The sequence below is a fragment of the Nyctereutes procyonoides genome, unplaced genomic scaffold, assembly GCF_905146905.1.
Source record: "Nyctereutes procyonoides isolate TBG_1078 unplaced genomic scaffold, NYPRO_anot_genome, whole genome shotgun sequence".
NCBI classification, from domain to species: domain Eukaryota; kingdom Metazoa; phylum Chordata; class Mammalia; order Carnivora; family Canidae; genus Nyctereutes; species Nyctereutes procyonoides.
In genome coordinates this window covers 33,149,623-33,216,232 of record NW_026575047.1, presented here as the reverse complement: position 1 = coordinate 33,216,232, position 66,610 = coordinate 33,149,623, and the positions used below count along the sequence as shown (strand labels likewise).

At 50.9% G+C, this 66,610-nt stretch overlaps 4 protein-coding genes and 1 long non-coding RNA gene across 5 annotated transcripts; 3 read left to right on the top strand and 2 right to left on the bottom strand.

Moving 5' to 3' along the window:
* The first annotated feature begins 16,889 nt into the window (after positions 1–16,889).
* MRFAP1L2 (Morf4 family associated protein 1 like 2) lies at positions 16,890–18,751 on the top strand. Its single transcript, XM_055325943.1, has 2 exons — positions 16,890–17,278; positions 18,028–18,751. The coding sequence occupies exon 1, from the start codon at positions 16,898–16,900 to the stop codon at positions 17,261–17,263; it is 366 nt and encodes a 121-aa protein (XP_055181918.1). The 5' UTR covers positions 16,890–16,897; the 3' UTR covers positions 17,264–17,278; positions 18,028–18,751.
* Positions 18,752–30,581: 11,830 nt separating this feature from the next.
* S100P (S100 calcium binding protein P) lies at positions 30,582–33,106 on the top strand. The gene is made up of 2 exons (XM_055326610.1): positions 30,582–30,829; positions 32,893–33,106. Exons 1-2 carry the CDS (start codon positions 30,692–30,694, stop codon positions 33,040–33,042), a joined length of 288 nt encoding a protein of 95 aa, XP_055182585.1. The 5' UTR covers positions 30,582–30,691; the 3' UTR covers positions 33,043–33,106.
* A 6,804-nt stretch (positions 33,107–39,910) lies between these two features.
* LOC129510089 (uncharacterized) lies at positions 39,911–45,012 on the bottom strand. The gene is made up of 3 exons (XR_008664520.1): positions 44,544–45,012; positions 44,152–44,291; positions 39,911–40,908 (listed from the first exon to the last, which is right to left on the bottom strand). It is a non-coding gene; the product is annotated as an uncharacterized LOC129510089 (long non-coding RNA).
* A 3,679-nt stretch (positions 45,013–48,691) lies between these two features.
* BLOC1S4 (biogenesis of lysosomal organelles complex 1 subunit 4) lies at positions 48,692–50,041 on the top strand. The gene has a single exon (XM_055326546.1). It carries the CDS (start codon positions 48,727–48,729, stop codon positions 49,381–49,383), a length of 657 nt encoding a protein of 218 aa, XP_055182521.1. The 5' UTR covers positions 48,692–48,726; the 3' UTR covers positions 49,384–50,041.
* A 10,390-nt stretch (positions 50,042–60,431) lies between these two features.
* LOC129510483 (proline-rich protein 3-like) lies at positions 60,432–61,370 on the bottom strand. Its single transcript, XM_055326674.1, has 2 exons — positions 61,205–61,370; positions 60,432–61,048 (listed from the first exon to the last, which is right to left on the bottom strand). The coding sequence occupies exons 1-2, from the start codon at positions 61,368–61,370 to the stop codon at positions 60,648–60,650; spliced, it is 567 nt and encodes a 188-aa protein (XP_055182649.1). The 3' UTR covers positions 60,432–60,647.
* Between the last annotated feature and the right edge of the window lie 5,240 nt (positions 61,371–66,610).

Here is a 66,610-nt window from a genome sequence, read left to right as displayed (position 1 = left end):
GTGCTGCACGTGACTTCCGCTCTTTGAAGGCGACAAGTGTGGGGACGTTCGGTTAAAAAGTCCACGAAACTCCCGCGCCCGTTGTTGCTCAGCACGGCTGCGTTCCGGCGGAGCTCGGCCCTGCGCCCGGGGCTCGCTGTCGGCCCAACGTGCACGCGCGGCTGGGGCCAGACCCTCCCCGCCAGCCCCGCGCGCGCCCCCACCCCGCGGGGCGTCCCCGCCCTCGAGCGCGAGCACCTGCGCGCGCACCTGCGGGCCCGCGGGACGGCTCCGGCGCGGGGTGGGCGCCCCGCCCGGCTGTGACGAAAGGCGGGCCGAGATACAGGGTCGCGCGCTCTTAGGGAAAATGATTTGATTTTCTTTTTTTTTTCTTTTTTTTTTTTTTTTACTTTCATTGATCTTTTATTTTATTTGGGGAAGAAGGAAAATAAATATGTGAACCAATAAATGAGCACAATAATTCAGACATCGAGGATATGTCTAAGACTTTCAACTATGTTACTGTGTCAGAGATTATTGGAGAGAGAGACAATTAGAGGAGGCTTTTGAAGGAGGTGACATTTGAGCAGAGAATTAAATGTTACACAGGAGCCAGCCATGCAAAAAATCTTGGAAGTATTCCAGCTAGAGAGAACAGCAAATATAAAGGCCTTGCTGCTGTAATGAACTTGCGATGCACCAGGGAGAGGGAAAAGGCCAATGTGACTGGATATAGTGAGCGTGTTAGGGAAGGAGAAAGATGGTTGAAGACGAGGTAGGATAAGTATGCAGGGGCAATTGAGCAGGGCCTCACAGACCTTGGTTAGGAGTTTGGGATTTCTCCTAAGCGTAACAGATAACCAAAAGGGGATATTAGGCCAAGGTGATATAACCAGATTTATGCTTTGGACTCCTTACTTTTGCTTGTGGGTCTGTCAATGTGAATTTTTAGTGACTAAAGGGGCACTTTTGTATGCAGAAAAGCATGTTTATACTAGTTTGATTTTTAAATTAATGTTTGTTAATGTTATATTTTTATTTTTTTAATAAATTAATTTTTTATTGGTGTTCGATTTACCAACATACAGAATAACACCCAGTGCTCATCCCAGTCAAGTGTCCCCCTCAGTGCCCGTCACCCATTCACCCCCGCCCCTGCCCTCCTCCCCTTCCATCACCCCTAGTTCATTTCCCAGAGTTAGGAGTCTTTATGTTCTGTCTCCCTTTCTGATATTTTCCACACATTTCTTCTCCCTTCCCTTATATTCCCTTTCACTATTATTCATAGTCCCCAAATGAATGAGAACATACACTGTTTGTCCTTCTCCGATTGACTTACTTCACTCAGCATAATACCCTCCAGTTCCATCCACATTGAAGCAAATGGTGGGTATTTGTCGTTTCTAATGGCTGAGTAATATTCCATTGTATACATAAACCACATCTTCTTTATCCATTCATCTTTCGATGGACACCGAGGCTCCTTCCACAGTTTGGCTATTGTGGACATTGCTGCTAGAAACATCGGGGTGCAGGTGTCCCGGCGTTTCATTGCATCTGAATCTTTGGGGTAAATCCCCAACAGTGCAATTGCTGGGTCGTAGGGCAGGTCTATTTTTAACTCTTGAGGAACCTCCACACAGTTTTCCAGAGTGGCTGCACCAGTTCACATTCCCACCAACAGTGTAAGAGGGTTCCCTTTTCTCCGCATCCTCTCCAACATTTGTGGTTTCCTGCCTTGTTAATTTTCCCCATTCTCACTGGTGTGAGGTGGTATCTCATTGTGGTTTTGATTTGTATTTCCCTGATGGCAAGTGATGCAGAGCATTTTCTCATGTGCTTGTTGGCCATGTCTATGTCTTCCTCTGTGAGATTTCTCTTCATGTCTTTTGCCCATTTCATGATTGGATTGTTTGTTTCTTTGCTGTTGAGTTTAATAAGTTCTTTATAGATCTTGGATACTAGCCCTTTATCTGATACGTCATTTGCAGGGATCCCTGGGTGGCACAGCGGTTTGGCGCCTGTCTTTGGCCCGGGGCGCGATCCTGGAGACCCGGGATCGAATCCCACATAGGGCTCCCAGTGCATGGAGCCTGCTTCTCCCTCTGCCTGTGTCTCTGCCTCTCTGTCTCTGTGACTATCATAAGTAAATTTAAAAAAATTTGATACGTCATTTGCAAATATCTTCTCCCATTCTGTAGGTTGTCTTTGAGTTTTGTTGACTGTATCCTTTGCTGTGCAAAAGCTTCTTATCTTGATGAAGTCCCAATAGTTCATTTTTGCTTTTGTTTCTCTTGCCTTCGTGGATGTATCTTGCAAGAAGTCACTGTGGCCAAGTTCAAAAAGGGTTTTGCCTGTGTTCTCCTCTAGGATTTTGATGGGATCTTGTCTCACATTTAGATCTTTCATCCATTTTGAGTTTATCTTTGTGTATGGTGCAAGAGAGTGGTCTAGTTTCATTCTTCTGCATGTGGATGTCCAATTTTCCCAGCACCATTTATTGAAGAGACTGTCTTTCTTCCAATGGATAGTCTTTCCTCCTTTACCGAATATTAGTTGACCATAAAGTTCAGGGTCCACTTCTGGGTTCTCTATTCTGTTCCATTGATCTATGTGTCTGTTTTTGTGCCAGTACCACACTGTCTTGATGACCACAGCTTTGTAGTACAACCTGAAATCTGGCATTGTGATGGCCCCAGCTATGGTTTTCTTTTTTAAAATTCCCCTGGCTATTCGGGGTCTTTTCTGATTCCACACAAATCTTAAAATAATTTGTTCTAACTCTCTGAAGTAAGTCCATGGTATTTTGATAGGGATTGCATTAAACGTGTAAAATGCCCTGGGTAACATTGACATTTTCACAATATTAATTCTGCCAATCCATGAGCATGGAATACCTATTCTACTAAAGCTGTTTGGAAAGATAGAAAGAGATGGAGTACTTCCAGATTCGTTCTATGAGGCGAGCATCACCTTAATTCCAAAACCAGACAAAGACCCCACCAAAAAGGAGAATTACAGACCAATATCCCTGATGAACATGGGTGCAAAAATTCTCAACAAGATACTAGCCAATAGGATCCAACAGCACATTAAGAAAATTATTTACCATGACCAAGTAGGATTTATCCCCGGGACACAAGGCTGGTTCAACACTCGTAAAACAATCAATGTGATTCATCATATCAGCAAGAGAAAAACCAAGAACCATATGATCCTCTCATTAGATGCAGAGAAAGCATTTGACAAAATACAGCATCCATTCCTGATCAAAACTCTTCAGAGTGTAGGGATAGAGGGAACTTTCCTCGACATCTTAAAAGCCATCTACGAAAAGCCTACAGCAAATATCATTCTCAATGGGGAAGCACTGAGAGCCTTTCCCCTAAGATCAGGAACAAGACAGGGATGTCCACTCTCACCACTGCTATTCAACATAGTATTGGAAGTCCTAGCCTCAGCAATCAGACAACAAAAAGACATTAAAGGCATTCAAATTGGCAAAGAAGAAGTCAAACTCTCCCTCTTCGCCGATGACATGATACTCTACATAGAAAACACAAAAGCCTCCACCCCAAGATTGCTAGAACTCATACAGCAATTTGGTAGCGTGGCAGGATACAAAATCAATGCCCAGAAATCAATGGCATTCCTATACACTAACAATGAGACTGAAGAAAGAGAAATTAAGGAGTCAATCCCATTACAATTGCACCCAAAAGCATAAGATACCTAGGAATAAACCTAACCAAAGAGGTAAAGGATCTATACCCTAAAAACTATAGAACACTTCTGAAAGAAATTGAGGAAGACACAAAGAGATGGAAAAATATTCCATGATTTGATTTTCTTAAAAGATGAGATTTAGGACAGCCCCAGTGGCGCAGCGGTTTAGCGCCGCCTGCAGCCCAGGCCGTGATCCTGGAGACCAGGGATCGAGTCCCGCGTCGGGCTCCCTGCATGGAGCCTGCTTCTCCCTCTGCCTGTGTCTCTGCCTCTCTCTCTGTGTGTCTCAATAAATAAATAAATAATCTTAAAAAAAAAAAAAAAAGTTGAGACCTAAAGGTCAGCAGTAGAACGATAAGAGGTGCAGAGCTGCCAACTGGCTGGGGGGATGGAACCAAAGAAAACCCTAGGCTATAAAGCAGAATTCGAGGGAGGAGAGCAAAATTGGAAAGTGTGAAACAGAAGTCCACCATTGAATGTCCCTACGTTTTGCCAGCAGTTTTGAGCGTTTCGCTTGACCAGAGGTGGCATTCTGCACCATTGCACCTCTATCCCCGCACAGCGGAGTCTCACAGGGGTCAAAGGTTAAAGCAGTCCAGCATGATCTGAACGCAACTTCCCTGAAACAAAGGTCAGCAGACTTTTTAAAGGCTTGGGTGTGCTGGGATGAGGCACTGAAGGGTTAAAGGCGGAGTTTGGTCCATGTGACTAGGCCATCTGTATTGGCTCGCTGGAGCACATCCAGAGAATCAAACGTCTGTCTTCATGGCAGGGGCCCTGGTGCCAGCTGGACTGGGCACCCACCCAAGTGAAGCCCTGACCTGCGCAGACCAAGAGTGAAGCCAAAGAGATGGCTTTCAGGTGCTCAAGGAGACTGTTTCGGGTGGTAGTCGAAGATTGACACTTCAGAGAGCGGAAAGAGGATTTATAAGTGCAAGCTCTCTAAAGTAGCTGCTGTAACAGGGATCTCGGGTGCTTCTCTGTCCGTAGGTTTCTGTTGGAACAAACAGCAGATTTTCCCAGCAACTTTGAGCTTTGCCCCTGTAGGCACTTTAGGGTGGGGTTGGGGCTGGGATCTTGTTCATCCTGGGGACGCAGCCTTAAGATGCTGGAAGCCATGCTAGAGTTTGGCCAGGTGTCTGAATGCCAGGGTTTGGACAGAGTGGGTATGGGCCAAGAGTTCTAACAATCACGTACATCACAGGTAACATCTTGATAATAAATTTCTCCCAATTGCCCAGGAGGTTCAGCATCAGACTCTGGTTGACTGGTTGGCTGACATCCTGGAAAAGTTGAAACCTGAGAGCCTCTTGTTCCCTTCTACATATGCCACTAAATCTGCATCTAATCTATGTGGTAACCACTGTAGGAATACAGATGGTCAAACATATTCTGTTCTGGAAAGAACTTTTACTTGGGAAGGGCTTGCAAGGCAGCTTGAGTTTAGACTATAAATCGATGAGATGGTTATGGTTTTTTCCTTGGAATTTCTCAATGTTTGTAAATTTGGCTGTTTCGGTACATGTTACTGCCTCCCATGTGACCTAATCGCTGCTGGAAAACTGGGCCAAGCCAGACCCTGTCAGTTGTCCAAGAGTGGAGTTGCTGATGGAGTCCCACCTGCTTCGTTGGAAGAAGGCTGGCAGACGTTCTGTATGCAGTTTAGAACTTGTCATTTCTCTGGGAGGGAAACAACAATTCCCTCTGAAGTTAAATCATATTATTGGCCATATAATGTGAACTCTTGGGAGAGTTTGGACAACCTGGTGAGGTCTGATTTGACCTGAAACCCAGAACATGGTTCTGTTCTTATTTTTTTTTTAAGATTTTATTTATTTATTCATGAGAGACACACAGAGAGAGGCAGAGACACAGGCAGAGGGAGAAGCAGGCTCCCTGCAGGGAGCCCGATGTGGGACTCCATCCCAGGGACCCGGGATCACACCCTGAGCCGAAGGCAGACGCTCAACCTCAACCGCTCAACCGCTGAGCCACCCAGGCATCCCTGGTTCTGTTCTTCTATTTCCTTTGTAGTTTGGTTTAAGGGTCACCATCACTAACAGCTCCCCCTAGTGCATTTTTGGAGCTCTGAGGCTTGAAAGGATAGGAATTTGCGCTGAGGGTCTGGAAAGAGTACCATGGACCTACACTGAACCGGCATCACTTCATCGGCTGTCACTTGTCTAGTTATATTCATTTGAATTACACACCCCACAGGGATTCAAGGTTAAAACACCACATGTAGGGGTGCCTGGGTGGCTCAGTGAGTTAAGCATCTGCCTTCAGCTCAGATCACCATCCTGGGGTCCTGGGATCCAGCCCCACTTCAGACTCCCTGCTCAGTGGGGAGTCAGCTTCTTCCTCTCTCTCTCTGCTCTTCCTTGCTCATGCTCGCGCTCTCTCTCTCTCTCTCTCTAAAATAAATAAAATCTTTTAAAAAGTGAGGGGGGAAAATAAATAAAAAAATAAAAAGTGAGCAAACTTTCTTTCTTTCTTCTTTCTTTCAAGACTGTATTTATTCATGAGAGACACAGAGAGAGACAGAGATACAGGCAGAGGGAGAAGCAGGCTCCCCGTGGGGAGCCTGATGCAGGACTCGATTCCAGGACCCAAGGATCATGCCCTGAGCCGAAGGCAGATGCTCAACCGCTGAGCCACCCAGGCATCCCATAAACTTTCTGTAAAAGGCCAGATGGTAAATGTCTTAGGGGTTTAAGCCCTATGGTCTCTGTCTTAACTTCTCAGTTCTGCCATTGTAGCTCAAAAACAGCCATAGATAATTCCTAAACTAATGGGCCTGGCTGTGTTTTCAGTAAAACTATTTAGAATGATAGGAGATGGGCTGGACTGGGCCATGGGGTGGGTGTCAGTCTGAGTTATGAAAAGATCATAGATTCCATCTTGGATGTCATCTCTTTCTCTTAGGATTGCTTATCCTGGGGGAAGCTAGCACCATGTCATGAGGCCCATGTAGTGAGGGAGTGATGCCAGGTGACAGCCATGAGTCTTCTTAGAAGCAGATCACACCCCCTTCCTTGGGTCAGGTGAGATTTAAGTAGCCCAGCCAACAGCTTGACTACAAACTACAAGCTCAGTTGAGAGCTCTTAGCCGGATCCACAGAAGCTATAACATGACAAATGTTTGCTCTTTTAAGCTTCTAAGTGTTGTTACGTAGCAAAAGATCACTAGGAAAGCTTTGACAGTTCTCTAGAGTTCTCAGGCAGTCGGGGTAGAGTACTAAGCTTCGTACCTCTTCACAGATCACTCACTGAACACAGGCGCCCCAGGAGGAGCATCGTGAAGTTGAGTGAGGCAGCATCTTCCGTTTGGGCAGCGTCTGAAGATGAGTGCCAGTGTGGACTGTCTCCATGAAACTCTCATAGTAGGGGTGCCTGGCTGGCTCAGTGGTTAAGCGTCTGCCTGCTGGCCCAGGGGGTGATCCTGGGGTCCCGGGATTGAGTCCCATATTGGCCTCCCTGCGTGGAGCCTGCTTCTCCTTCTATCTGTATCTCTGCCTCAATCTCTCTCTCTCTTTTCTCTCTCTGTGTGTCTCATAATGAATAAATAGGGTCAGAAAGAAAGAAAGAAAGAAAGAAAGAAGAAAGAAAGAAAGAAAGAAAGAAAGAAAGAACTCTCACAGCAGCTAGAATTACAAGATCTTCATTTCTGAAGGGGGATCTGAGCCACATTTCCTAATGTCATGGAGCTCCAGACCATCCTGGGCAAGTGCACCAAGATTTGCAGATGCCTCCAGCACAGAGTCTGGCTTTAATGTTCACATTCACTGAGTTACCTGCTGTTTCTGTTCCATTTGGGGCCTCTGAGGAGTCCACACTTTTTTCCAGCTCAACGTTGCATTTAAACAGATCTTTATTTTAAACATTTATTTGGGCGGGGGGTGCCTGGGTAGCTCAGTTGGTTGGGCATCTGACTCTTGATTTTGGCTCAGGTCATGATCTCGGGGTAGTAGGATCATTCTCTGTATCGAGCCTGCTTGAGATTCTCCCTCTCCCTCTGCACCTCCTCCTCCCTAAAGAAAAATTAGGGGTGCCTGGGTGGTTCAGTCAGTTAAGCATCTACTCTTGGTTTCGGCTCAGGTCATGAGATCAAGCCCCACATCAGGCTCCACACTCAGTGTGGAATCCACTTGAGATTCCCCCTCTGCATCTGCCCTTCCTGCTAGTGCTCTCTCTCTAAAATACATAAATATTTTTTTTAAATTTTTTTTTATTTATTTATGATAGTCACACAGTGAGAGAGAGAGAGAGGCAGAGACATAGGCAGAGGGAGAAGCAGGTTCCATGCACCGGGAGCCTGACGTGGGATTCGATCCCGGGTCTCCAGGATCGCGCCCTGGGCCAAAGGCAAGCGCCAAACCGCTGCGCCACCCAGGGATCCCCATAAATATTTTTTAAATAATAAACTTATTTAGTATTATCGTTTTGTTTCAAGGGTGAAGGTTTTAGGAAACCTAGCAGTGAGTCCTACCAAAATGTAAACTTTGTGGGCATGGGAACTTTGGTTTGTTCACTGTTTTAGGTCCAGAGCTTAGAATATTTGTTAATAACCTGTTTTACTGCCCAGGGAGGAAATGAGCAAGCTTTTTGAAACAGGCTCTAAAAGATATGAGGTCCTGTGATTTATTGTAAGCCCACATCCCATTCCTAGAAAAAGGACACTCTTGGCTCTTTCTCCCTTTCCATCTCCTGAGCCCCAGGAATCCGTCAAAACTGGCGAGGGAAACAGTGGTAAATAGAACAGACCGGAAAAGTGGGGTAGGTCTTGCCCTTACCCTCCTTCCAGTGGGTGAAATGGACCACAGGCAAGTAAATCTATGCCATATTTTGTGCTGGCTACTCTGATGAAAGGTTGAACAGGGTCAGAGGTTTGAGCTGGTTTAGGTCAGGGAAGGCAGGCTTCTCAGGGAGTTGGCCGGGAGCTCAGGAGGGTTTTGCAGGGAGAGAACCCACCGCAACCCTGAGAACCCCTACTCCAGCCCCCAGCGGATTTGAGGGTCACTGGGAAGTGGAGCCAGGAGAGGGTGCTGTTGGGCTGCCTGCTGACGGCAGGGGAAGCAATTAGTCAGCTGATTCTTCTAGCTGGGCGGCTGCGGTGCAGGTTCCTGAGAAGGGGAAATGCACAGAGGAGAGTCGCTTCCTGCTCTTGACCTAACAAAGCCTTCCAGGGCCGCCCCTGCGCTGGCTGACCACCTCCTACCTCTGCTGGAGTTTGCACCAGCGCACAGGCCTTGTGCTGCCTGTTGAGGGCTTTTGTCCCTGTTCAAGCGGCTCCACTGCAGCTGAGAGGTGCCACCAAGTCCAACCTGAAGGGAGTAAGAAGTGGAAACAGTGCATACCTACAACTCCTGAAAAATGCGAGTGGATAGGCACAGGTTCAAGGGAGGGCCTTCCCTTTCTAAGCTGGGGGACATGATGGCGTGCCCTGTGTTGGGGACCCCATGCAGGGGGGTGGTCAGGCCGTGGGAAGCATGGCCAGCCCCGAGTCTCTCCCTGGGCTGGCTGCTCCAGTACCTGCCTCCATCCTTCATGGAACTGAGGGTCTTTGTGGCTTCTGGTAACCGCTCAGCCGCATGAGTTGCCCCAAGAATTCTTACCTCCTAAGGCTTCTCAAGCCACTGAGTAGGAAGGTACAGCACGGCCATCGGCACTGCTGCTGTAACCTTTCCCTGGGGAGCACATGCCATTGGCAGGCAGTCCAAATCCACCCCCAGCCCCTCTCCTACCTTCCCTCCCCAGCCAGAGTCCTGAGCTGGTTGTGCCAGGCCACCTCCAGACCAACTGAGGGGCTCCTGCTGTGGCCTTGGGATGCATGCCCCCCCACCCCCCACCCTGCCTGTGTCTTCTTGTCAGCTCTTCATGGGTGTCTCTTCTTCCCTTCTCCTGGATCAATCCAACTTCTCTGTGAGATGCAGGATGGAATGATACAGATTTACGCACCACTCTTCTTACAAAACCCTTCCCCGGTACTTCCTGGGATGATGACGTGAAACATAGGTGAGAAACAGACTCCCAGCTTTCTGGATACATTAGCCATTTGCCATTCTCCTGCTTTCTGCTCCAGCGGCAGCTTCAGTGAGCCTGGTACAGGGCATGCTCCCCATCACGGTGCTTTACTCCCAGTTCAGAATTCACAGTGCACTTGGGTTTCGCTTCCGGAGGGTTCCCACTCCCAACCCTGAGCTTCACTGCTCGGTTACTCCTGTGGGTTAAGCCATGTGGATAAGTGCAGTACATCTCCAGAGGGGCCACCCTGCTATCTGTTGACCATTCAGAGGCCCTGGGTTGGTGGCACATCTTGTCTTCACCAAGTCCGTTCCAGGTGGACGTATGGATCCTGTTCTCCATTGGTAGTCCTTGCTTGCTGCCACTGTGCCTTGTTGTCCCTTCTGCCCTCAGTTCTTCCTTCAGCGCCAGCCCTGCTCTCCTTGAACCCTAAAACTGAGCTCCTTCACAATGTCATCAAAGCCACCCTCCTCCATCCAAAGTAGGGAGCGATGGGAAGCCAAGGGGTGAGAAAATCTCTTCTGTAACAACTTTTTACTATCGTGAATGAACATGAAGAGGAAAAGACAGTAAGATCTGTAGAATGGAGGCACTGTCACTCCAGATTTGCTTTTAAAAAAAAAATAAAGATCTTAGGTATTTATTTATTTACACAGGGGAAGGGGGGTAGAAGGAGAAGAAGAGAAAATCCCTAGCAAGCTCCATGCTGAGTACAGAGCCTGACACAGGGCTTGATCTTACAACCCTGAGATCCTGTCCTGAGCCAAAATCAAGAGTCATGGACACCTAACCGAACTATGACAGTCAGGTGCCCCCCCAACCTTTTTATTTAATAATCCATATTTGCTTTAAAAGAAGTCACAGGTGTTTAAAAGACCCCCTGTGAGAGGGCAGGTGGTACACAGGGGCTTACGTCCCAACGCTATGGAAAGAACTGGCGTTCTCAGTTATACCGTGCTCATGTTGCTCCTTCCTCTGTTCTAGGTCACACACCATGAGGTATGACTTTGGAGTGACATTGGTGGCAGGTCACCAAGTTAGGTGGAGAGAAACCAAGGCCTGGGGTTCCTCAGGTTCAGCTTTCATTGTCAGAGATTTGTCAGAATTTTGGTTCCCATGATCGCCACACCTAGTGGTGTGATTTCCACAAACATGTGACATGACAAGGCAAAAGAGACTTTGCAGCTCTAATTATCCAGGTGGGCCCACTGTAATCCAATGGGCCTTCAATGCAGAGAGCTGGAGCTTGAGAGGAAAGCCAATATATTCAAAGCACAGAAAGGATTCCATGCATGTTGCTGGCTTAAAAACAGGGACCCAGTCCTACGAACCCAAGCAACTGTGGAGTCTGCCAACAACCTGAATGAGCTTGGGAATGGTGTCTTCTGCAGGGTCTCCAGAAAGTAAGGTGGCCCAGGTGACATGAGCAGAGACTTTAGCCACACTGGACTTCTGAATTTAAGGGTGTGAGATAATAAGTGGGTGTTTTTTCAAGCTGCCAAGTAGGTAATTTCAGCTTTGTGGCAGAAGGTACATCAAGCCCTCACCAAACTGCAGCTTCTGGCACTCTGTTCTGGTGGTCTCTTGCTACATAACAGATCACTTTAAAACTGAATAGGTTGGGGAATCCCTGGGTGGCTCAGCGGTTGAGCGCTTGCCTTTAGCCCAGGGAGTGATCCTAGAGTCCCAGGATCAAGTCCCACATCAGGCTTCCTGCAGGGAGCCTGCCCATCCCTCTGTGTCCCTCATAAATAAATAAAATATTTTTAAATTTAAAAAATAAAACTTAATAGGTCAAGAATTTGGAGGACTCAGTCCAGCATTTTGGGCTCAGGGTTTTGTGGACTTGCTGTCAGGGTTGGCTGGGGCTGGCGTCATCTCGAATGCTCCTTCACTTCATGTGCCTAGTGCCTGGGCTTGGAAAACTGGAAAGCTGGGGCCTCTGGGGCATCTCCTTGGTTCTCTCCCAATCATTTGTCCAGTGTGGTGGCTCTGGGTAGTTGGGAAAAAAGCTGCAGTCACCTGGGCCATACTCTCTTAGGTGGCCACAAAGACCCATCCAGATTCCAGGAGAGGGGACATAAGATTCCTTCTTTTTTTTTTTTTTTAAGAATAAGTTAAAATATATATATATTTATTCATGAGAGGCACAGAGATAGAGAGGCAGAGACATAGGCAGAGGGAGAAGCAGGTGCCCTGCCAGAAGCTCAACGGGGAACTTGATCCCAGGACCCCAGGATCCTGCAGTTTGCAAGAGATCTATCTTGAGATCCTCAGCAGGCCTTTTGTGTGTTTGAAAGGCCCTACGATGGGGATCCTTGGGTGGCTCAGTGGTTTAGCACCTGCCTTCGGCCCAGGGCATGATCCTGGAGTCCCAGGATCGAGTCCCACATCAGGTTCCCTGAGTGGAGCCTGCTTCTCCCTCTGCCTGCATCTCTGCCTCTCTGTCTGTGTCTCTCATGAATGAATAAGTAAAATCTTAAAAAAAAAAAAAAAAAGTAAAAGGCTCTATGAAGCAACACCATAAATCTACCTGAGGTTTTAACACAGCATTTTTAGTCATGCCTTTAGGTCTCATCTTTAACCTTGTTTTCCTGACAGCAAGGATTTGATCTCTGTCCAGAGCCCTTCCTTAATGTTAGCACTGTCTGCTATGCAGAGAGGCTGGGAATGAGAAACCCAGCAAACCCGGCAAGTCCTGGCTTTTTTATATTCAACAGATGATTCTCCCTCTTACATTCTACTATAAACAACTAGAAGAATCCAGGCAACTTTCAACACTGCCTTCACATCTCCTTAGCTTGATTATACAGTTCTTTAGGTACATGTTATCTTTTCCACTTTTCTTCAGGTTGCCAAGTTCTCTGCTGCTGTAACCAAGAAAGATTCCCTTTCTTCCAGAATCCTCAATGTGGTGTGATGTGGTCTGCAGCTGGCCATAGCAATGTGATCTTGATTGTAAGATGTAAAGTTTGGGGAATATCATTTGTGCATATGGCAGTGATATTTAAAAGTGGCTATAGTGACAGATGACTTATAGTTTTTTTAAGATTTTATTTATATATTCATGAGAAACACAGAGAGAGCAAGAGGCAGAGACACAGGCAGAGGGAGAAGCAGGCTCCATGCAGGGAGCCCGACATGGGACTCGATCCCAGGACTCCAGAATCACGTCCTGGGCCAAAGGCAGGCGCTAAACTGCTGAGCCACCCAGGGATCCCCTGACTTGTATTTTCTAAAATTTGTGTCTGGTCATGCTCGCTTCGGCAGCACATATAATAAAATTTGTGTCTGGTGCTGTGACATCCAGAAAAGAAGCACTACAGCGTCAGTGTGAAAAAGGGACATGGAAAAAGCTTTGGATGTGCCAAGGGAATGAATACCACCTCCTGAGGAAGACACTCCAGCCCCAAGTTTCTAAAGTTTGTTTTGTTTTTATTTTTTAAGTCAGCTCTATGCCTAGTGTGGGGCATGAACTCATGATCCCAGGATTGAGAGTTGATGCTCTACCAACTGAGCCAGCCAGGCACCCCCAGGCCCAAGTTTTTAAAGGAAAAAACCCAGGGGTGCCTGGGTGGCTCAGTCAGTTAAGCATCTGCCTTTGGCTCAGGTCATGATCTCAGGGTCCTGTGAAGGAGCCCCATGTCAGGCTCCCTGCTCAGTAGGAAGTGTGCTTCTCCCTCACCTCCCCCTGCTCCTGCTCTCTTTCTCTCACAAATAAAATCTTTATAATAAAAAAATAAAGAAAAAAACCCAGAACATCTGAGCATTTGAGTGATATCCTTCTAACTGAGCTTGGCGTTTTAATTCATCTGGGTTCACAATCTCACCAAAACAGGGTTCATACCAAGTGGATCAATTAGCTTTTGTTGCATAGGCCACCCTAAGGCCACTTAGGGTGGCCTATGCAACAACAAACATTGCCCAAGGGTCTGTAATTTGGTTGGGATTTGGATGATCCAAACCAGCTCCTTAATGTGTCTGTGGGCCAGCTTATCTAAATTGGGCCTGTCTAGGGCAGCTTGGTCCAGTGTTTCCCTCCTCTTCCTCCTGAGACCACTAAGACAACCCAGCACGTTCTTCTCATCGCAAGGCAGAGACAAGAGTAAAGGGGGCCCCACTGTGTCAGTACGCTCCAACAATGTTCTTGCATCATGTTTGCTAACATTTCATTGGCCAAAGACACACGGCAAAAGATGTGGATGCAGGAAGGGGTGGAGAACTGGGATCATTTATAATATACCACAGTTTGTCCCCAATTACGTAAAATTTCCTCAACCTCATCTAAGGATCCCCCCAAATCTCCTCTAGGCATGGCATTTGGCTAGAAGTCTGATACCTTGTGATCCACACCAGGTTTAAATATGGCTTTTCATGGCCCAGAAGCCTATGAACTTTTTTAAAAGACAAGTTCTTGCCCTGTATTTTAGTTCAGACTACTATAACAAATATCATAGACTGGGTGGCTTAAGACGACAAACTATTTCTCACAGTTCCGAAGGCTGGAAATCCAAGATTGAGGTATTGGCAGATCTGGCATTTAGGGAGAGCCCTCCTCCTGGCTTGTGGACAGCTGCCCTCCCACTGTATCCAAGAGAGAATGAGCTAGCCAGTTCTCTGGCGCCTCTTCTAAGAGCACTAATCTTATCATGGGGGCTCCACCCTCATGACCGAACTACCTCCCAAAGGACCCACATCCAAATACCATTTGGATTAGTGTTTCAACATATGAATCTGGGGGGAGGGAGGGACAGCAAACATGCAGTCTCTAACAGCCGCACAGAGCCAATACACCGAGGTGATGGGGCAGGACAGTGCCCATTTGTAAGGGAGGCTGAATGGTGGCAGTAACTGACTTGCAGCAATGTTGACATGCTGTGGGGCAAATATCATCTGGTCTTTCTACTTTAAGGATAAGGAATATTCCTTGATTAGGTCTTGGCCCTGCAACCTACAAAAGCTTCACTAATGCAGGTGTTGGCACATTTTTTCTGTAAAGGGCCAGAGAACCAACTTTTTTTTTTTTTTTTTTTTTACTCATGAGAGACACAGGAGAGAGGCAGAGACACAGGCAGAGGGAGAAGCAGGCTCAATGCTAAAGCCTGAGGTGGGACTCGATTCTGGGACTCTAGGATCACGCCCTGGGCCCAAGGTATGTGCTAAACCGCTGAGCCACCCAAGGATCGCCGAGAATCAACTTTTTTAGGCTTTGTACATCACATACCTTCTGTGTCATTTTTATTTATTTATTCATTCATTCATTCATTAATTCATTTATTTATATTGGAGAGAGAGAGGCAAAGACAAGGCAGAGGGAGAAGCAGGCTCCATGCAGGGAGCCCAATGTGAGACTTGATCCCGGAACCCCGGGGCCAAAGGCAGATGCTCAACAGCTGAGCCACCCAGGTGTCCCTCCTTTTTCTTTTTTAAACTGCTCCTTAAATATGTGAAAAACATTTAGTTCAGGGCTGTAGTTTGCTGACCCTGCCTTTATCCGTTGTCCTCCACAACACGTGTCTGTACTCTCCAACATGTTCTCTCTTCTCCATCACACTTCTTGGCCACTTCTGAAGACGGCACTGAAAAAGATGTCAGTTTTGGCTACTGAGCCTACTTTCTGCTGATAGAAAATTGGGAGTCTAGAAGCCTTTATACATTTTGAACAGTCTTGAACTTTCTTCAACTAGGGTGGCAGCACTTTTGCTAATACGACTGCCTCAAAAACTCAGTAGATTTCCTATGTATTTTATTGTTCCACTTTTGTACCAAAAGCCGGGCAATTCTTGTTATGTTTAGCCCTCTAGACTTCCTTACTGCTACTTTTGTCATATATGGCTGCTGTGAGATCAAGCTCTTAGGATTCCTAGGAGCCTATGCTAGGCGTAATTTTAATACGGCTTCCCGTGAGCCATATTATTGCTCTCTGGTATCACTGTGAGCTCAAGTATTTCTCCTGTGACTATGTTACATTATACTGCAAAAGGATGATTACTCAGGCACACCTGATCTAATCACATTAACTCCTTAAGTAGAGTCTTCTCTGGCTAGAAGCAGACAGTGATGTCCGGGTTAAAACGATGAGGACTGGACATGATGCTGCTGCCTCTGAAGAGGGGCCACGTGCACGGCAGAGTAGCCCAGAAGAGACGTGACCTCTGGCCAACCCACAAGGAGGGTCTCCCCCAGTATCACCTGCTAGAGGTGCACAGAGTGAAAAAGCCTCGAAATTTACCTCGTCCGTCCCACAATGACAATAGGTGCATTAAAAAATATCTTTGGTGGTAGCTACACCTGTAGTGAGAATAGCCTAACGTACAGTTGCCAAATCACTATATACCTGAAACTAATGCAACATTGTGTGTCAACTATATTTTTTTTAAAAAAGCATTAAAAAAAAAAAAGAAATGCCGGGGGGGAAAAACGATACATCAGCACTTACTGAGCTCTTTCTGTATGCCGAGGCAGGGGAGGGTTGGTTATGCGGAAACCACCCAGAACCCGCCTGCAGAGCCTGCAGTGATAGGGACGGGCTCACACAGCCTGATGGAGAAGGAATCATTCCTCCCGAACGACTGCGCGAGGGCGCTCCTAGCGCCAAGCCGGGCGAGGCGATGCCGGCCGGGATAAAGCGAGGCTCAGTGAATCCCACGCTCCAGCAGAGGTCGGGCGGGCGGGCGGGCGGGCGGCGATCCGCAGCGCACAGCGCGGCTGCGGGCGGGGCCGAGAGCCACCGTGCCCGGGAGCCCAGGGCGGGGAGCCGCCGGCGCGCGCACCGAAGCCCCGACGCCCAGCTCGCCCCCTCGCTCCTCGCCGCACCGAAGGATCCCAGCAGCGCGGACCCCGGCCGCTTCTCGGGGGCTTGGAACGCTGGGGAGCTGGACCCGGGGCGACGTCCGCACTCCGCGAGCGCCGGCACGCACGCACGCACGCACGCACGCACGGCCGGCCGGCCGCAAAGTAGCCCCGGCGTGCCGTAAACGGGACGCACGTGAGCGCAGCGCTGGCAGACGGCAGGGGCCCCATTTTGGACGCCGTCTCTGCTGCGGAAACTCGGCGCAACCTGTTGCTCCACACGGCGAGCTCGGCCCCCTACCCGACGCTCGCCGTCAGCCGCTCGGCCTCTCGGGGGCCGTGAGCCGGCCGCGGGGGCGGGGGCGGGGGCGGCGCGATGCGGCCCGCGGACGCGGACGAGCGGCGGGGGCCGGAGCAGCCCTGCGGCCGGCCCCCGAGCCCCCCGAGCCCCCCGAGCCCCGGGCGCGTCGCCGCCCTCCAGCGCGAGCACGTGCGCGCGCACCTGCGGGCCCGCCGGAAGTTGCTGGAGGTCGCGAGCCTGCTGGACGAGCTCCAGAGCGAGGTGGACGCCTCGGCCGAGGGCGTGCTGGGGCCCGGCCGCCGCGCGGGCGGCGAGGCGGAGGAGCGGGTGCTGAGGCTGTGCGAGGAGGCGGAGCGGAAGGCCGCCGAGGCCGCGCTGATGGGGCGGAGGATCGTGGAGCTGCACCGGCAGATCGACAGCTGCGGCTGCGGCTGCGCCTGACGGACGCGGGGGCGGGTACGTGCGGGGCGCCGGGGGCGGCTGGCTGGACCCGGGCTCGTGCAGCCCCGCCGCGGAGCGCCCCGCCGGGCCGATAGACGCGGGGTCTCGCTTTTACGTTGGGAGTTAGCCGCAAGGCGTAGAGACCGCCGTGGGGAACGTCTGCAGAAGGTGGGCCAGCCCCCTCCGCCGGGTGGAAGCAAGCCCGGGAGGCGAGCTGGAGGAGCGTGAGCGCAAGTGCAGGACAGGACTTCTCTTGGTGTGATGAGGTCGGAGCGTTTCCCACGACCCGGGAGCAGGCGGTAGCATTCTGCACAGTTGGTTGGGTTTGTTTGACCCCAGGATACGAGTTCTAGAATTTAGGTTGTGGTGATGATGATGAATTGCCCCACTTGTACTCCAGCTTATCCGCTGATGGACTCCGTTCAGCTGGTAAAGAGGACTGACCGGAGAGGCTTCATGAAACCAAGAGTCTTCCACTTTCTCTACGATGCTTTCACACGTTGAATACTAAGTCTCTAGTATTATTCTGGGAAGAGGATTTCAGTATTGTGTATGCGGATATGATTATGATTATCAGGTGTATTGAGTTTCGAGAAGACAGCTTCTAGGTAAATACTGTTACCTAAGGGAATAGGCCTAGATTGTAGGCTGCTCTGACTTTATTGTCTTTTTAAAGTTCCGACGTATACTCTTGTGCTCTGCTTTTCTTTTTCTTTTCTTTTTCTTTTTTTTTATGCTTCCTGGAATTTGGGGACACATGAAAGAGACTTGAGGTCAGATTTCTGCAAGAGAGAAGACCCTGCTTGGCTGCAGCTGCTGAAGCAAGAGCCCAGACCGGTCAAGGATGCGGATGCTGCTGCTTTGGATCAGATTGGGAAGCCCCGGGGGCTGTTGGGCATGGAGATGGATGGCATCCGCATTTTGGGATTCTGCAGTCTCTCATATCAGAGGAGGAGAGCTGTGGTTTTTTTCTTTTCTTTTTTTCTGTTTGCTTGTTTCTTGGTCTTTTGTTTGTTTTGTTTTGTTTTTTTCAGAAATGTAATTTTTCTGTGGCATGTTAACTGGTGCACATCATGTAACCTGTCTGGTGAGTAACCTAGAATAGGGGATGAATTCTAGGTACTGTGTGTATTGACTGACTTCAGGGTAAACCATTTTGATATAATCATGCATTTCAGGAGCTTCTCTGCCACAACTGCATATGACATCTACGTGACCTGGAGGGCTTGGGGAGAAGAGCATGGAGCTACCAATGGTGGGCCCCAAATTGATAGCAGGTAGCATCTTCCAGGCTTAGGTGGTACCCAGCTTGGGTCCTCAGAGCAGACCCCAAAGGGGTTGAGAGCAGAGCTCTAGCTTCTTACTATAAAGTTCATTTGCCTAGAAAAGAAGCGCTGAAAGCCAGTTTTTAGAACCTTTGTGCAAATAACCAAAGCCATTGACTTGGCCAGAAAAAGGTGAGATAAATAAATTGTTTTCAGAATGAAAGTTTCCCTTTGGTTGTCGTTATTGTCGAATGGGTGTCCGGTGCTTCCTATTTTGGAATGTGCTCAAAAGCCTGTACTCCAGGGGAAGGTTCTGTCTGTGGGGACTGTAACAGGACAGAAAAGGCAGAGCAGGAAGGGGCCTCTGGAAAGCATTTGGTCTGACCTCTGCCTCCAGGGAGCTGAAGTTCATTCAGTCCCTTAACGTTCACTGTGACCAGGTGCCACTCGAGACTCTGCTGGATGCTAGGAGTTTCTAGGAGGGGTGATCCCATGGGTTAAGACAGCTCTGTAAACAGAATCACAATACAGTGCCCCCATTGGTGGTATTTATATATCCCACGTAAATTGAGTACCGACAGGTGCTAGGGGTGCATCAGTGAACAAAGTGCTTATACACTTGGATTTGACGTTTGAAAGCTTAGGACAGTGCCTCATTGTGCTAAGGCAGGAAAAAATTCATATATATCCAATAGTGGTAAGTTCTTAAAAAGAGAGAGAGAAGGGGGTATTGGGGAGGGAGATGTTGCTGTTTGATATAGGGTGGTCAAGTGACATACCTGATATGGTGATGTTTGAGCAAGGACGGATGTGTGTAATATACGCAAGGATATCTAGGGAAAAAATGTTCTGTGCTCTCGGTGGGTGGGACAAACAGGGCAGAGAGCTGAGGAATAGCAGGAGACACAAGCGGTTTGGGAGAAAGTGGCAGATGGTGAGGTCAGAAGGGACAATCGTTCTGACTGCAGGTGACACGGAAATGAAGCTTTAAGCAGAGGAGTGGTGGGACCTGACCAGGAATGAGGAGATTTACTGGCTGCTGGATTAAGAATTGAAGTTGAGGGCATGGAGTGAGGAGCAGACGGCTGGGGGTCCTGGGGCAGGATGGTCCCTGCAGGCACCGGTGGGTGCATGGTGTTCTGAAGGCATTGCTGAGAGATGATGTGGATGTGTAAGGATCCAGCTGTGTCCTGAGGTTCACGGCCTGAGCACCTGTTGAGGGTAGCCATGTCATTTGTTGAACTGGGGCAGTTTTGAAAGTGAAAGGTGGCCCTAGTAATGATATGGTTTGTGGTCCCAGGCCTGCTGCAGGTGGCCCAGGAGATGTCGTACCCTGTGTTTTTACTGTGGTGGGAGCACTGAAGAGGGAGTCCACTGAGCATTGGGGGTGTGAGAAAGCTTTTCAGACCCCGTGTTTCCTGGTCTGGACCCAGAAGTGTGAGCTCAGCCCTGAGCAGCACCCCAGGCACAGGGAACAAGTGTCCTGGAACCCACCCTGGGAACCTGTCAGTAGGTAGAAATGTGACATGATGGGGGGGGTGTGTGTGTGTGGGTTTTTGCAAGGAGCAGGAGGTAGGAGGCATGCTTATAGCCATCTGCGTGTGACTTGGAAGAGTTTAAACTTGATCCTGTGTTTCCCTGCTTCTCCACCTGGCGTTTTTGTGCTCTGGACTGCACCTGGATGTGCTCTGTTCTTCATACCAGGAGATATACTGGTATATTCTGAATAGTCAAATGTTTTTGAATGTGTGACAAGAAAAAATATTTTTAAATTTTTGAAATGACCTACCACTCGCTAAAAAAAGTTTCACAGTTGGGGCTGCTTCTGGCTCTGTACCGAGCCCCTAAAGCAGCACTGTTCAAATGTAAAGTACCTCTGAAACTCCAGGGTCATTTCAAAGTGCAGCTTCTAGTCCTGTAAAGGATCTAATGTCATGTATTTCTTACAAGCGCCCACATGATGCCTGTGCTGCTGGTCAAGGTACCACGATTCAAGTAGGACAGGCCTCTGAGGTAGTGGTGGTTAGCTGGAAGGGCTTGAGCAGGTCAACAACACTGGTGTAGGAAACTCGCGTGTGGTTGTGGAAGGTGGATGAGGCAAGGCCTGTGAGGTGAGGGTAGAGATCCCACCTCCATGATTGTGCAGGGGAGAACAGAGGACCTGCCTACCTCCCTGCCTCTGCTTCATTTGGCTGCTCATGATGTTTGTCACCATTGGAATTGCAACAGCCAATGGCCTGTGGGACCAGCCCCCCAAGTCTGGAGTCCTTTATTAGAAGGACAACTGTATGTTGTGCTCTGGCTTAACCAATTAATGATGCCAGGAGCACCGTGGGTGCAGCTGCACAGAGCTGGGATTGCTGGGGCTGAGGACTGCACACCCCTTCCACAGGAGCTGCAGTTTCTGAGGCCCCTGCCCTGGCTGTCCCGGTAGGCTGGACCATGGGTGACAGTAGCAGTGTCAGATGGAGAGGGGTAGTGGTGAAAATGGGGGGGATTCTTGGGAGTCCCCAGTTTTTGAGTGTGAGGTCTTTGTTAAGGCAAACATCCTTTTATTTACATCTTAAAATCCATTTCCCTTTCTAACTGGCGGTGGTTAGTATTATCTATGCTTGCATCAAACTCCTGAGGAATAAAGTCAGTCTCTGGGATGCAAATGGGGTGGAACAGATCCAGTTCTAAAATCACTCAAGGACCCGAAAGTGTCCCATCTGTGCTGTCGGCCCACAGCCATGTTCCTACAGCTCCTGTCCAGGGGCAGGCAGCACATTGGACATCTGGAATGAGAAAACAAAAGTCTATTAGAAACTACTTGGGGTTTGGTACTGAACGTACATTATCTAATTTTCAGAAATTTGAGAGGTCATTTTATTGTCCTCCTTGTTCAGGTGAGGATGCAGGGGCTGCAAAACCCCCAGGAACTCGCTCTGGAGGAGGAGCTGGCTCTGTGACTCCGGGCCACCAGAAGATGATGGTTTTGCACTCTCTTCTCTGAGCTTCCTTGGGGCTTGACGTTCCAGTTGTCTCCAGTAACCACTCAGCCAGTGGACAGTTTCAGTGCTGGCTCTCGAGGCAGAGCTTTGAAGGCAGGTGTGTCCGGGCCTCTTCCTAGGCTTTGGGAATTTCAGGGGAGGCCCAGCTACCCTGGGACTTTCACGTGAGTCCTGCATTAGGACTAAGTCTGTTTAGACAGCAGACAGTGGCTGGGTTCCAGACAGGCCCTGAGACACATTCCCCAGCTGCGAAAGGTACTGAGCAGATGAAATCCACCTTTGGTACTCCCGCATGGTCATCTGGTGACACCCATGATGCAGTTCCTGGGCAGTCAGAGGCATCCTGAGGGGTCGGGGTATATGGTCTGATCACTCAGTGTCCCATGAGTCCCACACTGTCACCCACATGGATTGAACTGCATGGTACACCCTGTGACTCCGAGAAGGACAGAGGAGTTCCTTAATGTGCTCCCGTAGAATATGCCTGCCTGACGAAGCAGTCCTCTGTCATGCTCGAGCTGTCAGCTGGAGCCAGGCTTGTTGGACTCTCCGATGAACGGCTGTCCATTTTCCCCTAGGTATTCTCCCTTAGTAACTTTCTGGCATCTGTCTGAGAATTCAGTTATCCCTTAAACCAAATCCCAAGTCAGAACCACAGACTGCAAAGGACAAGATGGGCAGACTTCTGTAGTTTCCCACCTCTGACCTTCAGTTTCTGCAGTTTCCTACCTCTGGCTCCTGGGTGTTAGGCTGCTTCACTGCTCCAGCCAGGTAGGCTGTTCTGCTGTTCCCTAGCCATGACAAGCACGTGCTGGCCCCAGGACCTTTGCCCATGTTGATGCTTCTGACTGGGGCACTCCATTACCTAAAAGGAGTAAGGATGGTGAGGGAGAATGGGGAGCACTTTGAAGGAGTTCTGCTGTGGAGCAAAACAGAGGAATGAGATGAGTGGGGAGTAGCTGGAGCGAGGGTTTCTTCTTTGATGTGTGATACGGGGAAGGCACCTGCTGATGGGACCACCTGGTGCATAGTGGTCCCTAACCCCCTGGCTCTCCATGCCTCTCTCCTGCCCTCCAGCCTCTGATTGAGTTAGCATAAACTTCCCTGCAGTTCTCTCTTAAGCCACCAGCCAGAGGTGCAGCAGCACTGATCTTCCATTTCTAGAACATTGCCTTGGGGAGCACTCAACTGCAGCCCACATGCCCCTTCCCCAGCAGCCTCCCTGCTTCCCCCCTGAGAATCCTGACCTCCACAGTGCTGGAGACCTCCAGCCCTGTGGAGGCACTTCTGATACACCCTGCCCTATCTCACCGACCCCTCCTGAAGCAATCTACTTGATTCTGAAGTTGTGCTGGGTGAGAATGGGTTTATGAGCCGTGATCCAGAGGCCTTCCGCCCCCCCCCCCCCCCCGCCGCCCCCCAGGTTTCCTGGGAAGGTGACCCGAAGAGTCCACACAAGATGGCAAGGTTGTGGCTTTCTGATGGAACAGCCACTCACCTGGTGATGCTGGCGAGCTCACCACCGCTCTGCTACCCCCAGCCCCTGGGCAGCCCTCTGCTGACAGTCCAGAGGCCTCATCATTCAGGAGGCTCAGGCGTGACCTGCCCTGCCCCAAATGCTACCCAGCAGGTGCTTTGGGCTGGTGAGATGTGCAGGCCCGTCAGCCCTGTAACCAACAGAGGTCGCTGCAGAGCATATCTGTGTAGAGGGTGTCAACAGATCCCTTCTGTTCCTTCTGCCCACAGAAGCGTAGCGTAGCGTAGCGCTCGGTTTCAGCTGTGCTTGGCAGACCATGAGGTCTCACAACTGCTCAGCCTCAGTCCACTCACACATTCACCCAGTGGCAGGTTAACGGAGGAAAGACGGATGATTAGACAGAAAAAGCTTTGAATGTGAAAGGCCAAGGCATTTGTGGCTGGAGCACCAGGGTGGAGGATGGCAAGTGTGGGAAGAAGGAAACGGTTGGTCTGTTTAGATCCGGACAGCCGTGTGCCTGGGGAAACGTTAGCTGGCTTTCCTCACCCAGGCATGGGGAATTTCACAAACGTCGTGGGTTGCAGAATCTGACCGGATGCTGGCCCTCACCATGACCATGACCCCTTCAGTCTTGGCTTCGGATATCTCCATCCCTGTCCTGGCACCACCAGGACCTTTCCCTGGTTGGGCTCTGGACATGGAGGATGGGTTGGACTCCCTACCCCAGCCATATGGACCTTCGAAGCCACTGCTGGGGCAGTGCTGTGGATCCAGTGTCATTGGAAAGGAGGCCCTGGGGGAGGCTGGAAGGATGGGTGGAGACCCGGGAGGCCAAGAGGATCAAGCCGCTGAGCACTTGCTGGGAGGGGCTAGGTGGAAATACAAGGTGCAGATCAAGGCCAACGGTGGAGGGTGGTGCTTATGAGCCTAAAAATGGTGTCACTGAATGCCTCGTGCGATGCTGGTTCCTAGAAGCTGGGGGTACATGGACATTTTTCTGGAAGGAATCACAAGCAACTGTTAGTGCTTTCCTTGGAGTGGGAAACTGGGGGCCTGGGGAAGGCAAGCTTCTCAGTCTTGATGTGTGCCTTCTAGTCTTGCTGGATTTTCTAAGCCTGCTCAGGAGCACTGTATTTACCTGTTAATGTCAACAAAAGTTAGCTGAGTAGGGTCCACTATCTTTTTTGGTTGCATTTTACACTTCCCTATATTTAAAACACAGTCCTAAAATTATAAAATAAAAAATTTTAAAGACTAAAGGTCAAATGTTAACAGTCTTAAAAACATCCAGCCCTGTGGCCTGTGGTCTTACCTGTGAGTCTCGGAAGGAAGCCTGGGGAGCCCTGGCTCCTGGTGGCAGCAGTTTCAAGTCCCCAGTTGCCATGTGCTGGCTGGGGACATCTGTTAGCCCAGTTCTCTCTGGGCTCAAAATGAAATCTAACAAAATGGAAACAAAATGAATCTAAAATGTGGCCACTGAGGGGAATGGGTTGTGGACTCACTTTCATTGTGTCTCCACAACACCCTGCAAGGCTGGTGCCAGCCTGACCATGCATGCAGGTGAGGACTGGGTGCAGGGGTGGAGGTGCTGCAGCCTCCAGACCCGCCTCTCCCTCCCTGTGCTACCCTGCCCACCGTCCTCCCTTGAGGAGCCCCTACTTCAGGCAGGGCAGGGGCTGCTGACAAATCTGAGATTGGGGAGTCAGCAGCCCAGCCTCTCCTCAGGCTGGCAGGGCTACCCCCACGGGGTCAGATTGTCTAGTTTCCAAGTTAGGAATAGAAAGCAGAGACTTAAGGAATTGGCTCACACAGCTGTGGGGATGTGGCAAGTCCAAAATCACAGAGTAGGCCAGTGACGAGATTGGAATAAGCACTAATGTCACAGTCTCGAGTCCGCATTCTGCAGGCTACCCAGAAACAAGCAGGGTGTCTGTCATAGTCTTGAGTAGACTTCCTCTCTCTCCTGGAAACCTTGGTCTTTTCTCTGGAGGATGTCAATTGTTGGGGTGAAGCCCATCTGCAGAATGGTGGGTCCTCTGCCTCATTGAGTCCAGTAAGCAATGTCTTCACGGCAACATCTAGACATGTAGAACCACGCAGCTGGGCCCTGTAGACTAGCCAAACTGACATTAACCATTGTGGCTCTTGGCGGGCAGCCTGTGGGTGGGATGCTGTCCCTCTCCACTACAACCCTTGGGGTGATGCTTCATCTCCTCTCGAGGAGAGAACTGGGCTCACAGAGGTCCCCAGCCAGCACATGGCAGGGGCAGACTCAGACCCAGCCCTGTCTTACCTGGGCCTCGGCTCCCCCACTGTGCCTCAGAGAACTCGGCATGGACCTTGACGCGGCCCTGGTGGATCTAGGAAGTGCAGTGTGGGGACAGGCGGCAGGGAAGACCCCCTGTGCTTCTGCTTAAGACAGAGACCTGGGGGGGGGGGAGATTCATGCTAATGTCAGGAGGATCTCATGAGAGAGCCATTTGAAGGGCATTAACACATTATAGGGTCAGCCAGGCCTGGGTTTGAACACACAGAAACGTGTCCTGAGAGCCCTTTGTCTTGGCCAGCCTGGACTTTTATTCTTATCATCCCAAACTGTCCTGGGTTTTCTGATACCCATCACTTGCAAGTCTTGACTCGCAGAAGAAAACAGCAGTTTCCTGAGGTGTGGCTCTGGAGGAGGCCAGAGGTGAGCCCTGTGTGCTCTGGGCTGGAGGCTGTGGGGCTCCAGCCCTCCTGAGATGGCAAAGAGGGTGGGCTTTTTCTCTCCATCAAAGCCCTTTGGCAGCATTTAATTGAGGCAGGAGCTGGAGTTAAGGGGCTGTGTGGTGGGAAACCCCAAGGATTTCAGGCTGTCTCCAGAAGGTAGGAGAGCAGCAGGAAGAGTCTCCCTCTGAGGCCCCACAAAGGAGCCACCCTGCTGACACCGTGATTTTGGACTCACAGGCCTGTGAGAGAAGCAGTTTCTGCTGTTCTCAGCACCTAGTTTGTGGGCATCAGCCCTGGGAACGGAGCCTGTTGGGAGTGCTCTCAATCACAAACCCCAAGAATCCACATGGTGGCATCACAGCTGCTACTGCTCCGGGTGTCACATCCAGACCTCAGAAGGCACCAAAGGGGGGTGGGGGGGGTGGCAGGTGGAGTCCTTTTGCTTTCTAGACTGAAGAAGGATTTGCAGGAGGCTGCACCGGGGCCCAGGGCTCATTGCCCTCTTCCCCGGGAGCCATGTGCCTAGGCTTGAGACCAGGCCCTTGCCCCCGCGGCTCCGTGGTTTGAGATCCCTGACACTCAGCTTGTCCTCGAGAAACTCATTTTCTCAGCTCCCCCCACCTCCTCCCTCAGCAAATATTTGTCTGATACATTACCGTGGATAAAAACGGTTTGATACCAGGGCTGTTTGTGCAGTGAAACTGGAGAGGAGCCTAGGCTGGCTCACCCACATCATCGCCATGAGCCACGCTTTCCCCATCTGCAAAGGATGGATCAGAGGGTGAGGCCCCTCCACTTCCTTCTCTCTTCACCCTGTTGAGGCCTCTCCCAGTTCCCCGATGTGCTTTGGGCAGGGGCTGTGGGACTCCCCAACCGGCATCCCTGGAGGGCTCCTTACTCTGCAGCTTCCTTGCTGGCCTCCCTGCCTCCAGCCTCATCCTCCTCATCCAAATCTCATACCAGCTGCTGAGTTAGCCTAAAAGGTAAATCCTACCAGATCTCTTTGAGCTGAAAACCCTCCAAGACCCTGAGTCTAGCTGTGTGGCCAGCTGGCAAGCTTTGGACCAGCACAGCCCCATGAAACTGCAGCTCTAGGGCAGCGGGGCCCTGAAGCCAGCATTTAAAGTCACTGAGGAGCTCCACTGTGCTGCAAGGGCTAGGAGCCCCAGGCCTCTGGGACAGGGCCCCAGCGAGGCCCGCCTGCAGGGCCTTTCCTGCTCTGTGTCCTATTCCCTTCACAGCTCCTCCCCAGCTCTCCAAAGCGGCAGTTCTTCGTGTCTGCTCTCTGCTGCATTCGCCATCCGTCCCATCCCATCCCCAAGGGGCTGGCTCTTGCACACCTGCGTCCTGCTGCGGGCTTCCCATCATTGTCTAGGTGCTGCCTGGGCCAGGGCCTCCTTGCCTGTGCGCTCCCGCCTCCCTGTTGTGGGCCTCTGCCACCCAGGCACTCCAGAGGCCAGGGTGTGCACCCCCCGCAGCCGGGAGTAGTGGGGGTGGGGAGGGAGGGCTGGGGGGACTCAGAACTTGCACCAACATGGTTTGGGGCCTGTGCTGATCTGGGGCCACACACGAGGAGCCTTCGGTCATGTTTGCTGAGCACAAACATCCTTCTCAGGGGGACCTGGACTCCAGAGTCAAGCTCACAGTTCTGGGGTTTCCCGGGTCAGGTCCTCCCCACACGTGCCTTTCCCCAGAGCTCCTGGACCCACAGAGCCATTTCCTCAGAAGTAGGACAACATCCTGGGCTTCTGGAGAGTGGGCAGCCTTCTGTCTCAGGGTAGGGCCTCCCGGATGACGATCACCTGGGCCCCTCTGTCTTTCTCGGTGGTTCCTCTTTGCCCCGTGTAAAAGCTCGTAATTCCACTTCTTCATCTGGCCTCTGGTGCTGGATGTGGAAGGGCCCGCAAGCAGAGGTCTGGCCCTATGGTTATGGGGAGCATAAAGTGGGCTGGGCGGAGTGGGGGCGGTCTGTGCCAATGCAGGAGCACTTTTCTCTCCCAGCTCACCCTGCTCAGAAGAGCCATGCTGGTCCCTTCCCAGTAAGCTGAGGGCTGGGCCTGTGGAGACACAGTCTCCCAGATCTGTGACCCCAGTCTGCTTCCTTGCTGACCCTGGAGGCCCCCCAGAATCACCATGCTATAAAGGAGGGCCTGGCACCAGTGATCTTGGGGCACCCAGGCCCAGGGTGGGAAGAAAAATCACCCCGCAATGGTCAGGGACAGAAAGGTGTTTCTGCATGATGCAATTCACAGTTGCTAGGGAAGAAACAAGCTTTCCAGGGTGCCTGGGTGGCTCAGTTGTCTGCCTTTGGCTCAGGTCATGATTGGGGGGGGGGTGTCCTGGGATCTAGCTCCCCCCTCAGGCTCCCAGCTCAGCAGGGAGTCTGCTTCTCCCTCTGCCTCTGCCCTTCCCCCTGCTCACACTCTCTTTCAAATGAATAAACAAAAAACTAGCTTTACAGATGAATGCAGTGTAAAAAAACAAAATTCAACTCTGTACATTTGAAGACTTAATTAGCTTTGTTAAGCGATTCAGGAACCAGATGGCCCCCCAAGTAGCAAGTAGATGGGAGCTCCCAGGAGTAGTACAAAATGGAAGGTTTGTATAGAAGAGGGAGAAGGTCATTTTAAGGGGAAGGTCGTTTAATACAATCCAGTAAAACCCTTGTCCTGAGACCCTTCAGATGCATGTCGGTGGGTCATACGCTTGGGGGATGATTGCCAACATGGATCTTGGGAGGTAGAGATGAAGGAAGCTTCTAAAGGAATTTTATATGTCCCAGTAGACTGACAGGATCCTGCGGTCGGGCTAGGCTTGCCTTTGCCCTCAGTATCAACATCGAAGCACCTGAGCTGGAGGAATGTCACTCGACCTGTTTCAACTTCTCAGTGGGCTGTAGGTAGTTTTTCTTTGTAACAGCAGTTTCTGTTAAATGTTTAAGAGTGAAGAGCTGGTCTGGGAAGTTAGCCGTGTCCCGTCGTGTCACCACCATGCATCTGCTATTGAGGGGAGCGAGCTGCTTAGTGACCTTCATCCCCGCATTTCTTCCACCCGTGTTCACTCTACCAGTGATAATCTAACCACTTTTTTTTTTTTAATGCCTACAAAGATCTCCACCAAGAGAGGTCTTTGAGTGACCTTGCCTTGACTTTTGCAATGATTTTGAATACAAAATGTTGGAAAAAAACCCACACACTCATCACTAAATGTTCTGGGGTGGGGGAGAAGCATCCTCTTTCAGCAGGGAAGGTGACTGTGCTTTGAGAAGGCCAGGGAGGACCAGCGCTCCGCAGGTGCTGCACTGGCACCCCGCGTCCCGGCTCCAGGGAAGCCCTGTCCTAGAGAGCACAGGCCGGCCCCTCCTGGGCCCGTCCTGGCCCCATGCCGGGCCCCTTTCTGTGCCAGGTCTTCAGCCAAGAGGGTCTGGCAGCCTCTCCCTTTCATCAGGCTGCTTGGTGCCCGCTCTGTGATCCTGCCTTGTCCTTGGGCCCAATCTGTCTCACAACTGCTTCACCCCGCGGCTGTAGCAAGAGTTAGGAAGTCCCCTCCCCATCCTGACGCCTGACCCAAGTTCCTCATCCCTGCTCAGACGGGTAAGCCCTGGCCTGCTTGCGGCCAGAATCCCCCCAACCTGTCTGCCTCCTCAGTAATCTCCCACTCTGTGACCCCCACTGACTCTGCTCCTGGGCATCCCTGCCAGTTCTGCTGTGGGTGGGCGCTGAGCCAGTGTCCCCACTGTTGGGATAGTCATGAGCCCTGTTGCAACAGCCCTGAACACTTACTTCCCTTTCACCAACTGTCACCACAGGGCCTCTGACACCCTTTCGTGGTGCTGCAGAGGCTCCAGGCCTTGGGATTCCCTCTGGAGGCTCCCCCCAGCTCTCTCCATCTGCTGGGCACCCGGAGTCTCATCCTAAGAGGGACTTGCCCAGCACAGCAGAGTGGGCTGACCATATCTGCTCCCAAATGACCACCTGCGGGGCCACGCTGAGCCTCCCCTGCAGGAGACCTGGGAAAGGCAACGTGTCCAAACGAGAAAGGACTGGTGGAAGATGGGCTGCTCCCCACCAGTGCCAGGCTGGGGCTGAGCCCGCTGCATGGAAATGGCTTTATCTCCCTTCCACCGACCTCCAAGCTCTGTCCGGGGGCTCCCTCTGCCAGGCCCTGCAGGCATCTCCAGCAATAGCCCCGTGACCTATGCCACCTCTGGGGAGCGAGGGAGGGGCAACTCTGTGCTCCCAGAGTCCTGGCTTGGTCACAGCCTGGCACTGTCCATCAGGAAACAGAGACAGCCTTCAGGTCTGGAAATCACACGGCCCCCCTAGCCCCCCGCCCCCAGCAGGGCACAGGGAGATAGTAAGAACAGGCAGGGGGTTCTAAGGAGCCTGGCAGGGCAGGCCAGGGTGGCCCTTCACCTGCTTGGGGCTAGCAGTGTCTGCTGTGGGTTTGGGGAGCGGGTCTGAGGCGCCTGTCCTCTGCGTGCTCCGTGGGGTGTTCTGCACAGCACTGCAGGAGCAAAATCCTGCTCTTTCTGCCATTCCCTCAGGCGGCCTTCCTCAAGCTGGGTCCCTGAGTGCCAGGCCCGCCTCCACCACTGCATGGGGCCAGATGTAACCGGATAGGACTGCTCCATCCATTCCTTGCTCATTTAACAAACCCCCACAGACCCCCTTGTCCCCTGACCCTTGCTCAGTAAATCAGTGATGAATGACCCCAGGACACACGGAAGCACAGGGAAATGTGGGTGCCGTGAGGTGCAGGCTGGGGGGAGGCTTCGGACAGGAAGTCTCTGTGATGCATTTCTTCAGAAGTGAGCAATGCAGAACGGGGAGGGGCAGGGCAGGGTTTGCTGCTTGGTCCAGCCCGCTGGTCGCACCCTCTGTCAATAGAGGCTGGCCTTTATAAAGCTCCAGAAAGCCTCTGGGGACGTTTCCTCCTCCTTCACGCCAGCTCCCAGGGGGAAGGTGGGTCCACATCCAGCACCATGACCGAACTGGAGACCGCCATGGGCATGATCATTAGTGTCTTCGCCCGGTACGCAGGGGTGGAGGGCAGCAAGCAGAGCCTGACCAAGGGGGAGCTGAAGGTGCTCATGGAGAAGGAGCTCCCAGGCTTCTTGCAGGTGAGGGCCCACGGAGAGGGTCAGGGAGGACAGTGGGAGCACTGACCTGGTGGGGGCACGTGGGGAGGGCAGGGAGGACAGTGGACCGGAGGGCAGGGAAGGCCCGAAGGGCTGCATGGCTGAACTGCCCCCCACCAGGGCTAGAGCCTCTGGAAGGAGGAGCCCCCCCACCCCAGGAATGGATCGGCTGCCCTGGGGGAGAGCCAGGAGCAGGTGTGGCTCCTGGGTCAGTCCTTGAAACCTGGAGTTGGAGCAGCAGTTTACTTGCTGCCAGAGTGGGGGGGAGCCCAGGGGGAGAGCTGGGGGCGGGGTGCCAGCCTGAACTGGGCTGCAGGACTGGGGGGGATCCAGGACCCACGGTGAGGTTGGGTGTGCTGGCCCCTCACAGCTGCACCCCTCTGAGGCTGCTGGCCACAACCACTCCTGCTGTCCCCTCTGCTCTGGCCGTCCTCCCAGCATTCCCGGGCCTGGTGTTAGTGGGGCTGACGGGGGTACAGACGCAAGGAGGTCCCACCCTGGCACTTTTCTGCCCAAGGGAGGCCTCCTCCGGGGACCTCGAAACAGAGGCCCCGCCCTCCTCTGCCTCCTCCCTTCCTGCTCCCGCTCCTCCTTTCCCCACTATGCTCCTCTCTGTTCTTCACCCTCCAGCTGCTCTCCTGTCCCCTCCTCCCTCACTTCCTCCCCTTCCATCCTCCCCTCCTCTCCCTTTCCCCTTGCTCACCATCCATCTCTTCCTCTCTGACCGGGAGCTCTCAGCTCCAGCTCCCCTTCTTTCCCACTTTTCCCCTCCCCCTCCTGGCTCCCCTGGAACCCACCAAACCCCACTTACCTGCCCTCTAATGGGTCTACCCTGAGCTGATTCTTAAAAATGGAAGCCTAAAAGTTTCAGTCTTCAATTCAAACACAGTCTTTCAATATGTAAGGGCAGTGAGGATACAGTTCTTTAAATGAAGTTTGTTTTTGTCTACTATAAATACATGTTTCTGGTAGAAAATGTAAAAATACAGAAATGTGGAGGCAAGAAATCCCCACCCAACACACTCTCCGTCTCTCAGCCTTTTCCCTTTGCAGGAGCTGAAAGCTGATGTGTGTCAAACTCTAGAAATGCAGTTTAATTTCTTTTTGAACTTAGAGCAGAGTTTCAAACTCCAGTGCTCACAGAACGCCCCTGCCCGGGGTGGGGGACTGGGCAAAGCTGGTGGGGACAGATGCTCTGATAAACTGCCAAGTTTGAGTCTAACCCGGGGGATTTTGAGCCAAAAGTTTGGGGATTGCAGGAGGGGCAGAGGCAAGTGGCTTGGGAACACAATTTGAGAACCAGTGGTTGAGGTGGGGGACCCTAACGAAGAAACTTGGCAAAAGCAGGGACTCAGGGCTGCCGTCTCCGGGGTCCAGCTGACACGGAAGCCCAGCCTGGGGTGCAGTCAGAGCTGCCATACTGGGGGGGGGGGCTGTTGGCTACAAACCTCAGGAGCCCCAGTGGGTGGCTGTGGGGCACTGGGCCAGGGACACCCCTGCACAGGGTGGTCCTTGGTGAGGCTGCGCACTGGGGCAGACTCCCGTAGACTGCCTAGAGCCTTGGCATGGACACGCACGCACGCACACACACCCTGCCCACCGCCCCCCCCGGGGTACCCGGGGAGGGGGAGCTCTGTAGCCCCAACTTTCCCTGCCACCCCCCCACACACCACTGTGCCCAGGGGCTCTGCAGCCCCAGATTTCCCTGTGTCCGGGCTGGCCCTGAGGATCAGAGGCTCGCTGCCTAGGAGGGTGTAGAGCACAGGCCCCCATATGATCTGGTGAGGTGACCCGGCAAAGCTGGTGGGTACCCCCTCTACAGCATATCAAAACAGTCCAAAGGACACCCTCTCCCCAACTGGCCAGTGAGACACACGCTGCCTCATGAGCTGCATGACGCAGTTCTGACCGGCCCTAAATCCAAGGGTGGGTCCCAGCAGCTCGCAACTGCCCAGAGCCCCGGGACTTGGGCCTCAGTGCCCCCAATGCCCTCACCCCCATCCCATCCCGCCAGCAGTGGCGCTGACCCCGGCCTCTGTCTCTAGACTAAAAGGGACAGGGACTCCGTGGACAAACTGCTCAAGGACCTGGACGCCAACGGGGACGCCGAAGTGGACTTCAGCGAGTTCATCGTGTTTGTGGCCACGCTCACGGCCGCCTGCCACCAGTACTTCGAGCGGGCGGGGCTCCCCTGATGCCCTGCAGGCTGGCTTCCAGAACCCTCTGGGCCAGCATCAGTAAAATACTTGTGAAAAGCTCCCCGTCTGGTGGAAATGGATTATTTCCTGACCCCTTCAGCGCCCCCACCCCCAACACAATGAGTCCGTGGATTTGTCACTTCGTGTTCCTGCCCAGGAGGGGAGATGGAGAGGGTAGGATGCGGGTCAGTGGGTAGGGGGCTACCTCCGGACTGCCCCCCGTGCTCCAGCGGGCCGAGGCCCCGCTTTTGCTTCTGCGGGTGGGTCAGCACCCTGAGGGTGCCACCCTGTGCTGGACCCTCAGAAGCCCAGGGGACAGCGGGCCAGCCACACCTCAAACCCCTGCCCCTCTGTTTCTCCAAACGCATTTTCAAGTCGCAGCTTTTTAACGCACTGATCCTAGGTTTGGGGGTTTTGGTTTTTGCCACAAAGGCTGTAAAACACAGTAACAGAGAAGAACTGAATGACACAAGGGGTGCCTGGGTGGCTAAGTTGGTTGAGTCTGACCTCGGCGGGGTTATGATCCCAGGGTGGTGAGATCAGTCATGGGAGGGGCTCCCCACTGCGAAGGAATTGCTTGTCCCTCCCCTGTCCTCTCCCCCCTACTCGTGCTCCCGCCAATGCACTCGCGGTCTAATAAAATCTTGAAAGAAAAAAGAAATGTATGACCCGTGAGGGCTAGAGTCCCTGCTGAACTCTGGTCCTCACGTGTTTTTCTAGCTGCCTGCCACCATGTTTGCAGCATGGGACACTGCCTTTAGAAAGAAAGGACGCCGGGTGGCGCAGCGGTTTAGCGCCTGCCTTCGGCCCAGGGTATGATCCTGGAGACCTGGGATCGTGGAGCCTGCTTCTCCCTCTGCCTGTGTCTCTGCCTCTCTCTGTGTGTCTCTCATGAATAAATAAGTAAAATCTTAAAAAAAAAAAAAATAGAAAGCACGTTTAGAAACACGCCCAGGTGAGGTCGAGGTCGTGGGTGTAAGGCTGGTAACCGGACCTGGTTTTGAGGCGCCCATCACCTTTGCAATACCAGCAGCAGAGGTCTCCCCTCAGCTTTGAAGTCCTTCCCACTGGAGCAGAACCCCCAGCCGCACCCCCGGCCGTGCTGGGGCAGCCCCGGGAGGCGGCACAGGACCCGGGCTAGCGGCCAGCAGGCGCCCTGACCCCGGCCCAGAGATCCTGATGCCCCAGGGCTGCGACCCCCCCGGATTCCGGGACATAGGAGACCACAGCGCTTAAGCCACATTTAGCCAGTATCAGCCCCAGAACCACCCTGTGGTGCATACTTGTCCTTCGTTCTGTCTGTTCCACATCTGCACCCCTCATCGCTTACGCACCTTGGGCCACAAGTCTGTCTAACCGGTCTGGTTGAAAATACCAGATTCCTGCAACAAGTGTTGTCACATGACCTGGAGCCCACCAATCAGAGTCACCCGTGCCTAGTCGGACAAGAGCTAGTGATGCTAAGGGAGGGTTCAAGGAGCCAGGTCTACTCAGGCAGGTAGAGGCAAGGTGTTGGGGCAGAAGCGGGTATGATGAACTGAACCGTCCTGAGCTCAGAGGCAAGGCAAAGTTCCTCTCCGTCCAGTTCTGCAGTGTGGGCTGTTCCTGGAAGCGGCACCCTGAACCTCTTCCTGAGCCCTCACCGTGCTTCTGGAAACTGCCTTACCTGTCCCGGGTCAGCTTCTGTGCCCCTAGGAACCCTGACCGATTTCGTCCATAAAGCTCTCAAATTCGTTATTTGAAGGCAAAGAATGTGCAACAGCAATAGTTACTATAATAGTTAATAATTTTAATAACTATTCCATATATAATAACACATTACCATATATAATAACAGTAGTGACTTTATTAGTAATTCTTAACCAAAAGGAAAAAAGGCAGACTTTTAAAAGGATGAATCTGGGGCAGCCCAGGTGGCTCAGCGGTTTAGCGCCGCCTTCAGCCCAGGGCCTCGTCCTGGAGACCTGGGATTGAGTCCCGTGTCCGGCTCCCTGCATGGGGCCTGCTTTTTCCTCTGCCTGGGTCTCCGCCTCTCTCTGTATGTCTCTCATGAATAAATAAATAAAATCTTAAAAAAAAAAAGGGAAATGGAAAAAAAAAAGGATGAATCTAGAAAGAACTTCCTGACAAATTCAGAAACATTGTTGGCTTACAGACCTGGTTGCCTTCTGCTGTTCACGATAAATACTGAGTAAAAGATAGAGACTGGTGGCTACATTTCAGAGACAACATTGAGCTTTTATTTATTTATTTATTTTTAATTTATTTATGATAGTCACAGAGAGAGAGAGAGAGAGAGAGAGAGAGAGAGAGAGAGAGAGAGAGAGAGAGGCAGAGACACAGGCAGAGGGAGGAGCAGGCTCCATGCACCGGGAGCCCGACATGGGATTTGATCCCGGGTCTCCAGGATCGCGCCCTGAGCCAAAGGCAGGCGCCAAACTGCTGTGCCACCCAGGGATCCCAACATTGAGCTTTTAAAAAGGTCTTGGGGCACCTGGGTGGCTCAGTCAGTTGAGCATCTTACTCTTGGTTTCAGCTCAGGTTGTGATCTCAGGGTCATGAGATCAAGCCCCATGTCAGGCTCAGCACAGAATCTGCTTAAGATTCTCTCTCCCTCTGACCCTCCACCCTATGCTCACTCACACTGTCTCTCAAATGAATAAATATTTTTGTTTTTATTTTATTTTATTCATTCATGAGAGATACACACAGAGAGAGAAACAGAGAACACAGGCAGAGGGAGAAGCAGGCTCCATGCACCGGGAGCCTGATGTGGGACTCGATCCCGGGTCTCCAGGATCGCGCCCTGGGCCAAAGGCAGGCGCCAAACCGCTGCGCCACCCAGGGATCCCCTGAATAAGTATTTTTAAAAAATAAAAAGGTCTTTAGCGTTCTTTTATTAATCACTTTAGAAATGTTCTAAATTTGGAAACTTATGGAAATCACAAGCTTACAGAAGTTAGAGTACAAAGAATTTAATTTTTCAGAAGGATCTGAGAATAAGCTGCTGACATGATCCATCAGCCCGAGTACTTGAGTATGACTGTCCCCCCCACAAGGCACTCTCCTACAGAATCACAGTGCAACCACTGAGATCAGGAAATGCACATGGACACACGACCACCAGCCCATCTCAAGACCCCATTCAAGTTTTGCCGATTGTTCTAACAGCATCTTTTATAAAGCAAAGGATCACGTTTATAGCAAACACACCTCACTGCTGCATTTAGTTCTGTTTGGTCTTCTTCAATCAGGAACAGTTCCCCAGTTTCACAGACCTTCGTGACCTTGACACTTTCGATGATTACAGGCTGTTATTTTGTAGAGTTTCCTTCCATTTGAGTTTATCTGATGTTTCCTCATGACTCAGGTCTGAGTTGGCAAGAAGTGATTCTTTTTTTTTTTTTAATTTTTTTTATTTATTTACGATAGTCATACAGAGAGAGCGAGAGAGACAGAGACACAGGCAGAGGGAGAAGCAGGCTACATGCACCGAGAGCCTGACGTGGGATTCGATCCCGGGTCTCCAGGATCGCGCCCTGGGCCAAAGGCAGGCGCCAAACCACTGCGCCACCCAGGAATCCCGCAAGAAGTGATTCTTAAACACTATCACTGTTACCACCACTGTCTGTTCTGATGACCACACTGAATCCTGTTTGGCAGCGGGGCCCATTCAAGCTGGGCTCTGTGTTCTGACCTATCCCAACCTTGTCTGAACACCCCTTGCTTTCTGTCACAGCAAGGTATCTGGATACATCTTATGCTCTCCCTGCCCTGGCTCTAGAACTGACCATTTCTCCAAGCACTTCTAGTTCCTTTTAGTGGAAAAGTAGTATTTAGAAGGCAAGATGATGGGGCGCCTGGGTGGTGCATTCTGTTAAGCATCTTGGCTTACAGATGCTTGGTGCACTCATGGTCTTGGCTCATGTGGTGAGGTCAGGGTCCATCAGGCTCTGCACTCAGCAGGGACTCTGTCTGGGATTCATTCCCTCTGTGTCCCCCATCCCTCCCTTCTGTGTACATGTGAGTGCTCGCTCTCTCTCTAAAATAAAATAGGGCACCTGCGTGGCTCAGATGGTTGTGTGTCTGACTTCAGCTCAGGTCATGATCCCATGGTCCTGGGATTGAGCCCTGCATCAGACTCCCTGCTTAGCCAGGAGTCCACTTCTCCCTCTGCCCCTCCGCTGCTTGTGCTCTCCCAAATAAATAAAATCTTTAAAAAATAATAAATAAAAATTAAATTAAAAAGCCAAGATCAGAGAGCCAGGTATGCTCATTACTACTGGGGTGTCACTGCTTCCTGCTGCTTCCTTCCAATAGGCAGAATGTGAGAATATTTGTGTGTACATTAATTCATATACACACATTATGGTTCTACATAGTTGTATAATATATACATAGAACCACAAGTTCACTCAGATACCTCTAACTTCAATCCAATATCACGGAGTTCATTCTGGCATTCTTTTCTCATATTTCTCTCCCACTGCTGGCACCCCTTTTCCTGCATGGAAAACTTTTCCCTGATAAGCCTCTGATCCCTGTGCCAGTCTGACCCTGAATGCACACCCCCTCACCCCTTGGGCTGAGTCACATCACAGGTCTGGCCTCCTCTCTGGATGCCCTCCTTACCTTCAGGCTCTGACAAGCTGCACGGAGTTGTCCCCATGTGTGGCTGCTCCCCTCACCCCACTTGGGCTCTGACCCCTGACCACCTTGGGGACTCCTAACCCTGCCTGGGTTTTCATTTCCCAGGTTGGGTTTCCCTCCCTCCAGCCACACTCCATAGATGTCTTCACCCTGCTTGGAGGGCTCTGACCCCTATGCCAGGCTGCCCCTCTGTAGGGATGTCCTCTTCACCCTGCCCAGGCTGAGCCCTGACCTGGGCCACTATGGCTCCCTATTCCTCACCAAGACATCTACATCGGGCTATTTGAGTGTGTAGTCTGCCCTCATTTGGTGATTTTATATTTACAAACTTACCCACTCAGTAAAATATATTTGTAGCTCCAAAATCAATACTCGTGGAGCTTTCCTGGTTACTCACTGACATGTGCAGCTGAGGGAGAATGACGTGGAACCCTGCCTTCTTGTTTCTGCTCACCTCGTACAAGTGTCTTTCTCACAGTCTGCATTTGGGAAGTGGAGGGGTTGTTGGTGACTTCAGTTTGAAATGGGCTCCAAGCCTAAGTGCTGAAGTTCTTCCCAGCATTTTTAACCACAAAAATAGTGAAGTGCCTTACAGAGAAAACACATGTGTTAGATAAGATTCCATGAAGCGTGGGTTACAGTCCTGTTGGCTGGGAGTTCAACATTAATGAATCAAAAATATGCTAAATAAGGTATCTTCAAACACAAACACACATAAAACTAGGTTATTTTTTTTTAAAGATTCAATTTATTTATTCATGAGAGACAGAGAGAGAGAGAGAGAGAGAGAGAGAGAGAGGCAGAGACACAGGCAGAGGGAGAAGCAGCCTCCATGCAGGGAGCCCAATGTGGGACTCGATCCTGGGACTCCAGGATCACACCCTGGGGATGAAGGCAGATGCTCAACCGCTGAGCCACCCTGACATCCCAAAACTAGATTATGTATTGGTCGGTTGATGACAATGTGGCCAGACCCTGGCAGAAACCTAAGCCTGCTCATCCCTTAGAGGCAGTGATCCATATTTGCTAACTCAGTGCTCATGTGTCTTTACCACAAATGACAAGCACCGACTGTCTTCACAGACATGCACACAACTCTAGGAATTGCATCCAACTGGCAAAACTGCAGCCCTGCACATACCGAGTACCTACATTCTCTGTGCCCTCATGCAGGGAGTGGAGTGTGAAGACCCCACACCCTGAAGCTGCAGAGGCTGTGTCCAGACAGCAGACATTGACAGAAGTAGGAGTTAGAGTCTGTAAGAGGTAAGAGGAAGGCTAGTCACAAGGAAGATGAACATCTTAAATGTGAACATTTGAGGACGAGGGAGAGGGCTCACTTCTGGGTAGTGACAGAGGAAAACCAGAGTGAGCCCACGCTGAGGGATGGAGAAATCCTTGTACATATGAGAAATATATATGAGGCGCCTGGGTGGACTCTTGGTTTCTGCTCAGGTCATGATCTCAGGGTCGTGAGATCACGCCCCACGGTGAGCCCCGAGTCAGGCTCCACACTCAGTGCAGAATCCTAGAGTTTCTCTCTCCCTCTGACCCTCCCACCGCCCCCTTCCTGCAGCATATTCCTTCTCTCAAATAAGTAAATAGGAAAAAACAAAAACAAAAACAGAAAGAAAGAACTAACTACATATTTCGAATGAATGAATGTCTTTAGCACTCATCACTAGGTAACATGCTACCAATTTCTCCTGCTTACCATTATCTCCAGCACTAGAATGAAGTTCCAGGGGCAGAATTTTTGGAATGTCCGTTCACAGCCCTCAATGCCTAGAACAGTGTCTGATACATAGTAGAAGATAAATAATACCGATAAGTAAAGACTTGTGCAGCAAAATGAATTTTGGAAATGGTTATAAGCAGGGACTCAACGTAGCCCAATCTGCTGCTAACTGTGAAGGAGAGGGACTGGCAATAAGACAAGCAGGGAGGCCAGTTAGGAGAGCACTATGCTAGTGGTCTAGGGCAGCTGGAGGGAGGTGGGGGAACCTGAGGTACAATCTGGCAAAGAATCGATGTGTGGGGATCCCTGGGTGGCGCAGCGGTTTAGCGCCTGCCTTTGGCCCAGGGCGTGATCCTGGAGACCTGGGATCGAATCCCACGTCGGGCTCCTGGTGCATGGAGCCTGCTTCTCCCTCTGCCTGTCCTGTCTCTCTCTCTCTCTCTCTCTCTCTCTCATCATAAATAAATAAATAAATTAAAAAAAAAGAATCGATGTGTGTCAGTGATAGTGAGGAAGGGGGAAGAGATTGCTGAGGAGGAAGGAGGAATCAAGGACACTGGTTTCTGGCTGAGAAACTTTGGTTTGAGTTATTTGCCCTGACACAATATTTTTTAAAGATTTATTTTTAAAAAATTATTTATTTATTCACACACAGAGAGGCAGAGACACAGGCAGAGAGAAAAGCAGGATCCATGCAGGGAGCCTGATGCAGGACTCAATCCCAGGACCGCAGGATCATGAGCTGAGCCAAAGGCAGATGCTCAACCACTGAGCCACCCAGGTGCCCTTTTTAAAAGAATTATATATTTATTTTTGAGAGAGAGAGAGAGAGAGAGAAAGAGAGAGCAAGCAAGGGAGCACACAAGAGCATACAAGTGAGAGGAAGAGGGAGACAAGCAGACTCCGTGCTCAGCATTAAGTCCAACTCAGGGCTGGATCCCATGACTGAGAGATCATGATCTGAGCTGAAACCAAGAGTCAAGTCAAGAGTCAGATGCTCAATCAACCAAGCCATTAATTTTACATACAATTAAATTTACATACCAAATTGGTACACATTCATTCAATGAGCATTGAGTACCAACCATATGGCCAATCAAGCATTGGTCTTTGTGCTAGGAATTTAGCAGTAAACAAAATTCCTGTCTTCAAGGGACTGACATTCTATAGGGAGAGGTCAGGCAATACACAAATTAATCATCATGTGGCAGGTAGTGAGAAGAAAAATAAAGGAGCATAGAGAGTAACAGGGATGGCTGTGTTGTTTTTAAAGAGGGAACATGGGGGCCTCTCCGGTAAGACAACCTGTAAGCAAGAAACTTGAAAGGTGGCCTAGTGAGCTACGTGGATAGTGGATAATCACCTGTTCTCAGAAGAAACAGAACTCTGAGAAGTACCGCAACAAAACATGAGTGAAGATTCAGGCATCACAAGCCAGCTGCTGCCAGTGGTGGCTGGAGAATTTCCCAAGCCTTCTGGAAGAGAACACAGAATTTCTGACTCCACAGCAAATGATTTCGTCCATGACAAATGATTTCAGAGCTGCTGACAGAAGGCAATGCAAATTTTCTAGCTGACTTAGAAGTTGTTTGAATTCCACGGACATGCAATCCAATTAGGGGAAAATTTATGAGTTAAAATAGGAAATCCACACAAAGCCCTGTATGCCTCTATGTTACTCTGCATCACAAGCATGAATGAAGACCATCAGCCTGTCACTATAGTGCTCTGCATTACATAGGGCTCTGACCATGAAGGAGGCTTAGCATCAAGACCTAGGATAATGAAGAGATGAAATGTACTCCAATGAAGAAATATAATCTGTGGTCAGTTAATCAAGAGGAAACATGCATACACTGTGTACATCTATATACCACACACACACAAGTGCAGCAAGTTTTTCACCCTCAACGCATCTATTTCTAAGGGGCGCCTAGAGGGGCATTGGGGGGCTCAGCAATTGAGTCTGCCTTCAGCTCAGGGCATGATCCTGGGGTCCTGGGATTGAGTCCTACATTGGGCTCCACATAGGGAGCCTGCTTCTCCCTCTGCCTGTGTCTCTGCCTCTCTCTTTCTCTCTCGAATAAATAAATAAAATCTTTGAATGAATGAATGAATGAATGAATGAATGAATGAATGAGACGCCTAGGTGGCTCAGTGCGTAGTGTCTGGTCTTTGGTTCAGGTCATGATCCCAGGGTCCTGGGATCGAGTCTCACATCAGGCTCCCTGGCCACAGGAGTCTGCTCCTCCCTCTACCCCTGACCCCAGTCATTCTCTCTCCCCCCCTTTCTCTCTCACACAGATAAATAAAATCTTAAAAAAAAAAATCAGTGACACAATTTAACACTAAATTTCCTGAGTCAAGGTCCATAATATCCCAAAGAAGAGGTGCTTCTTCAGCCAACTCCTGGAATTAAGAGACCATGGAGCAACTAACCTGCAATGTACATCAACAGGCCCCTATGAACCCCCCCCCCCCCCAGGGCTGCAGGTCAATCGTTCTTGAGCTTCTGATGCCCCCACTGGCTTCTACTCTCAGAAGTTGTACTGCGCATTCTAGGGCAAGTTCCAGTCCCTTCTACATAGTGCCAAGTCCCTCCTCCTGCTCCCACATCCCTGGCCTCGGCCGGAAAGAAAGCACATTATGCCCCCTGAGAGACTAAACACACTTTCTAGCATGATGAGGGGCAGGGGCTGGGACCAGGCATCTCTGCTGAGAGCTGAGTGTTTTGTCATATTATCCCCACGGCAGCTGCCATGAGCAATTCTGCCTCACAGTTCCAGGCTCACAGAGAACCCAAACTTCAAGCAACTTGGTCCCACATGTGGATGGGCAGCAGCACTGAAAGGAGCATGTCCATTTCAAAAGAAATTTATTAACCCACACAGGGGCCTTGGTCATCTGAACGTCACCTTTTAAAAAAAGGTTTTTGGGACATCTGCGTGGCTCAGTGGTTGAGGGTCTGCCTTTGGCTGAGGGTGTGGTCCCAGGGTCCTGGGATGGAGTCCCACATCGGGCTCCCTGCATGGAGCCTGCTTCTCCCTCTGCCTGTGCCTCTGCCTCTGTGTGTCTCTCATGAATAAATAAATAAAATGAATAAATAAAATCATTTTTTTAAAAAAGGTGTTTTATAGATCTTTGTTTTGCAAGGCCAATGAGCACTTAATTTATCACATGTCTGACTTCAATCTCAAATCTTGGTCAGGTCTATCCTGATAAACTAGAAGGGACTTTATGGGTCCTGGTGATGCCTCTTCCTCTCTCCAGTGTCCCCAGGCTCTTTGTAGATGGTCTGTTTGGTTTGATACTCAAAACCCTTGTTAACTGAGGGCATTCCGACAGTGAAGCGTATCCCATCATTCTCTATTCTAACTTTTTTTTTTAAAGATTGTATTTATTCATTCATTAGAGACAGAGACAGAGAGAGAGAGGCAGAGACACAGGCAGAGGGAGAAGCAGGCTCCATGCAGGAAGCCCGATGTGGGAACTCGACCCTGGGGACTCCAGGATCAGGCCCTGGGCTGAAGGCAGGCACTAAACCACTGAGCCACCCAGGGATCCCTCTATTCCAACTTTTATTTGGGGCCAGCGACGTTGTCTAAATAAACTCACCTGACGGGTGATACCACATACACCAGACGATATGCCACAAGACATAGCTCTATTCCTGTGTCTCACAGGAATCAAAGTTCCAAAATACACAACCAACCATCTTCCAACTGCCTCCCAGTTTTTCCCAGTGTTCCCCAAAGCAGTCTCACCCCAACACTGGGCACCAGCCACACCCAAGCAGTGCCTTCCAGGCACCTCCACAGGCATAAGATTCTGGCCCCACATCTACAGATGTCCCATAGTTCCAGCCGACAATCAGGTCACATGGCACCAGCAAAACACAATGTTGGCCACGCCCAACATTTTGAACACAGCAAAGTAACAAGAACGAACCTGGCCACTGAAACAACTCTGCATTAAGCCCTATTTCCATTATGAGAGTGTTTCTCATACAGTTATTCTTCAGGAATCAAATACACTGGACGATCTAAACCCACATCAGGGTCACCAGCTGATGCCAGCACCCATCTTGTTAGGTCAGATGAAAGGACAAACATTAGAGGTCTTATCGTCCCCAGGCCCAGCTGGCCGGGCCAGGAAACACAGAGACCCAGGTCCAAGAGCTGGAATGCTTGCTGATCATTCAAAGGAACGTGAAGGATGCAGCCCCACTAGTTTATGCACATACAAGCAGTTGATCAACACTATCCTAACTACAGAATCACCAGATGTACTTAATCCAAAATCTCCCAACATAAGAAATAAAGACATTTCTTAGATTCCAAGTCTCTCGAAAGCAAACAGACTGACCTCCATGGGACCAGAATAACTAAGTAACATCTGTGAACACGACTTGACTTTACCTCCAATCCATCAACTGTGTCCACCTTGTCAGCAGACCCCCGCCCCAAATTTTGCCCTTAAAAACCCTCACTTGTAAGCCATTGGCAGTTTGGGACTTGGAACATGAGCCCCCTATTCTCCTGGGTGGTACCACACCAAGGAACAGCCTATCTGGCTTCACTGCAAAAGCTCCATGTCATTCTTTTACTGACTTACTATGCTTCCAAGGGACGAATTCTCCTGCCCTAAGGGAGACTGTTACATGTGGATTAAAAAACACAGAAACAGGGGTGCCTGGGTGGCTCAGTCGGTGATCTCACCTTTGGCTCAGGTCGTGATCTCACCGTCTTGGGATAGAGCCCTCAGTGGGCTCCCTGCTCAGTGGGCAGCCTGCTTCTTCCTCTCCTCCCCAGTTGTGCTACCTCCGTCTCTCCTCTCTCAAATAAAGAAGTAACGAAATCTTAAAAAGAAAAAAAAAAACCTAAAGAATAAGACAATTAAAAAACAGAGTAAAAAAAGAAAAAGAAAAACAGAGTAAACAACAAGCTGTTTCAGCATCCTTGAGGGGGCAGCCCATCCCTACCAGATGACCAGAATCCATCAGCTGTGAAGGTAAAGCACAACTGGAAGAAATCTGCCATCAAGACCCTGAGTTTCAGATTTCTGCAGTGGTGTTTTAAAAAAAAAAAAAAAAAAACTAAAACAAACTTACCCACAAGAATGTCACTTCTTTCAGACTAGGTCCTCCGACGCATCTGTCTTCTAGAAGAACCTGGGCATTTCTGGCAAAGGCCTACAGCTTCACACTTCTCCGTTTCTTTCCCTGTGTTCTCACCCTCCCCTATTCTGCTCCATGGGCCAGATTTTCTTTGGTCTCCCCAGCACCACCCTCCTTAGCGCCTAGGCGGCTCTACCTCCAGCAGCTGTCCCTTTGGAAGGGGCTTTTCAGTTTTCCAAAGACGAACCTGAAGTTATTCTAATTTTTTTCTAATGACCAGCGGAGGTTGGGGGAAGCCTCAAAAATCATGAACACCTAGCCAAGGTAGCACGCACTCATTTTCCTCTTGACCTCAACTTTGCTCCCACTGCCCAATTTCTGACACAGTAGGACTGAGGCTTCGCCTTCACCCCTACAGAAGGACCACCACCCCGGAAGCGGAAGCTGTTTAATCGGGCCACTGCGGGGGCACTTGCAGCCGTCACTGGGGTGGGCGTGTTTGCGGCACTTTCACGACAAGGCCCGGCCTCTTTACGGCCACACCTGGGCCCACTCCTGTGTGCGGGTGCGCGCACGCTGAGGGACCCTGCCTCGGGCGCGCGCACGTCCTCCACCACCGGCTTCCCGCGCCCTGCCCTGTAGTGCTTTGATTACCTCCTCCGCTAGGGCATCCTAGGCTTTTTCTTTTTCTTTATTTTATTTAAAAAGATTTTATTTATTTGGGGCACCTGGGTGGCTCAGTGGTTGAGCATCTGCCTTTGGCTCAGATCGTGATGTCCGGGTCCTGGGATGGAGTCCTGCATCGGGCTCCCATGGGGAGCCTGCTTCTCTCTTTAAAAAAAAAAAAAAAAAAGATTTTATTTCTTTATTCAACAGAGAGAGACAGAGCACAAGCAGAGGGAGAGGCAGGCAGAGAGAGATAGAGAAACACGCTCCCTGTGGAGCTGGGTGCCCGATGGGGCTCCATCCCGGGACCCTGGGTCATGACCTGAGCTGAAGGCAGACGCTCTACCAATTGAGCCACCCAGGCGCCCCTTTATTTTTTTCTTTTAAAGTGAAAGCAATTCTCCCTCCCTTGAATTTGAATAAGATGGGCTGATGTTTACTGCTCTAAGTGCTTAGATTAGGAACACGTGGGTGGCTCAGTGGTTGAGCATAGGCCTTTGGCTCAGGTCGTGATCCCAGGGTGCTGGGATGGAGTCCTGCTTGGGGCTCCCTGCAGGTGCCTGCTTCTCTCTCTGCCTGTGTCTCTGTCTCTGTCTCTCTCTCTGTGTCTCTTATGGATGAATAAACTTTTAAAATCTTTCTTAAAAATGTTGAGATTAATTCATTTCACCTCACAATGAACCTGTTAGATGAAAAACTGGCTAAAATCATGCTTAGGTCAGAATTTGAACCTGAGCTATTTTGGGTCTCCAGTCGCTGCCCTTACCTACAGCACATGCTCCCTCTTCTGAGACAGGCCCTTACGTCAAAAACCAGGGATCCTACCTGGCCTTTTCTCTGTAATCCCCACCCCTTCCTCCCAGATTTTTGTTCTGGGGGGATGTTTCTCCAGATGCCTCGGGTGGTTCTGGTCAGTAGTTTATCTCTCTTTGAGGTAGGGGAGCTGAAGGGAGTCCATTTTAGAAAGGCTCTATCTCTGCTATTTCTCTGCTAGGTCACAGTTACTCTTGGTCTATATTTTGCATCTGAATTAACCAAAGAAGCTATGTTCCCACTTCAAAGGGGAAACAAGAAAGTTAATCTTTCTCTGAACTTTTGTCCTAAGCCCCCAAACACCTGATAACATCTACAAAGAGGCAGATCGCAAACATGTTCCAGGGCGTTAGTTTTGAACAAATCTTAGCTGATGCTGGCATCGATAACCCCTACCTTCAATGATTTATAGAATTACACCTATTATTCACCTGCCACTTGCTTTTGATCGGGCCCTACCCTGGATTCCTGAAGGAACATGTATACTAGACTTCCTTCCAATATAGGCTCATCATTCTCCTTTCCTTTCTGAGTCTCCTAGACATGCTGTCTGCTATTATGTCACTCACACTATTCAATAAACTCTGTTTTTACTTTCTCCGGTTCACATCTCATTTCTGTCCTGTGCAAAGTTGGTCTTGCAGGGCACGCTCTGTGGATCCTTGGATCCAGCCTGCCTGCATCATCTTCATCAGACTGTGAGCAACCTACGATAAAGGACCACTTCCAATTCAGCTCTGTCCTTAACCCCTCCTGGCAGCCTGGTCACAAGTAGGGCCTTAGGGAATGTTTTAGAGAGAAGGCCTCCTTTCTGAAAATGTAAGAGCCTCTGCCTACTGGAGGTTCCTTGAGGACAGGTTCTGGTCTCGGTCCCCACCACCTACAGGACCTGCCAAACAGCATGGGCCCAGTAAATGTTGTTTCAATATTCACTTAAAAAGTTATTGAGCACCAAGAGTATGCCATTGTGGAGTAGATGGAGTCTGTTTCCAGGCTTGTTCAACTGGTGCCATAATAGCAGTACTTTGGAGGGATGCTGTTTGCACAGTGCCACACATCAGAGCTTCGATTTTCCAGTCTCATAAAGACCAGTGATCCCAGCCTGAATCTCTGTCAGTGGGAAGATGCATAAGTGAGATGATGCGCAGGAAAGTGTTTTGCAAATACCAAAGCACCAGTAGATGTAAGTGGTGATGGTATTATAACTATTATGACAGTGAATAGAGGTTATTTGATGCCGAAGGTATTGGAGTCAGACACATCCTGCATTAGGTCCTAGTCCCTCCAATTACTTGCCTTGGACAAGTTGGTTAACTCAAATACATATCTCTGGGTGTCAATTACCACCTGTTGCACTAGGGTAAGCATTGGACGTATGATCCTTCGTGATCATCGTATAATCCTTATAGTCCATAATAATTACATGATATAGTTTGCCCAAGATTTTATATCTTGTATCCTGAGTGTCCTCTTTCACTCTCCAGATGTTCCTGGTTTGATGAATTGGAATTTCTTAAAATTATCACATGTTCATCAGAAGACATCATTTAAGAGAATGAAAATGCAAGCCACAGAGTGGGAGAAGATATATGACAAAGGACTCATATTCAAACTGTATTGAGAACTTCTATAGGTCAATAAGGAAAGGACAAATAGCTCAATTTAAAAATGGACAAGACTTGAGCCAGCACTTCACGGAAGAGAATATCCACAGGGCCCATAAGTATATAAAAAGGCACTAAAGTTCACGATTCAACAGGGAAATGCAAATCAAAACCACAATGAGATAGTACTCACTATACATCCAGTAGAATGTCTAAAAGTGAAAATATTGACAATACCAAGTGTTGGGGAAAATATGGAAAGAAGTTGAGAACTCTTTTTTTTTTAAGATTTTATTTATTTATTCATGAGAGAGAGAGAGAGAGAGAGAGAGAGAAGCAGAGACACAGGGAGAGGGAGAAGCAGGCTCCATGCAGGGAGCCCGATGTGGGACTAGATTCTGGGACTCCAGGATCATACCCTGGGCCGAAGGCAGGTCCTAAACCGCTGAGCCACCCAGGCGTCCCAGAAGCTGAGAACTCTTAAAGTCACCAAGAATAGCAAGGTTTCAGGGACCATACTTTTATTTTTCTCCGCTTTCATTTCAATATAAGCAGCAAGAATAAACTAGGGATAATAGGATGCTCTTCATGGGTCTTGGACATGTTCTCTATCTTGATCCGGGTGGAGGTTACAGGATCGTGTGAACACATGCAAAAGATGCACTGAGGGGGCACCTGGGTGGCTCGGGGGTTGAGCGCCTGCCTTTGGCTCAGGTCGTCATCCCAGAGTCCTGATTCCAGTCCCGCATCAGGCGTCCCACAGGAGCCTGCTTCTCCCACTGCCTAGGTCTCTGCGTCTCCCTCTGTGTCTCTCATGAATAAATAAAAATAAAATCTTAAAAGAAAAGAAAAGATGCGCTGAGGATGTGCGCATCTCATCATAGTCCGGTCACCGCTTCACATTCTACCGAGTCCTTCCTGCCTGTGAGCGCTGCGCGTGCACGAGCGCCCACGGGCGGGGAGAGAGACTGGCGCGCGCGCGCGTCCGCGAGCGGAAGCCCGAGGCAGGGGACGGCGCGCGCATGCGTGCGGAGGGGCCGGAAGGAGAACGGCCGGGCCGCCCCCCCCGCTTCCGGGCCCGGCCGAAGCCGGCCATGGAGGGTCGTCCCGCCGGCCGGGCGTCGCCGCGCGAGGGGCCGGCCGAGGAGGAGGCCGAGCTCCAGGGAGCTGCCTGGAGCGGGGACAGCGGCAACGTGTCCCAGAGCCACAGCAGCGCTTCGGGGCCGTGGGAGGACGAGGGCTCCGAGCTGGGCGCGCCCGGCCGCGACCTGCCGCTGCTGCGCCGCGCCGCCGCGGGCTGCGCCGCCTGCCTGCTTCCCGGAGCCGGGGCGCGGCCCGAGGTCGAGGCCCTGGACGCCAGCCTGGAGGACCTGCTCACCAGGGTGGACGAGTTCGTGGGCATGCTGGACATGCTGCGCGGGGACTCGTCCCACGTGGTGAGCGAGGGCGTGCCTCGCATCTACGCGAGGGCCACGGAGATGCGGCGGGTGTACCGCAAGATCGACCGGCTGGAGGCCTTCGTGGCCATGATCGGCGCCAGCGTGGCCAGGATGGAGGAGCAGGTGGCCCGGGCGGAGGCCGAGCTGGGCGCTTTCCCCAGCGCCTTCCGGAAGCTGCTGCACACGATCGCCGTGCCCTCCTTCTTCCACAAGGCGTCCTCCGGCAGGCCCCAGCCGGGCGCCTACGAACCGCCCGTCCTGTTCCGGACCGAAGACCACTTTCCCTGCCGCCGCGAGAGACCTCAGGTCTGAGTCCGCGGGACGGCGCCGGCCGGGGCCGCTGCCGCTGCGCGAGAGCGCCCTGGGGCGTTGAGTCCGGGGGGAGTGCTGGTGGCAGGCCGGCGCGGGGGCTGCCGGTTGCACACCCGCGTGCCTCGCCGCCTGCGTGATCGCAGGGGGTTTTCCGTGTCTTCCGAGCCGAAGCGAGGGCTGCCTGGTCGGGGGGGTCGTCGGCGAAGCTAAGTGAACCAGCTCTTCGGGGCGCTGCGCCACGACGGTTCTTTTTATGGGTTTGGCAGCTCAACCAACAGTGTTCACCTTTCCAGAGTCTCTATATTTTATACGCTTAAGAAGAACTGCTGAGGTGTTCAGAGCCTTGTTATTTCCATCCTAATGGCGATTCCATTTTCCGTAGCTTAGTTTCAGGGTAGATGGTAAGTTGTTTCACGTTCTGTGAAGCTTTTCACACCATGGGTCGTAAACGGAAGGATCATACACTTTCTGAGAAGATGTATTGACTTCTTGCAACTAATTCTGAAGTTGGATTTGACACCGGGGCCTCAGAATCTGAATTTGTCGACGGCAAACGTCTGTGGTTGCTAACATTTTTGGCTTATAACTTAGATATTAATAAAAATTCTGACTTTTATCGGAAAAAGCTTCTGAAAAGGACTTATTCCCTTGTTTGTTTGTTTGAAAATAGACCTGTGTTGCTCATGATTTTAGGGATAAGGAAAAGTGGCTTGGGAGTACCTCCTTGAGGATGTGAAAAATGTGAAAAGGCTCAGCTACTATTTCACAGAATTTTATGTTTCTTTCCTCTCAAAGTGAATAGTTAAATCACACGTGTGAATGACCAGTGTTAGGATTTTTGTCTTTTTCACCCGACAGCATAGAATCTTAAAGATGTCTTGCAGTTACAACAGGCTTTGATCTTGATTTGAATCTTAATCTGTATTCTCCATTGGTCCTCCCAGACAGTAGACCTCAACTATGCACCCAGCTTAGGGTGTTTTTGTGTCATTTATCGAAGATCTCAGAGGCTGACAGGGCAGGTATAGCCTCCCTTAGCTGTGTACATCATGATAAATCCGATAATGCAATCTGCACCTTAGCTTTCATGGACCTTCCATATCGCACATTTACAGTTTTTATTCAGGAAGCTCATTGATGACAAAGATTCTCTGAATTTAGAAGCTGAAAGCACATGTAAGTTACATTTAATACTGGCCATCACTGGGAAGTAATTAGCATATCCCTATGACGTCACTGAATATGAAAATAGCTTTCCTTTTTTTTTTTTTTTTTTTTTAAAGATTTTAACAGAGAGAGGCAGAGGGAGAAGCAGGCTCCATGCAGGGAGCCTGATGTGGGTGGGATTCCATCCCAGGTCTCCAGGATCACGCCCTGGGCTGAAGGGCTGAAGGCGGCGGTAAGCCGCTGAGCCACCCAGGCTGCCCCTGAAAATTGCTTTCTTATCTAATATCCATGTTGCTAAAATGCCTTTTTTTTTTAAAAGGACAATCTCTCTTTTTTTAAGATTTTTATTTATTCATGAGAAACAGAGAGGAAGGCAGAGACATAGGCAGAGGGAGAAGCAGGCTCCCTGCAGGGAGCCTGATGCAGGACCCCATCCCAGGCCCCTAGATCATGACCTGAGCCAAAGGCAGACGCTCAGCCACTGAGCCAACCAGGTGCCTCAGCTAAAATGCTCTTTAAAATTGTAGTCAAGGGGCACCCTGGGTGGCTCAGCTGGTTAAGCGCCTGCCTTGGGCTCAGGTCCTGGCCCCAGGGTCCTAGGATTGAGTTCCATATTAGGCTCCGTGCTCAGCGGGGACTCTGCTTCTCTGTCTCCCTCTGCCTGCCACCGCCCCTGCTCAAGCTCTCTGTCAAATAAGCAAAAATCTTTAAAAATAAAATAAAATTGTGGTTAATATTAAAAGGCAGGTAGTAATTAGGGCAGATTATGAAAAAATTAGAATTTTAAAGCTGAGATTTGATCTCTGCATGATAAAAACTCTAAATTCCAGAAAGCATTAAGTTCACAAGTATGCTAAAGAGTAACACTTTATTAATTAGGAACATATAGTACTTATTTACTTTCATTACCTATAAAGTAAATTGGGTTGAGAAAATTAAAGTATAACCAGTAAAAGAATGAAATTCAGCTTGACATTTTTTAAAGTTAATCACATAATCATTTTCTTTTTTTAATTTTTATTTTTGATAGTCACACACAGAGAGAGAGAGAGGCGCAGAGACATAGGCAGAGGGAGAAGCAGGCTCCATGCACCGGGAGCCCAACGTGGGATTCGATCCCGGGTCTCCAGGATCGCGCCCTGGGCCAAAGGCAGGCGCCAAACCGCTGTGCCACCCAGGGATCCCCACATATCATTTTCTGACAAAAAACAAGCCCTGACAGCACCTTGCTGGCTTGGTGGGAAGAGTGTGCAATTCTTAATCTTGGGGTTGTGAGTTTGACCCCCACGTGGGATACAGAGATTACTAAAAAATAAACTTATGGGGCAACCCAGGTGGCTCAGCAGTTTAGCGCCGCCTTCAGCCCAGGGCCTGATCCTGGAGACTGGTATCCAGTCCCACGTCGGGCTCCCTGCATGGAGCCTGCTTGTCCCTCTGCCTGTGTCTCTGCCTCTCTCTCTCTCTCTCTCTCTCTCTGTGTGTGTCTCTCATGAATAAATAAAATCTTTAAATAAATAAATATTTTATTTAAGATTTTATTTTTAAGTAATCTCTACACCCAACATGGGGCATGAACCCACAACCCCGAGATCAGGAGCTGCATGCTGTACCAACTGGGCCAGCCAGGCACTCCAAATACAAACTTAAAAAAAAAAAAAAAAAAAAAAGCCCTGGTTTAGATGACAACTTACATGATTACATGTGCAGCTTATCTCTAAGCAGCCTTGGGTTCTGAAAACTCTTGTGGTCACTTGTTCTTGAGGGTTCTAAATAGAGAGTGCAGGGCCTTGTTTGGAATGGGGCACTCGAATCTGGTTTGCATAGTGTGGGACAAATGAAGCTCCTTTGTCTCAAGTACCAGAGTTGGGGGAGCCAGGCACACCTCTGCTCTGGCACTGCTATCCTCAGACCTCCTGGCTCCTTCCTCCACTACCCCTGACCAACTGGAGATTTAAGGAAGGTCATTCTCACTCTAATAAGTCAATAAAATTTGGGGGGGACACTAGTTTTCATCATGGGTGACCCCACCAGTCTCACTGGAGTTCATCTGTTTTTCACTCCCACACCTGCTTATAGAGCACAGCTCTGCTTAGAGTGTCTGGGAGTCCATAGGACCTCCACCTAGTCCCAGGGAGCCAGTTTATGAACACTCATGAAACTGGGTACTAATGACCTAGTCAGTACCTTGTGGCTTCTTTTCCTCCTAGCCAGAACTTTGAGAAACGAGTCTTGGACCATGTGTAAGGAGGTGGATCCATTTACTGTAAATGGAAAAGTGCAGATAGAAAAGTGGATGGCTCAGTCCCCCCCCCTTTTTTTTTTCCCAAGGTTTATTTATTTATGATAGACAGAGAGAGAGAGGCAGAGACACAGGAGGAGGGAGAAGCAGGCCACATGCCGGGAGCCTGACATGGGACTCCATCCCAGGACTCCAGGATCACGCCCTGGGCCAAAGGCAGGCACTAAACCGCTGAGCCACCCAGGGATTCCCTGGATGACTCAGTCCATTAAATGTCTGCCTTCAGCTTAGGTCATGGTCCCAGGGTCCTGAGATCAAGCCCTGCTTTGAGCTCCCTACCTGGGTTCACTCACTGTCTCCCAAAACAAAACAAAAAGTGCAGCTCGTAGAATCAGTCCGGTGTGAACCTGCTAACTGTATGAACTAGGACAGGCTAGCCACATCCCTAAATGGCCAGATGGAAAGAACCACAAGGCTCCACAGTCTCCCAACTACTCCACCCTCGTGGTACACAAGCAGCCACAGACCACACGTAGACAAATGTGCAGGGTGCGTGCAAATAAAACTTATAAACAGGTATTTCTTGAAACAAAAGACCTAAGGAGAGCAAACTAATAATGGTCTGAATTTAAGATTTTAAACTACTTTGGCTGCCTCAAAAGGAGCAGCACATGGGAAAGCATTAGTTGGTTAGGTTTTTTTCCCCACTGCTGGTGAAAGCAAATAAGGAGAGAGCTGGGCTCAGGACAGCAGAGAGGGAGCCCAGATCACCAGCTGTCTTCAGACCTCAGACAGTCACAAACAGCTGGAGGCCACCTTAGGTCTTACCTGCTTCGAGACCCGCCTTCTTTATCAGAAACAAAACTTCATGGACTCTCACACAGCAGTATCTTCTAAGGACTTCAGCTTAAAATGATTTAATAGAGCTAACGGGGCTTAGTTGGTTGAGTGTCTGCCTTCAACTCAGGTCATGATCCCAGCATCCTGGGATAGAGCCCTGTGTCACACTCCCTGCTCAGCGGGGAGTTTGCGTCTCTGGCTCCCTCTACCCCTCCCCCTGCTTGTGCGCTCTCTCTCTCTCTCTCTCTCAAAAAAAAAAAAAAATAGAACTGACATCCAACTCATCAGTATGACTACAAGGACCACCCAGAACACATCCCAAATGCACCAAATGTCCATACCACAGTTAACCCATCTCACCTGGGCTGCTCAGCAGCCTCTTAAGTGGTTTTCTGCTTCCCTCAACCCCTCTCCAAGCCACTCTGCACACAGTAAGCAGCAGCCAGAGGTGTCTTTAAAAACCACAGGCCAGGGATGCCTGGGTGGCTCTGGCTGAGCGTCTGTCTTTTGCTCAGAGCGTGATCCTGGGGTCCTGGGATGGGGTCCTGTATCAGGCTCTCTGCAGGGAACATGCTTCTCCCTCTATGTTTTTGCCTCTCTTTGTTTTTCATGAATGAATGAATAAAATCTAAAAAACAAAAAACCACAGGCCAGATAGATTGCCTAATACCATCATTAGCTTCTCTCTTTTTTTAAAGATTTTATTTATTCATGAGAGAAACAGAGAGAGAGGCAGAGGGAGAAGCAGGCTGCATGCCGGGAGCCTGATACAGAACTCGAGCTCCAGGCCAAAGGCACGCGCTAAACCGCTGAACCACACAGGGATGCCCCCTACCCTTGGCTTCTCGAGACATTAGAATAAGATCTGAATTCTGTTCTATGGATTGCCACACCCTACAGGATCTGGCTCCCACCCCTTGACTTGGGCCTCCTCTCTCCCCTTGCTCACACCCCTCCAGACTCTCAATCCTGAGAGATAGCATGGTCTGCACCCCCCTCCCTCTGGCAGGTGTGGGCTCCATCAGGCCTGCTGCCAGAGGCTGTACTGACAGCAGTAACATCCCTCAGGCTGCCAGTGAACCAATGGCCAGGCAAAAACTGGGTGCCCCACAAGGATCAGGAGGCAGAAAGGTGAATACAGTAATTCAGTCAAGTGTCTGCTGGGAACTGGAGCACCCAGGGAGGACTGAAGACACCAAGGAAAATAAGACCTGATTTTTCTTCTTCAAGAGCCCGATGGGCCAGCAGGTGAGCGGGTCAGATGGCCACTCGGTCCAATCCCAGGTTCAGGTAGGCTCAGGATTGAATTTGTTAATTTGGTGCAAGCTTTCCTGGGCGCTCTAAGAGGGCCACTTGTCCATTGTGCCCCAGGGATGTTGATAGAGAACTTCCAGAACTACCTTTTCTTTTTTCTCTCTCTCTCTTTTATTCATTTATTTGAGAGAGAAATGAGCAGAGAGAGCGCGAGAGGGAGAAGCTGACTAGCCACTGAGCTGGTAGGCTGATGCAGGACTGGATCTCAGGACCCCAGGGTCATGACCCCAGCCGAAGGCAGATGCTTCAACAACTGAGCCCCCTAGGGCCCCCCCAGAACTATCTTTATGAAGAGACTGCTTCATGTGCCAAAGGTTAAAAATCCCTTTCCAAAGCGGACCTCCACGGTTAGCTCCAGCCATAGGGAAAGGAATGCATCTTAGAATGAGAGATTCCGGGATCCCTGGGTGGCTCAGCGGTTTGGCGCCCGCCTTTGGCCCAGGGCGTGATCCTGGAGACCCGAGATCGAATCCCACGTTGGGCTCCCGGTGCATGGAGCCTGCTTCTCCCTCTGCCTGTGTCTCTGCCTCTCTCTCTCTCTCTCTCTCTCTCTCTCTCTCTCTCTCTATCATAAATAAATAAAAATAAAAAGAATGAGAGATTCCCCTTTGTGTCTTCATCCCCGAGGGAGGCGAGCCCGCGGGCGTCGGGTGGGCCCGGCCGAGGCTGGAGGCCGGAGCTCCCGGGCGCGTCCCAGGCCCGTCCCAGGCCCCTTCTGCGGGACCGGCAGCGGCACAGGGACCGCGCAGGAGGCTGGCCGGGGAGCTGCAGGAGCCGCGCCTTCCCGGCAGGGGGCGCCGCCGCAGCGAGAAAGGCCGCCCTGCAAGCGGCCGGTCCCGCCCCGCCTTCCGCAGCTGCGACCCCGGGTCGGGCCGTGGGGCCCTGGAAGCTGCAGGATCAGAGCCCTCAGGCCCGGTCCCTCCCGGGGCGGGGGGAGGCCGCAGTGGGGGGGCCGCGGCAACACCTCAAGGCTGCTCTTCTGGCCCGGGGTGCGTGGGGGGGAGGTGGGCTAGGAGCCGCCAGTGGGCAGGGGGCACATACAGTGTGGGGCAGGGGCAGGGGCGGGGAGGCAGGGGCGGCCTACAGTGGCCCTGCCCCGTCCCTCACCCTGCTTGCCGTCGTCTGCGTCTGTTCTGCACCCAGAATGAGCAGGCTCCTTTGTTGATGCGCCTGTCCGTCTGTCTGCCTGTTTCCCCATTACGGCCGGCCGGGAGCTTGGCCTTTGTCGGCTTGGGGCGCCCCTGAGTCCGCGGTGCCTGGCCCAATGGCTGGCCCAGAGCAGGCCCTCCCAATGTGAGGGATGCACGGAAGACGCACACTGGAGGATGGGCAGGCGGTGGGCAAGGAGGAGCCTGCAGCTCGTACGTCCCCCGGAATCCAGTTCCCGGTCCTGCCAAAACCAGGAGACCTATTGCAGTTTTCTCGGAGGGGAGAAAAAGGCAGCCTGCTGTCCCAACACACACAAAGTCCCTGTCACTGCTCCCAGGTGGGCTTTCGTGACAGCAAGTTGTTGCCTGGGACTCTGCTCACTGAGGGAAGAGTCTGCTGGGTGGGAGATCCAGGGCTGGGAGGTCCCAGGCTGGGAAGCGGAAATTAAGAGTAGCTGGCACAAGCGGAGTCCCCCGTGCTAGCAGCACTACTGCTTTGCAAGATGGTTAAGTTGGAAACCTAAGTGTTCTTGTCTTCTTTCTTGCTTTATTTTTTTTAAGATTTTATTTTTTAAAGATTGTATTTATTTATTCATGAGAGACACACAGAGAGAGGCAGAGACACGGGCAGAGGGAGGAGCAGGCTCCATGCAGGGAGCCAGATGTGGGACTCGATCCCTGGATCCAGAATCACGCCCCCAGCCAAAGGCAGACGATCAAATGCTGAGCCATCCAGGCGTCCCCAAGATTTTATTTATTTATTTGATTGAGAGAGAGAGACAGAGGGAGAGAGAGCATGAGCAGGGGGAGGAGCAGAGGGAGAGGGAGAAGCAGCCGAGCAGGGAGCCTGACTCTTGGGCTTGATCTCAAGACCCCAGGATCATGACCTGAGCCCAAAGGTAGTTGTCTCACCGACTGAACCACCCAGGGTCCCCTTAATTGATTGTTTTAGTTCAATCATTGTTTTTATTCTTTTAAAAAGAATTGCTGATAAAATAACACGTAACATATATTTACAATCTTAACCATTTTTTGTGTGTCCAGTTCTGTGCTGTTTAGCACATTCATGCTGCTTGCAGCCACCACCACCGTCCATCCCTAAAATTCTTTCCTTGCAAGATTCACACTCTGTCCCCATTAAATACTGATCCGCACTCCGCCCCCCCCCCCGAGCCCAGGCACCCACCACCTGCTTTCTGCCTCTGTGAACCTGACTGCTCTCAGCACCTTATGTGACTGCAGTGCTACAGTGTTTGTCTTTTTGTGACAGGGTTCTTTTGCGGGGAACAATGTCTTCCAGGTTCATCCATGTGGTAGCAGGTGTCAGAATGTGCTTCCTGTTCAACATCGGATAATATCCCATTGTGTGTCTGGACTACATTGTGTTCATCCATCCATCTGCTGATGGGCACTTGGGTTGCTTCCACCTTTTGGCTGCTGTGAATAACACTGCTTTGAACGTGGGGGTATAAATATCTCTCTGAAACCCTGTTTCCAACTTTTTTGGGTAAATACCCAGGAGTGAGATTGCTGGATCATTATGGCAGTTCTATTTTTTTTAAAGATTTTATTTATTTATTCATGAGAGACACACACACACAGAGAGGGGCAGAGACACAAGCAGAGGGAGAAGCAGGCTCCCTGTGGGGAACCTGAGCCGGACTTGATCCCAGATCTCCAGGATCATGCCCTGAGCTGAAGCCAGGGCTAAACCACTGAGCAATCCAGGCTGCCCCAATAGTTCTAATTTTAACTTTTTGAGGAGCCTCCACACTGTTTTCCACAGCGCTTGAACCATCTTTTACACTCCCATCAACAATGCACAGGGTTTCGATTTCCCCACATCTTCACCAACCCTTCTAATTATTCGTTTATAATGGCCATCTTAGCAGATGCAAGGTGGCGAGGGGGTGGAGAACATTCCAGCAGTGAGAATTGCAGTCAGTACCCCATCCCCCTGTGTTCTTGGTTCACCATCAAGCCTCCTGCCCACCCTTCCTTCCCCCCAGTAGGGGTGCTGGGTGTGAGCCTCAGGCACTATTTCTTAGTGGCAGAGTTACTGAATTATAGCCACCACCCCTGGGCGGATTCAGCCCGGTGTGCCACGGCAATGGTCGCAACAGCTGGCTGCTCTGGCTGCCTTCCTGACAGTGGGGGGGAGGGCATGTGGAGAAGCTCTTGCCCACATGGACAACCCCATGTCCACTGCAGCAACATGGGGAACATGCCCCTGGAAATTCTTAATACATTGTGCAAGACCAGTGAGATTGGAGCAGGGCCTTCTCAGGGTAGATGGGTTTCCTTTTGTCGATTTTGGATTGAATTTGCTCTTCTTGGGGATCCCTGGGTGGCTCAGCGGTTTGGCACCTGCCTTTGGCCCAGGGCATGATCCTGGAGTCCCCGGATTGAGTCCCACATCAGACTCCTTGCATGGAGCCTGCTTATCCCTCTGCCTGCGTCTCTGCCTCTCTCTCTCTGTGTCTCTCATGAATAAATAAATAAAATCTTAAAAAAAAAAGAATTTGCTATTTCTTCTTTTTTCTTTTTAAGATCTTTTTTTTAAGATTTATTTACTTATTTATTTATGATAGAGAGAGAGGCAGAGACACAGGAGTAGGGAGAAGCAGGCTCCATGCCAGGAGCCCGACGCAGGACTCGATCCCAGGACTCCAGGACCGCGCCCCAGGCCAAAGGCAGGTGCTAAACCGCTGAACCACCCAGGGATCCCCTTTTTTCTTTTTAAGATCTTATTTATTTATTTGACAGGGAGAGCAGGAGCGGGATGGGTGGCCAGAGGAAGAGGGAGAAGCAGACTCCCCACTGACCAAGGAACCCGACAACGATGTGGGGCTCAATCCCAGAGCCTTGGGATCATGACCTGGGCCAAAATCAAGAGTCAGATGCTTAACTGACTGAGCTACCCGCACCCCATTTTTCTGCTTTTCTAATTCATGAGTTGAATGCTACCAGCCTCCCTCTAAGAACTGCTTTTGCTACAATTTATATAAGTTGTGTTTTCAGTTTTACCCAGTTCAAATATTTTCAAGTTCCTCCTGATTTCTTCTTTTACTCCTGTGTTGAGAAGACTATTGTTTGGGACACCTGAGTGGCTCAGTGGTTGGGCGCCAGCCTTTGGCTCAGGTCGTGATCCTGGGATCCAGGATCGAATCCCACGTCGGGCTTCCTGCGAGGAGCCTGCTTCTCCCTTTGCCTGTGTCTCTGCCTCTTTCTCTCAGTCTGTATCTCATGAATAAATAAATAAATCTTAAAAAAAAAAGAGAGAAAGAAGACTGTTGTTTGATCTTCAAGAATCTAGGGTTTTTCAACTATCTCTCCATTAAGATTTTCTTTTTTTTTTGTTTCCACTGCATTTATTACTAATATAAAAAATGTTAAAAAGAAAAAAAATTCATTCTCAGTTCTCCAACAGCTCTCATCCTTCCCTCTTGCCCACACAACTCCTGACCCATTTCCTCAGGGCCAGTGCAAAACCGAACCTGTTCACTGCCGTTTTCACAGAAAACAACCAGTGCCAGGGATGTAGGGAAGAAGGTTAGACGAGGGCAACAGTACCGTCCAGATTCCACTCAAGGGTAGGCCAGGTGGAGATTCACAGAATTCAGGCGAAAGGGCTGTTGGCCTCACAATGACGTACTCTAACTAAAGTGGGCTGGAGAGGAGATAGGATAGCCCGTAAGAGGCTTTAGAGGACATCTCATGGGCTTGTGTCAAACCCAAAAAAACCGACACCAGGAGAATGGGGAGACCAGGGAGCCAGTCTTGCGGAAAGTTTCACAATTCTCCCATGTTGGGAGGTGTGGAAAATCTAGAGGGCATCAAGAGCCTCACTCATTTTGGCAGAAAAACTTACTCTAGTGTTGGGAAGTCACAATGATGCCACGGACACTGAGAAAGGCTACGTACGAGGGGATGCACAGTTTCACAAAGCACAGTGATCACAGACGAGTGGTGGGGATCATGCTACTGACGCAGGATCTACAAAATCCAAAAGCAGGGAGAGTGGCCTTGCAGGGAATAACTCTGCACCAGTCATCCGTACTTGACCCCAGGTCAACCTGGTGAGTTTCACAGAGCAACTGGCAACTTTGGGGGTAGGGTTTGTCACATAAAAAGGACTTAAAACAAGCAGCTAGAAGAAGGGAATGGCAGGAAACTGCTCCAGGGCTCTTAGGAATCGAGGGCAGTGCCGAGGGCTGGGTGGACAGATAGTTGCACAAGAAACAGCACCAAAGAGGTTTCCTGTTCAGCGGTCAATCGGCGAAGGGGAAGAGGATCCAGGAGGCAGTTGAAGAGAGCAGAGGTGGGGTCCTGAAGGCGAGTCTCTGGAGGCTGAATCGGAAGAAAGCTCACACGCTGGGCACCAGTGATGAGACAAAACTCTGGACCCCAAATGGGGGAGGTGAGAGATGGGGGTGGGTGTCACTGACTGAGGGTGGTGGGTGGAACAGCCTCACAGTCGCGGTCACAGGGCCACAGGGAAATATATGGCCGCTAGGTCAGAGGGCTCCTTCCAGCCTGGATGGGAAGGCACAGTCTCACAGAGGAGGTCCATTGACGCCTGGGTGGTAGAAGGCACAGAGGTCCTCATATCGACAGTGGCCCTTTTTGGCAAAGTGTCGGCAGACGGGGCGGTTGGATTTGTCTTCCATAACTTGGGGGCCATCCTTGGGCGGGCAGGTATTTTTGATAAGAGACCAACTTTTGAGCCTTCGGGGATTTCTCTGCTCTTTGTGAAAGCCTCCTCTGGAAGGACCCCCATGGCCTGATCCAGGAAAAGGAGGTTCAGTATTGGCCCCCCACCAGCCACCACCGTATGGGCCGCACCTGGGGCCCAGGCCTCCCCGGATTGGGCCTCTGCCCCTGGGAGGAGGTGGGAGGCTCAGCAGTGGTGGAATCATTGGTCCCCTTGATCCTGGAGGACCTCTGTGAAGAGAGTCTGCATTCTTTTCTGTCTGGCTCCTCTCGCTCAACACCGTGTTTGTGAGATTCATCCAGGTTGCCTGTAGCAGGAGTTCGTTCATTTCCTTTGCAGTGTAGTATCCCATTGCACGCACACACAACAACTTACTTATCCATTCTACTGATGGTGGACATGTGGGTGGATTCCAGTTTGGGGCTGACTTGGGATCACCAGGCTTTCCATTGGCCATGGGGGGTGGGCCCAGAAGGCTGGGTGGTCCGATGGGACTCCCATCCTCCTCGTCTCCAGTCTCCCCCCGCTCTGGCTGCTGCTGATTCTGCTTCTTTCGTTTGGGCATCGTGGTTGCGGCAATGGCTGCAGCGGGATTTGGAGGGCAGTGAGGAATCCATTAAGATTTTCTAGCCTACTTCCACTGTGGTCCGAGGGTACACACTGCACGGACGCCGTTCTTTTAAACATAACGTGGCTCCGGCAAATGTTCCACAGGAGCCTGAGAAGAATGTGCGCTCTGCTGTTATTAGATGAGGTCGTCTCAGTGTTTTTCATTTTTAAAGCCGTCTTTAGGGGTGCTTGGGGGACTTAGTCGATTGAGCCTTCAGCTCAGGTCATGATCCCAGGGTGTGGGGATGGAGCCCCACTTCGGGCTCCCTGCTCAGCGGGGATCCTGTTTCTCCCTCCCCCTGTGCCTGCCGCTCCCCCTGCTTGTGTTCTCTCTCCCTCTCTGTCCCTGTCAAATAAATAAATCTTTTTAAAAAAACACTTTTTTTATTTTGAAATAGTTTTAGGCTTGCATGGAGGTTGCAAAAATAGTTCAGGGAGCTCACGTGTGCCCTTCAGCCAGCTCCCCTCGGTGACACGTCTTACATAACCGCTGTGCAATGATCAACCCAGGAAATTGACGTTGGCACCATCCGCTAACTGAACGGCAGCCCTTATTCGGATTCCTCCTGCCCTTGGGGGCACTCGCTTTTCCCCTTTGTACCTAGTTCTCTGTAACCACCGCCCCAGGTACAGATCTGTTCTATTGTCCCAGAGAACTCCCTTGTGCTCTCTGCCTGCTGGTCACCCCCTCCCCACTCCAACCCCTGGCCACCACTGACCCACTCGCTCTCGGTATGACTAGATATATTTTTAAAATTTCAAGAGCGTTATATAAATGGAATCATCTAGCATGTAATCTGAGACTGGCTTTGTTCACATAGCCTAATGCCCTTGAGATGAGCCTAGGTGGTCTCATTGCAGGGCCGTTCCTTTTGTTCTTGACACTGTCTGTCTTCCCATCTAGGGAAGAGGCCTCGACCCATTTCCTGAACCCCCTGGCTTCCTGGCTCCCACAGCCTGAGTGCTGTGCTCCAGGCAGCAGGACCCTGGGCCGTGAGCCCCGGGCAACCTGTCTCCGCAGCCCCAGTCAGTGCAGACTCGGCCTTGTGCTGTGCCCCCTGCTCACATTCTCTTGCTCAGCCCTGCTGGGTGAGTACCCAGCTTTCATATGGGAAGCAGAAGCACAGAGATGTCATTCACTTTTAATCTGGCTGTGAGCAGAGATGCCCTGTGTGCCCCAGAAAGCCACTCCAGCACACACCCACCTGCGACTGTGCCATCCCGTTCCCCATGTGGGACACTCCCCATTCCCACTCCCAGGATGGCCTGGGATGGAGAGGATCTTTGGTAGCAGGTGTCATTCATGCTGAGACCTGAACCAGGAGAGGGAGGCGGCCAGACCGTGATGAGGGGAAGAACAGCTAATGCACAAGGGAACAGCAATTGCAAAGGCTCTGAGGCAGCAACAGGCATGGCACCTGGTGTCTCTCCGTGAGGTTTAGGAGTGAAGACAGGGAAGGAAGTCTCTGGTATCAGGTGTTAAGGATTTTATTTGTGGGGATTCCACTTCTTAGTCACTTGTCTTGACTTTGGCTGGATAAATCTGGGGCAGTGACTGGAGAACATGACCCTCACATGAAGAGAGAGTACAGAAAGCCACACTCAGGTGGAGATATGTGTACATGCATGCATGTGTGTGCATGTGTGTGAGACACACTTCACTCAATCCCAAGACAGGAGTGTGGGGGCTATAGGAGGTGTCAGCGGGGTGGAGGGGTGGCTGGATCTCCTGAGAAGGCAGAGAGCGAAGAAGGAGGCAACGGGGGTGAAGCCACTAGTGCCTGGTTCAGGGGCCAGCCTATGTGGCTTCAAATTTCAGCTCACCTCCATCTTGTTACATATGAGAAAACCAAGGCCAGGCAGAGGGAGGAAACCCACTCAAGGCCATGCCCCTCGCCCCTCACCGTGGCACATGCTCCCCTTCCACCCCCCATGCTGCCTCTTCGTCCCAGGTTACCCATCGTATGTCGTGCTTTCTTATATTTCTCCCAGTCTCGGTATCTGGTGAGAACAGTCACAAAGAAAAAGTCACTGCTAGATGGAGACACATGGACAACTGCTGGCAGACACACATAGCTTTCAGACTCTCCCAGACTTTGAGATGAGAGGCCCAAAGAAGTCAAGAAAACTATCCAAAATCACATAGACTGAAAGTGGTAGAGATAGAAGTTGGACCAGACTAGATGGCTTCATTTAAAATGCATCCTTTAAAATTTAAAAAAAAAAAAAAAAAAAAAAAAAAGGGATCCCTGGGTGGCGCAGTGGTTTGGCGCCTGCCTTTGGCCCGGGGCGCGATCCTGGAGACCCGGGATCGAATCCCACGTCGGGCTCCCGGTGCATGGAGCCTGCTTCTCCCTCTGCCTGTGTCTCTGCCTCTCTCTCTCTCTCTCTGTATGACTATCATAAATAAATAATAAAAAAAATTTAAAAAAAAAAAATAAAATGCATCCTTTACTGATTCATTCAACAAACACTGTTTGGGGTGTGTAATGTGCACTGGGCACACTGGCCAGTAAGGCCCAGGCCCTGACTTCAAGGGACGCTGAGGAAGAGTGTGCTGAAGAGTCATCTTAGTCATCACAAGGAGAAATCTTGGCATTCTATGTGAGGTCTGGAGTAGGGATAGGTAGTCAGGGATGGCTCCCTGGAGGGAGTGATAGCTGAACTAAACATTACAGGGTGAGTCAAAGCTTTCCAGAGAGAAATGGGAGACGAAGCACCCTCCAGGCAGAGGGAACAGCATGTGCAAACACACAGAGCAGAGATGGATTTGGAGAGCACATAGTACAGTGAAGTCATCATTGTAAAATGAACTAGTGAAAAATCAGTTAGGCATATGAAACTTTACATTTTTTTTTAAGGCCAATATGAGACAGGAGCAAGAACCTGCAGGTGGGCCGTTGGTCTGACTCCTGCAGGCCTGCAGAGCATGGGCATCTTGGTCTGTTGATGGTTGACTAGGTAGCGGGAGCCTCTGGGGCCTTGACTCTCTGAGGCTAGTGTAAGACAGGGAGCAGGAGGGGCCTCTGAAGCCATTTTTAAGACTGTGGCCTTCATCCCAGGGACCATGGGAGTCGCTGCATAGCCACCTTGGAAAACTCAGAGGAAGTTACATCCAGATACCCTGTCGCACTCAGCAAGTAAGTCCAGTCAGTGCCAAGCTGCCACCAGTGACCCCAGAGATCTTTAAGGGTGTCACCAACAGGGGGTCACCTGAATGACAGCAAGTCCACATCAATGTGCACTGATCCCACTCTGCCGGACCTGCCAAGGTTCAAGAGTCTGCCCACATGTCCTAGGAGGGGCAGGACCCATCACTCCATTTCCCAGATGCCAGTGCGTGTTCTCAGGCCATGTGTCCCCAGACATCCAGCCTCTGGTCACTTCTCCAGAGCTGGAAGCTGGTCTTGTACTGGGCTCAGGGCTGCTGGACTGGGTGGCACTTGAATCATCTGAAATAAACCCTGGTCCTAACCTCACTCCTTACATGGTGCCCCAGACACGTTTCCCACCAAGCAGTCTCTCCGCTTGGGTCCACCCTCTACTTGCCTCCATCTCTGTGGATGCTCACTCTGAGGGAAGCTGGCTGCCATGCTGTGAGGAAGCCCAAATTAGCTGACACAGAAGGACCACATGGGAAGGCTCCCATGGGGACAGCCAGTATCAACTGCCCCACATGAATGAACCCTCAGATGATTCCTGATGAGGCCCCAGATGACGTGGGGGCAGAGATGAGCCCAAATCCCCCACCCCTGGAATCTGTTAACAAATCCTTGTTTCAGGAAGTCTTTGGGTAATTTGCCCCATAGCCAGAATAATGAGACCCGCCACCCTACCCTTGAATGGGGAATGGCTAGTAGTGGGATGGATGAGTTATCAACCCCCCTGTGACAAGCGCTGGGCAGGGGAAGCACAGGGGCTGGAGGCCCAGAGCCTTGGCAAGGGTAGAAAACCTGCCAGAGGGCAGCCTGGGTGGCTCAGTGGTTTAGCGCCACCTTCAGCCCATGGGCCTGGCCCTGGAGACCAGGAATCAAGTCCCAGGTCGGTCTCCCCACATGGAGCCTGCTGCTGTCTCTGCCTGTGTCTCTGCCTCTCTCTCTGAATCTCTATCTCTCATGAATAAATAAATAAAATAAAGAAAGAAAGAAAGAAAGAAAGAAAGAAAGAAAGAAAGAAAGAAAGAAAGAAAAAAAAAAAAAAAAAAAAAAAGAAAAGAAAAGAAAACTTGCCAGAGGAGCAGTCAAGGGAAGGATTCCAGCAGAGTAACCGCAGGGGCAAGGGCCCAGAGGTGTGAACCCAGTGTGCTGGCAGAGCTGTTAGCCGGCCAAGTCCAAAGTCGGGTGAGGCAGGGGGTGAGGGCAGAGACAGGGCAGGTCCTGCAGCCTTGGAATCTGTCCCCGGGGAAGCCTAAAGGAGGGGAGAGGTGGGGCAGATTTGATTGAGATCCTCTGGAGACCACACTGGGGAGGAAGAGTTGGGAGGGTTCTGGTTGGAGGTGGGTGAGCAGTGAGGAGGTTATAGCCCCATAAACCTTGGGCCCCCCTTCCCCAGGCAGGTGGGTCTGCTGTGGGGCAGAGGTTCAGCAGGCCCCTGAGCTTCCCTGCCTGCATCCCCGCCCTGCCCCTTCCTTGTCTCTGGGCCTCTGCTACTTTTCCTGCCCACCAGCCGTCCAGGGACTGACCCAGCTCCCTGAGGCCCTGATCCCATGAAAGAAATGCCACAGCCTGAAAAGCACTCCTGCATTGGCAGAGGGCACCTTGGGGCTTATTTCCCGAAAAGTTGCTCTAAGTGAGCCTGGCTGTTCCCAAAGCCAGCTTGCCCTACGTGTCCTGATCAGGTCAAGCTTCTGGATTGGCCCTGGAATGGTCAGACAACACACACACACACACACACACACACACACACACACACACCGATGGTGAAATGCTGGGCAGACCCAGTTCCATCCCTATTCCATTATTTACTCCTCGGACCCTGGCCAAGTCACTGGTATGCTCTGGCCCCAGTTGATTCCTAGGGGCACCTATTCCTAGGGATCGTGGAGAGCAATTGAGCTGAGATGTCAAGGCGCACGGAGGCTCACATGGCATCATTCCCGGACCACCGTCCTTCACGTGGGAATTCAAAACACGTTTTCGGTCCCAGGGGAGGGAAGTGCAGGAAAGGAAGACGTGCGTCCATGTGTGAATGCCTCCC

Coding starts and splice junctions, on each gene's coding strand:
- MRFAP1L2 (XM_055325943.1), top strand. CDS start 16,898: ATGCGGCCCGCGGACGCGGACGAGCGGCGGGGGCCGGAGCAGCCCTGC.
- S100P (XM_055326610.1), top strand. CDS start 30,692: ATGACCGAACTGGAGACCGCCATGGGCATGATCATTAGTGTCTTCGCC. Junction 30,830..32,892: donor AGCTCCCAGGCTTCTTGCAG/GTGAGGGCCCAC, acceptor CTCTGTCTCTAG/ACTAAAAGGGACAGGGACTC.
- BLOC1S4 (XM_055326546.1), top strand. CDS start 48,727: ATGGAGGGTCGTCCCGCCGGCCGGGCGTCGCCGCGCGAGGGGCCGGCC.
- LOC129510483 (XM_055326674.1), bottom strand. CDS start 61,370: ATGCCCAAACGAAAGAAGCAGAATCAGCAGCAGCCAGAGCGGGGGGAG. Junction 61,049..61,204: donor AAACTGGAATCCACCCACAT/GTCCACCATCAG, acceptor AAAAGAATGCAG/ACTCTCTTCACAGAGGTCCT.